The sequence below is a fragment of the Pyxicephalus adspersus genome, chromosome 3 (assembly GCF_032062135.1).
Source record: "Pyxicephalus adspersus chromosome 3, UCB_Pads_2.0, whole genome shotgun sequence".
NCBI classification, from domain to species: Eukaryota; Metazoa; Chordata; class Amphibia; order Anura; family Pyxicephalidae; genus Pyxicephalus; species Pyxicephalus adspersus.
In genome coordinates, this window is record NC_092860.1 from 84,666,131 (window position 1) to 84,738,219 (window position 72,089).

The 72,089-nt window shown below is 36.8% G+C and overlaps 1 protein-coding gene across 1 annotated transcript; it reads left to right on the forward strand.

Annotated features, from left to right (window-relative positions):
- Nucleotides 1-15,373: 15,373 nt before the first annotated feature.
- On the forward strand, nt 15,374-39,225 carry BTC (betacellulin). Its single transcript, XM_072405549.1, has 6 exons — nt 15,374-15,563; nt 25,373-25,471; nt 28,914-29,031; nt 29,747-29,893; nt 32,285-32,386; nt 33,868-39,225. Exons 1-5 carry the CDS (start codon nt 15,512-15,514, stop codon nt 32,382-32,384), a joined length of 516 nt encoding a protein of 171 aa, XP_072261650.1. The 5' UTR covers nt 15,374-15,511; the 3' UTR covers nt 32,385-32,386; nt 33,868-39,225.
- The last annotated feature ends 32,864 nt before the right edge of the window (nt 39,226-72,089 follow it).

The window sequence follows — 72,089 nt, forward strand, 5'->3', positions numbered from 1 at the left end:
ACCTTCTATTTACCAAATTTGTCCATTCAAACTTCTTGAACGCCTTGTCTACAAAAGACTCACCCATTACCTGAGCACCAACTCTCTCCTTGACCCTCTCTAGTCTGGTTTTAGAGCTGCCCATTCCACTGAAACAGCCCTTACTAAAGTGGCCAATGACCTCAACAGAGCTAAGTCTCAAGGCAAATTTTCCCTCCTCCTTCTCCTTGATCTTTCCTGCTTTTGACACTGTTGATCACCAAACCATGTGCTCCATTGGTATCAGTGACACTGCTCTCTCTTGGTTTGCTCCCTAATTGTCTGACCGCTCCTTTCAAGTTTCCTTCAATGGTATCTCCTCCTCACCAACTCTCCTCCCCGTTGGTGTTCTTTTCTCTGTACACCTCCTCTCTCGGTAGTCTCATATCCTCCTTTGGCTTACAGTACCATCTATATGCTGATGACACTCAAATCTATCTGTCCACCCCTGACCTGTCTCCCTCAGTCCTGGATAAGGTCTCATGCTGCCTATCAGCCATCTCATCATGGATGTCTAACACATTCCTAAAACTCAACCTGGAAAAAACAGAACTCATCATCTCCCCCCCTCATTCAATCTCAATCTCCCCCTTACATAGTCCTAACTGTTAATACCACTGTTTTTCATCCCATTGTCCTGGCATCACCTTGGATTTTGCCCTCTCATTTACGACCCATAATCAGAACATTTCCAGGTCCTGCCACTTTCAACATACACTTTCTACGCAACATCTCCAAAATCCACCCCTACCTGTCCCCAGAGACCACCAAACACCTTATACACGCTCTTATCATCTCTCGTCTGGACTACTGTAACCTCCTCCTCTCTGGTATTCCACTAACCTGACTCTCTCCTCTACAATCTATTATGAATGCTGCAGCCAGACTCATCCATCCTTCCCACCAATCCCATTCTGCTGCATCTCTTTGTAGTTCTCTTCACTGGTTTTCATTTCACCTTAGAATCAAATTCAAGCTCCTGTGCATATCCCTCCACAGTCTTTGCCCCACTTACCTTTCTGCCCTTGTAAAAGAATACACCACTAGGGGGCATAGTACTATCCATGGCGAGCATGCACGCCGCACTACACCCCTGCCTATGTGTCACTCAAAGGGCAAGAAACTTTCCCCATCATGATATCATGACATCATGATACCAGAACCCGCCCACTCTCCCATGTCTGAGGCTGCGATGGGATAGTGGGAGGGCACGCATACCCATTACCGAAAAAATTGTACGCCCCACTACACCCCTGCCCCTAGGTGTTCTCTTCACTCCTGCAATGACCTACTAATGGCTTCCTCTCTCATAACCTCATCACCCGCACGGCTCCAAGAATTTTCTAAAGATGCCCCCACTCTCTCGAATGGTCTTCCTCGTCCTATTCGGCATTCTGTTCCTAAAAAAAATCCTTCTTTTCAAACTTGCCTACCTGTCCTTTTCTGTTTACTAAAACTCTTACTTCTTCCCACCATTCCATATCCCCATTCTTTTTGTGTGCTACCCCACCAAATTGTAAGCTTCATGGGCAGGGTCCTCTCCTCCTCCTGTGCCACTCTCTTTCACTATTTAATATACAGTACTGCCTAGTATGTTGTAGCTATATAAATCTTGTATAATAATAATGCACGGCACAACACATGTACTTTCTATAGATATTTACCAACATATCCAATCTACCCATGAATGATCAAGCACAGAAAAATCAAATGTTTGAAATCAGTTAGAAGTAGATTTTTATTCACTTAAAGCGAATCTATCACCAATATTTAAGAGGGGTAGATAACCATTTTATAGAAAGTAAAAATTATCTTTTTTTTTCTTGAAGACACTTTTTTTACTTTTAAATGGGACCACAGAGCGATACATTCTGGCGTACTCTACATGCGCAGTTAGTTCAGTACTTATTTTTTTTGTCCCATTTACAGCAGGCTAAGTCACCCAACCTTGCCCCTGTGCAGTGCGAGACCGGGTGACGGAGTCAGAAGAAGAAAGAAGATGGCTGTGCCCGGCACTTCCTCTGAGCCAGGACCAAGGAGGATTCCAGGATAGCGCAGGACCCAATAGAGAAAAGCTCTGGATGGATTGAGGGATCTGCGAAAATAAAGGTAAGTAAGTGTTTGGGTTTTTTTCAGGTATAGTGTACTATAAGTTATATATATTTAGTTCCGCTTTAAAATAGAATCATTTTGTCACATGTAAAGTTACTTGGAAGTGAAAAAAAATACCCACATTTCCATCCTATGAGTGAGGTCAGCTTGTTGGGCCTGCTAGACAAAACCATAGAATATTGCAGGAAAGGAAATAGAATGTAGTAGTTTGCCATGACCTTCTAGGCCTAGTAGCTGTCTCTACAGACTTTTCTAAGTTTTCTAAGTTTCTACAGAGAGAATCTTTGACAAAAACAGAGTTATGCTTTGTAAGAAGGAATGCCCCATTACCTGTTATTGTGTGTATCTGAATGTTTTATAATGTTCAAGTAAAGAAAATCAATCTACAATTTTTAATCCTATAGGAGATATAGAGATATAGATATATATATCCTATAGGATCCTATAGGAGACTGTGCACAGGACACCTGCAGATTAGTTGTGTTATAATTCCAGTGTGGAATGGAACATGTGGGGAAACTATAATGAGGAAAAATCCATGTCCTTTTGAGGGAGCCCTGCTTGAAAATGATGTGTGATAAGGTGGTATTGTGACCTGGAACGTTCACTGAACATGAAAGGTTATGCAACATCGAACAACTTCTTCCTAAGAAAAGGCTGGTGATAATGTGTAATGGCTTACAATATGTTTTACAAGTCTCTGTCTACAAATTGTAGGAAAGCTTGGAACTGGTTTTACACCAACCAATCACCAAATCTGATACTAAATTCTTTGTTTGTTTTTTTCACAAGTCTCCTGTCTAAATCTATCAAATCTTGGCAAGCAGTTTGGATGAAGATATTCTTTTCAGTCACTGACCAATGCATTCATCTCATAGGCACATATACAACTCATTTTCCTAACCGTATTTCTATTTTTTATTACTTATCCTTATTATTTATCACTATTCATACATTCACAATCAACGTTTCGTGTTACAGCGCGTGTGCCTTGCACCATGTCAGCTTGCACCAATTATGTCACAGTTTACTGTTCAGAGTGACCTTGAAGTAATTGCACCATGCTAATATAAAATACTTTTTTAATAGTAGTAGTTGCTTTTTGTTTAGCACTGTGGCATTCCCACACTGAAGTCCTAAATATGATACTGAACTATGATACTGTATACAAAAAAAACATGTATGGTTGTATAACTGTTACAACACCACAAGATGTCACCTTTTTCATGTTTAAAGTATAGTTCTGTGCTGCCCTAGCCATTTTCATGCATAATCTACTTAGTTGAATTCCCAAAAGTTTGATGCATAACATGCAATTTGCCTTCAGAAAATTCTGTATAGGCAAGGACTCTTCAGAAAAATATATATAATAAAATATATATATATATGTTGCTTCATTATTTTAATGCTGCTGTGTAGTACTATGGTACCTTTTATGATTTTTAGCTAATATGAAATCAATTAGTTGGAGTTTAGTTAAATTTGATTTCAGTGTTTAGCCACACATTTCTTTGGAAATGGACTGGTCTGCCAGGCCACTTGTAACAAGAAATGGGGACTAGTAAACATGGTAGGATAATGTAAAGGAATAGAGACTGAAGAAGACAAAGAGAGACAGACTGACACAGGACTGACAGAGGGAGGAGATGAAACTGGGATGCACAGAGAAAAGGAGCTGCAGAAATGTCTGAAGTCCTGAATTGGAGCTATGTTACAATAATTGTGCAAATTATTATTGTAAGTTTAAAGCAGAGCCATAGTTTAGGATTGGTTGTCTGTATTGATGATGTCTTCATTGTTATAAAGATACACAATTCTAAGATGTAAAATGTATATGTGCCTGAACTCCCTTGGAAACGGCTGTAGAACTGAGCTTGAAATTTAGCATATCAAAACATACTTACGGCCACAAAAGCTGACTTTGAGCTTTACTATGTAATCTGCTCAGAGGTCAGAACTATTTAATACATAGAGGTCAACCCCCATGTAGTGATCATCTGCTTCTTACAGCAATGACGTCTGGAGGGGACACAATGGATCCTGCATTGGGGTTCCATCCACACTGGTAAAATATGTTGGACGGCTGCAGTTGATAGCACTAGTTCAACAATCCCCCATCTGACCAAAAAAAGTTAGCCAGAAGGAAAAGTTCAAAGCGGCACAATTCCTTGGCTCAAAATGCCAAGTGACAGATTACAATAGAAAGAAGAGGAAGGGGTTACTAGGGACACCCTTAGGGCCCTCTGTCAGCCGGCACCAGAAATAGTACTGGGAAATGAGTGGAAGAAAGGGGGTGATCATGGGTGTGTATGTGTTGTGTGTCGGGATGAGGGTGTGTGTATATCTGTCTATGCAATGTGTGTGTATATAGTGGAATTGTGTGTTCTAATAATTAGGGGTATGGTGGTGAAATAAATGGGGTATGCTCTGGGCTGGGCTATATACTTGTGACCCCTGCACTCAATATGTTACATATTCCTGGACTCAATACACAGTAGGTTACACTCACTTAACCCCTGCCTCCTGACCTCTGTACTCAATAGGTTACATACATCCCACCCCTGCACTCTGTACATACCCATCATCCTTGCACTCAATATATTACAAAATACTGTCTCTTGCACTCAGTAGGTAACATGCACCATACTTGTGAACGCTACACATTGTACATTACTCACTTGTTACAGTGTCTCAGGGCCGGAAAGTGGACCCTTTGTGTTACCAGCCCGCTTGGCAGAGACGTGCATGGGGCTCAGAGTCTAAGCAACAGCCTGGTTTTCTCCAGAGCCTCTAGAGGTGAGGATGTTGTGCTGCAGGCTGTTGCCAGGTTGTGGCCCCCATGCACACAGGGGCTGATAACTGCTGACAGGTTAGGTCCAAAGCATAGCACAGGAGCATGAGACAGAAGCGTAATCAGATGAGCCAGAGGTCAGGGTAGTCAGACAGAACTACAATCGGTATGCCAAAGAGTGAGGAACAGGATCAGGAATGCAGAGCAGGACCTGGAAGAACTCCAGCTACTTTATTTTATATAGGAGGGCATGTGGCAAATAGAGATCTTGTGACTATCAGGTATACAAATTCAACACCAGACAGTATGCTGGAGCAGAGGCAGTCTTGGTGGTATTCACACCACCACCAGCAGATGGAGTGCTTCTGTGGAATATTCTGGTCCTCTGTGGTAAAGGGGCAGCTCTTATGGAGTCACATGACTCAGACCAGGCAGTAACTGGGGGATAAGAATGAGGTGGGTGATACGGACAAAGGCACAGATCCCCTGGTCCTACGGATTTCTGACAACACCAGACCTAGAACAGAGATAAGATAAATATAGGGTGCATAAACAGGAGGAATAGCCTCCTAAACATATCAAAAGAGTCTGGAACTCCACTTGATGGTTCTATATGTAAGAGTTTTTCATATGAAATACTTCATGTATTGGAAACATAAAAGGTTTATGACTAGTACTTTGATTGTACATATTAAATTTTAACACTTATGTCTATCCCCTCTATCCTGCGGATGTTTCCCCTGTGTTTAACCTGAGCGTTTAAAAGCCCATGTTTGAAATTTCCATGCATTCCAATGGGCCAGTCTACACTGGGCCGTTTCCTTGAGGCACATTTTTGAATGTTTAAGAATATGCTCCTTGCTGGATTTTAAAAATTAAAACGCATGCCAATGCTCTGCTAAGGAACCAGGGGACAATGTTCTCATGGGACCTCTCCCTTGATTGGCTGAGAAAAGGGAAACCCTGATGACGGCTCAAGCGTCATCAAGGTTTACCTTTTCTTAGCCAATCAGCACTTAAGGTGAATGGGGGGACTTGTCCTCATTTGTCCTTTAGTGCTTGGGGCACGGCTATGCTCAGATCGAGTACAGCCATGGGAATCATCCTTTCATAGTGGGATAACCTGAAATAAAAGGTCAAATACACATTTAAACACATACATAAATAAAAATACTCTAACCATAAAGTATGGTCTAATTTTTTACATATTTTTTTTTAACCCTTTCATGAAATGAGTAAGGGGTTTTATGTACCCCTGTACTAATTCTGAAGGGTTAAAATTGAAATTCTTATAATCCCATATGTAAAATTGCGGCAAAATGTGTCACACTTATTTTAGCGTTTGTATGCATTTTTAAAAGAGTCCATGTAGACCCAGCCTAACAGAAAGAGTTATATGTCTGGAGGCCTCTTTCAAGAAAAGCACAGAATAAGTACTGGTCTAAATCAGTTGCTGCACAGCATACCCACTAATGTTTTGTAGGACTATGCTGTTGCATTAAATTCTTTGTCTGGTGAAAGCTTAGTTGAACAAAGCTTAAAGAAACATGTGCTCATCTAATCTAGCAGCATTGTAATTTTTTGGCAGATCTGAGATTTTTAATGCCCCTTACCCACCAAGAATCGAGAATTGAACCTGGGGCTTCTTTGCTGGCTGACGGTGGACCATCACACCTGAATGGCTGGACAGCTCTGTACCTGATCACATAGTTAAACCTTGCCTGATACTGTTCTTTGATGAACTCTGAACTCCTGTACCTCTCCCAGGTAGTTCCTATAAAATGGTTGTGTGGAACTTCCTGTGCCAGATTATTGTGCTCCTGCCAAAATCTCGCATATGTGCTGCTGATCCTGTTTGCTGACTACCTGTGTATCGATCTTTGGCTGCTGTTTTACCGACGACTCCTCTGATTACGCTTCTTGGACTTTTTATATTGCTACTGTGTGAACTAAACCGGGCCTGCCTTCACTGTGAGCTAGCTTGCTGTTCCAGCTACTGCACTTCGAGTCTGAATCCTGACCGTGACAACCTATCTCTCCCCTCTAACTACCTTTAACTAAACACTGAAATAAAAAAAATGATATTCTTATAGTCTTTTCCTCTGCATACAACAGGTGGGGTTCTTCTATCAGTGTCCAGCACTGAATCTTCTCAGAGGGTCTGTAAATGATGATGTTGTCAGCTCTACAGAACTGTTGCACCTGAAAGCAGCACTCTCATAGAGGGTAGATGCTTGTTCTGGGTGAGTATTCCTTTCGTAAAATATGTGGAATGAGTTAGGGTGGGTGAGAGATAGGAATGGGTGAGAGGTAGGGGTGGGCAGGCGGGTTTTTGTCTGGAGATGGTCTTTATTATAACTATGGGGTGTGCTGCTACAAAGGTAGGTTTAAAAGGTGTTGTGTCATACGACTATGCTGACTATTCACAGCCAGCTCCGACATATTTGTAAATGAATGAATGCTCTACAGGTAAAAGTAACTCTGTATTTTCCTTGTCCTTGTTTTCACCATTTAGTTTTGTGTTGCAGAACAGGTTTAGGGCTGGAACCAAATCTACATTCCTTACTGCCACTAAACTGCTCATTAAAGCTGGATGGTGGGTTACTATCAGCTTGCATTCTGGGAATCTTGCCAACAACAAGGAGAACCAAGAAATGACTACAGCACTAACCTTTTCCTGGCATGACAGAGAATAAAAGAGCAGCTGCTACCTGGAAGACGATAGTAGAAGATGGAGCTGCTCCTCTCATAACTTAGGAAAGTGTCACATTCAGCCTTCTGCTGCAGATGTACATTTTATGAACACTGTTTTTAGAGACCGGACGTTTAAACATAATTATACTTAAGTTACTGGGTGTGCGTTTATAATTAATGCAAAGTTTAATAGGAATTTAATTGCGCTGGAATTAAAAACTTTCCTTTCGTGTCTTAAAAAAAGAAAAAAAATTAAATCCTTGTATAAATATTTAAAAACATTATTTACATTGACTGCAAGTGTCTAAAATGTGATGTGAAAGTAGTGAGTGTGCCAAATGATGGATGAAAGATAGATGAAAAGGGCAGGTTTTGCTGACAAGGATGCTGCAGGAATTAGGGATCCCTCCATATTGCAGAAGATTAATAATTTCCCAGGTTAGACTCTGCTCTGTTCCCTTTTGGTCCAATAAACATAACATAAAGAAATGTTTTGTTATCTGTTATCTTCCTTCTTTGGTAAGCCGGATACCAAAGGACCTGTCATTGATAGAGGAGGCATACACTCTTGATGCCTTGTTGCCTATCTAGGAAGGTCCAAGGCCTAAATATGGTTTTATTATTGGTGGGGTCCCCACACTGTTCTATTTATTTAATTTTTCAAAAAAGGCTTTGGACATTAAAAACACCTGTACAAGTGTTTTCAAGCAGTTCTTATTCAGGTCTATGGAATTTATGGTCTAAAAGAGTTAAAATTCTTCTTCAGTGAATCAGGTTTAGGAAGAATTGATGGGCAAATTTAGGAGGGCAAAAGCCAAAAAAAGATGAATATGAAAAACAAATCAAGCTAACCAAACTGAATGAAAAGATCAAATCGACAAAGAACAAATTTATAAATAGCCCTCCAAGAGAACAAACTCCCATACTCAGTTCAGGAACATACTACATCAGCCTAGTTACAGCATCTGCTTATACATTTTACCACACAGAAGTAATAATATATTGCTTATATATTATCTATGTTTGGCACAGATTACAGTTGAGTCGACAAGTTTAATTACTGGTGAAAGGATCTTATCCAACAAAAACAGGCACATTAAATATATGTCACATGCCAAGTAAGAAAGGCCAAAGTCTCACAGAATGGTATATGGTTGTCAAGGCAAACCCCATCAAGTGCGTCAAGACTGGAAAATTGTGCTGCACACCCAATTTAATTCTTAAAGAATTAGAATTAAAGCAGTTTAAATCTATCACTTATAAGTATTGCTGGGTTCCTGCCTATTTTGTTGTTTATATGCAATTTGCATCTTCCTTGTGTTTTTTAAGGTCCCCCATGTCCAGAACATGTAGGAGCTTTTAAAAACTGAAGCAGCATGTTCCTCTAGCTTCTTTCTCCCAGGCCTGTGATTGGTTATAGGTACAAAGACTTGATACAATTGTTTTTTTACTATACCCAGTTTTAACTTAGAATGTAGTGGTCCTCTAGGATTTATCCCTGGGCACACATGGGAATAGATACTTACTTCTGATCAACTTTTAATGCAATAAAATTATCATATTAGAAAGGAATTGGGCATACAGTGTACTTACAGGCAGTCATTGCCAACGTTTTTTACTGATCAGACATGTTCGTAAATGTCTATGGATAGTATACATGTTATTATAATGTTGCCCATGTTGTGTAATGGGCAGAAACAATTTTGCATATCTGACCAATCACTTTTTGATGTTTGCACACTAATAGGTATTTAGAGGCAGATTATGTCTCCAACATTGTATTTCACTGCACTGTTTTGGAAAGTGCTGCATGTTGTATTTTGGCAGTGTTAACCTACAGGGTTCTACTGTAAATAAACTCTAACCCAATGTCACTTCTACAATAACAGATCCTTCTCACCTGCTCTATGTCTATGTCCATTTTAGAGTATTTTAGTAGTTTTAAGAGGTCCATGAATAGGGCAACGGAGGCTCAGTCAAGATGGCGGATGTAGTCTGACCAGGTTGCACACCACTGGAGAATTTTGGCTTTGAATGCAATCCTTCATCCCCCTATGCTATTTACTTGGTATAATGGGTAAGAACTCCAAGTCCTACAGGACATCAGGAATGGTTTTCTCCTATTCTGCTCAAGCATTTCCACTATGGTGTTGCCCCCTCCTAACAAGAGCTCATGACCCTGCACAGGAGGCTTGGATATTTTGAATGGCATTTTTTTTTATGTACAGCTCCCCGGATAAACAAAATATTACCTAACTGTAATTTATTTTTTCACACATATAATGTAACTTTGGAACAAAGACAAATAAGGTGGTAGACAGATTACTTTTTATTATGCCATACAATATGCTACAAATCTGGGGGAAAAAAAAACAAAATCAAACCTTTTTCTGTATGTCTAATCTAGGTTTCTTTTTCCAATATTGTCAGTCCAAAGACTAACTTAAGAAAGAACCTGATGTTTCAAAAGCAACATCTGACACATTATGATAAGTGCTTGTTAACATTGCATATGAATGCATAAACACACATTACCTGATTGCCTTAGTTCCTTTTTTTTACACACACACACACACACACACACACACACACCTGGCCTCAGGCTGCAACTTTCCTGTTTATTAGGAATTAGTGTATAAGGAATTCCCTGCAGGACACTAATATGTAGGGGTTAGAGCATGAACCATGACATGCCGGGGTAGGAGACACAGACCACTGGAGAGGAGGGCACGAAGCTCTTCTATTGCAGGGACATTTCGTCTTTGTATTTTGGGGTCAGAATCGTTATAAACCATTTCTTTTCCAGTAAAAAACTGAATGAATATTTTATCACTTCATCTACATAGTTTTTAATTTTAGTTTTTATGTACATTATTTTATCATTTAGGTAAGCAGCATAAAAAAATTAATAAACAAATAAAGGGAATATTTTTTTCCGCACCTAAATGACAAAATTAGGTTTATGTATTGTGTCAAGAAGCCCTAAAACGTTCCCCCATTCTTACATTTGTTCAACAAAAAACTTCTGTTGGCAAAAATCTTATGGTAATATCACACACAGCAACCCGTTTATACAAATAAGTAAATATTTAGGATGAAAGTATGGAGACACTCCCAAAATGAGTCAATTTGCTGGAAAACTATCTGGTAATATCATACAATTTTATCTATCGAATGAAGAAATTCATTTATGAAGGAAGCAAGGATATTAACACAAAAAATAAATGCAAGCATGTGTAACCTGAAAACTGATTCATGGGATTGTAATTATGATTGTATTTACAACCGATTTTTTGGGCAGAACATTAGAAATTGATTGGGAAAGGTTTTTTTTGACAAATGATTAGTGTTGGCCGAATATCTCTCTATTCGATTCGACAGCTATTCGATCAAATAGTGAGATCTTGTTCAGGTGATCGAATGCCAAATTCAAACAACATTGAAGTCAATGGTGGGAGAATTCTTACTGCTTTACTAGTTGTCTGTGTTCTTGGATCGAGTTTCTCTATCCAAGAACACAGGAGTCCTTTGTTCCTGGATACAGAAACTCTATCCAGAAACACATACTACAGGGCTGCAACAGGGGATCGTAGTGGAACTGCCGTTCTTCTGCAGTCCAGTTCACACGGTCACGTGACCGTGGGAAGAGAAATGCAGATGAACTCTGCACAGCTACAGCCACAGCTGCAATCATTGATGAGCTCAGTGTGCGATCCCCGGGGCACTAAAGGTTATTTAACCTCTAGTGCCCTGGGGATTGCACACTCTTGGATTGGCTGGAAGTCTCCCCATTAAAAACGTCTCGTGCTGTAATAAAAGTATCTCTTACTCTGTAACACATTTTCCAGCACAGTACTTTGATACATTTTTTACATTTTTCTTGCAGTGGATAAAAGAAAAATGTAACAAATGTATCATAATATTACTGTGCTGGAGAGTGTGTTACAGAGTAAGAGATATCATGTCATTGTAGGATAACCTGTAAAAAAAATAGTTAAACAAACACTCAAATAAATTAAACATTATTTTTTTTTAACACATTTTTTTTTATCCGAAATTTTGCCGTTGAATCTCGTTTTTTTGGGGTCTGGTCTATCCGAATTCGAACAGCCATATTTGGGTCGAATTTAAGGACAACCCGAATTCGAACACCAACACTACAAATGATTAAACATTGTATTGCAACTGAAACCTTTTAAATCATGATTCAAATAATGGTACAGCAAAAATTCGTATTTGAAAGCAAGGATCAATTTTAATTTTTGTCACATAGAATATGCTTAGCATCAGAAGTTCTCATTTATCCAGTTCATTGTATATCTAGTAGTAGTTGGTTACATGCAACTGGGCTTGTTCTTGTAATGTTGTAATTTCTACATGACATAAGGTTTTTTAAAATTTGTATGCAAAACACACACTAATTTACCAAATTAGTAATCAGTTATTTGCCAGGGATAATTCACATAGTTTAGTGAATGTGGTGACAATTTTATTTTGCCCAGTAACCTGTATAGCAATATCCTTACATGAAATGCTTTGGAGACACCCCCACCCCCATTTTCACACTTTTTGGAACACTTTGAAATCTGTGGATAACAATTAATGTTTAGTGGCACTACACAATGCAAGGTTTAAAGTGAAACGTTTTTTAAAAAAAATATTCTTAGAGCTAGAGTTTTTGACAGTCTGACATGCTGCATGTTTCCTTTGCAAATAACAAAAACTCTTTTGGCTCCTAGTAATTTTTCTTCTGTATTATATGAGCAGTGCTGTGTACTGCCAACTTATTCCTGGTATCTGTAAGATGCATGCACAGCAATGGCTTCACCAGTATACCACTCAATGGAGAGTTGAAGACCCCAGAGGATGCAGTAGAGAAGATGACCAGCAGTGGACAGAGCTGTGAGGGAAAGCAAGGGACAACTCTGAACTGGCAGTGCTAAAAGGAGGGCAAACACAGAGCTGAGTATACCATAATGTGCTTGCTTCAGATGATGCCTACCCACACAACAGTTCTATGTTGAGGCAAGCACAAACTTTAATCCTCGACATGTTTAAATTATTTGCTACTGTAGGGGACTGCCCTTTTCTGCTTGCTGTGTTGTAACTTTGTAAATTGCAAATAAAGTTGTTGAAGTGTTTCCTGTCCCTGATAGTGGCCTTAGAAACCCCATCAGAGATCACTTAGGAAATGCAGGAAGTGCAGGGGCAGAGATGATAACATGTGCTCAGCCAAGGTAGGTGTCTGCATCCCTTCCAGAACACACTGACTGCTGTGTCCGTGTGTAGTTCAGTAATATAATATTACCCTCTGTATTAATGGGGTATATGTGATATCTGTTATCAGAAATTATTACCCCCTGTAATAATGGGGTATATGTGATATCTGTTATCAGAAATTATTACCCCCTGTATTAATGGGGTATATGTGATTCTGTTATCAGAGAATATTACCCTCTGTATTAATGGGGTATATGTGATTCTGTTATCAGAGAATATTACCCTCTGTATTCATGGGGTATATGTGATTCTGTTATCAGAGAATATTACCCTCTGTATTTGTTATCAGAGAATATTACCCTCTGTATTAATGGGGTATATGTGATTCTGTTATCAGAGATTACTTTGGGAAAACCTTACTGTCAATGTATCAGCTACATACACAAATATATATTGGCTCTGCCTTTTCAGTAATCTTTGCTGATCTGCGTCCCCTGTCTAGTTACATCTAGCATAGGTTAGGCATCCGATGGCCCATAGGTAGCAGAGGTCCGGTTGCATTGGCAGATTAGTGTGATTGCTAGGGTCTAAGTGGTAGTGCAGAGAGATTGTTCCTGAACTCCAGAGACTTTGCCTGCATCCCTGCAATCCAGAATCACAGCATACACAGCCCAATTGCTGGTTGCAGGATCTCCTTTCTGCTGTTTTCAGTATCATCTCATCAGGACATCTTTGTTATAATCAACTCCAGAGGCCTCTGCAACTAATCCTGACACTGATCATAACTGGAGATATAAAGCTTACAAATACTCCAACCTGTGTGTTCATTTAGCTGCAATGGTTAATGTTGCATGCTGGGTGTAGTGGTTCCTCAGATGTTTTATATTGCTATTATTTCTGGTTAATGTCCCAGGAAGGGAGCTCCTCTGCTAACAGAGACCCTGTCCTGGGTGGAGGCACTGCCAACTTTATTAGTATCCTCACTCTTCCACATAGCAAGACCCAGGATCCTCTCTGTTATCTACAGGTTAGCGCCATAGCCTGGTTTGTGAGGGTCAGTTACATGACCCCCCCCATAACAGGGCTACACTACCATTGCCTGGTAATCCCTCAATATTATACAGTGGCACTACAAGATTCAAATATATTTTTTAATAGCTTGATATACTCTAAAAATCAACGAGGCTCTCTGGAACAAGCATAGCTGGCTAGGTGCACCAAAAAATCCTAGACAGACAGAAACAAAGTGGGGAATCATGGCAGGGAGATTTAATTTTTGGAATATCCAAAACATATTAGAAGCTGAATACCTTTAAATAGAAGAATCCATCTAAATTAATTTTGCTTGGGCACTCCATAGGGTTTATGACCTCTTTACTGAACAGGATCACCTAAAAAGTTACTTAATGCCTCTGAAAAAAAAATCTCTCTGAAATCAACAGCATTGTGAGTTCATGTGTGTTTGGCGGCATGGTGGTTCTGCAATTGGTTTATGACAGGTCCACATTCATAAAGGTATGCAGCAAATCATGGTAATCATCTAATTCTATTAATAGGGTATTTAGGTACATACAACACTTAATGAATGACATTTATTTTACTAAAGAACGGTGTATCATAAATGAGTGACTCTTTCTGTAATAAAGAAGTTTATATTATCATTGCTGATTCTCTATAGGCACTTTGCAGACACTTCCTGTCTATATGTATGCAGTGCATCAACTGATGCATGATATTTGTCAGGGTGGCTTTCCTAGGGCCAGGTTCAGAACTTCCTCAGGATCCAGTGTGACTTCCAACAGCTGGCACCTTGCTAGCTGCTCACTACAGTGCTGAGTCTTAAAGAACAAGTATACCATTCATTCTCTATGGGGCAGCCATGGGTAGAAGCTACTTGTAGCATCTCCACCAAAGCAGCGGTTCGGTGGCATGAGGAAGTGGTAACCGCATTGCCAGTGTGAACATAGCCTCATGCTGATGGCAGTAAAATATTCAGCAAGATTCACCAGCAGAGCAGTTTGCATTCTTCATTAGAAAAGCAAATGACGGGGAGACAACACAGAAGAACAAATGAAAAACAGACAAAATGTTGTCACATAAAAAACATTAATGGTGGGGTTACTTGGAATTGAAAACTAACTTGGAAATTGACATTGAAAATTTGGACTTGGAAAACTAAAAATGACTTATAAAAAGACTTATATGAGATTGTAGTGCTTGGCTTTACATATAGCATACTGGTGTAGCTTAGAATGTTCTAAGGTATGACAGCTACTCATATAGTTCAGTACCTAGAAATGACGCCAGGTACAGCCGGGTGACTCAATACATTTATAGCAGGAAAAGCCAATGACAAGTAGAGTTTCCCTTAAGTACAGAGTCATAAGCCATGGCAGATCTGGGGGTGGCATGGATGGTGTACAGGAGCATAGCATGGTGTCAGTGTTTTGGTTATAGTTGGGCAGGGTTAAAAGTGACATGGAAGGAGGAGCATGTCCCTAACACTGAACAAGCTGTGTGCTAGTCACCTCCCTGGTCCCATGTACAGTCAGTGTGTCTCACTCCAGATCTGCATGTACAAGACACACAACAGCTCCTGAACTGCACTGTCCTGGTGTGGCAGGAGCTCTGTTCCTGCCCCTTCACTGCCCATGTGTCCTGGCTGGGCACACATTGATGGACACCCTGAATGTCACCGAGCACCTGCTGCTGCTGGCCCTTGTGTTTGGTAAGAACTTTTTCTTAAGTCTGCTTTACAAACTGTGGCTGTGTAAAGTAATAGCAGTAAATGTAATATTAGCACAGCTCAAGTGACATTCAGAGCTTGTGTTTCTAGAGCCTTACAGTAGCTGCAGGGCTATTATGTCAACTTATCAAATGTATATACCGTAGATATTCTGCAGACAATATAAAACAAAATATATTTACATTTGCTCCAGTGGCATTGGATTGTTGTATACTAAATTGCGTGCAATAATCAATTCGCTAATTGTAGTAAATCTGGGTAAACTTTCTGAAATGGGAAAAAACTGATTATTTTTTATATAATTGGATTAAATCGGGTTGTAATAAAAAGCTGGAGGATCAACCAGACAGCCAGGTATGGAGTTGGTTATGGCAACACTGTTGTGAGAGAGACCCTAAAGGACTAGGATAGTGTCTAGCATTAAGTCTACAGGGTAATTTTTGCTATATATGTATATCCAGACTATTGTATTTATTAATACAAATTGTGTGTGTTTAGTAAGTTACCAATACAAATGATCGGTCTTTATTTTTCAAATGTATTTGTTACACAAATCGCTATTTTCTTTTTTTAACAAATTTTCAGCTTATAAATAAATATTAAAATAAATAAACGCTTGATAGGAAATATATATAGCCATAATCAATTTACACAGCCTGCACAGAGGTATGTGAGGGATCCAGATGGCCCAATTACTAAAGGATGGAGGGGGATATAAGACCAGTCCCCCTGCACAAGGCCAGGCAGTGTTTTAGGAGAAATACACAAAGTACACCATGCAACAAGCAATACATATTATTTTTTTTACACAACATCTGCATATCCTGGAGCTCAGCTTTAAGAACAGTTTAGAAGTAGAGGTTTAGTACCCTAAGCAGTAGGTCATATTGAAGGATATACTGTAGGAGGTAATACAAAGCAACCAATCACAATTGTTCTTTCCCTAGTCTACTGAAGTAATACTAAAATTAAAAACAGCTAAGGTATACTGCATCTTTTACATTTAGTAAAATTAAACATGCCGTTTATAAAATAAACCATGTGTCATATAATATATGCAGCAATCTTGTCTCCTCAAAAAAAAAGAGCCGATATTATGTACCCGACATTAAAGTGAAGTTACCAAGTCCCTTGAATAGCAAGTGAAGGAATCATGTACCCCCCACAAATAACAAGTGCAGGTAATATGTCCTCCAAATAATAGGTGCAAGAATGATGCCTCTTGGATAACAACCACAGGTTTCATGTCCCTCACGTTACAAATGCAGGTAATATGTCTTCCTAAGTAACAAGTGAAGGTATTATATCCCTCCAGATACCAAGTGCAAGTGACTTATTTAAATACATTTTAATTTTCTTCACCAAACAAACAAATCTGATTAGTTGGTTTAGAGAAATAAAGATGTTTTTGGATTATTAGTGGTTGACAAAGTTTGATCTTCCTTGTGTCAGTTTTCTTTACTGGTTAGGGCACCTAAAAGTGTTGCAGCGTATCTCTGGAGCCAAGCCCCCTGCTGTTCTGCCTGCTGTTACCCAAAGTACCCCTGTGACCTCAAGAGTCTTTTGTGACCGCAGGTACCCCCTGTGACCTCATGAGACCCTGAGGGTCTTGAGAGACCCCGGGTGCCTCCTGTAACTGCATGTGTTTCCTAACCCCCTAATGCCTCCTGGAAGCCCAAGAACCCAGGTACCTGCTGTGCAAGTGTCTTCTCTGATTTAGATGACCTCACATGTTACTGGGATCTTCTAACTTCCTGCATTCCTACTTACTTTTACTGCTTCACTAGTTACTGATTCCAACCTGTTCCTGAAGACATCTGCTCACTGCCCATCCTGCCCTTGGCTCTAAAACTGTCTGTTGTTCTGATGACTTACTATACAGATAGCTGGGTAAGAGAAGAATGAACAGCTCCAACCACTTGTTGGTAACATGCCTACCACATAATTGAGGCTAGAATTGGAGGCTTGGAACATTGTTTGAGAACAGAGAATTAGAACATTGTATCATGATCCCCCCAAATAACGCGTGCAGGTATTATGTTCCCCCAAGTTACAAGTGCAGGTATCATGTCCGTTATGTAACAAGTGCAGATACCATGTCCTGCCAAATACCACATGCAGGTATTTGTCCCCCAAAATAATGCGTGCAGGTATCATGCAGCCCCCCCCCAAAATAACAAAGGCAGGTAATATATCCCTTCAAATACCAGGTGCAGGTATCATGCTCCTCAAATAACAAGTGCAGGTATCACCACCTTCCCTCCAAGGTATTATGTCCTTCAAAAAGCAAATGCAGGTAAAAAAGGATTATTGGGCTGGCTTTGGCCAGCAGAACAGTTTAGGGACACTTTCCTATATTAAAAAGAAATGCTATTGGTTGTGACAGGATACTGGACGTACTCATTATCAGTGCTTTTTGCCTTGGTATACTAAATAAGCATGCAGGTGTGGGAAGCACAACAACATTTTACTTTAAAAAAGGAAATGAATGAAATGTTATGTGAAGAATTCACATGTCGTGACGTACAGCAGAATGAGAAGAAAAATGCTTCTCTTTTACAAGTAAACAGAGGAAACATATGGCTTTATTGGCAATATGTAAACAGAGGTATTCTGCTCTATCTGTATAGTACATGCCATAAGACATTGTATAAATCAACATATATATATATATATATATATATACTGTATACTCTGCTACATAACAAAATACTTTGCCTTTTCTTTTCTTAGCAAATGGTGACAGCTATCCAGCTGCTTTGCCTAGTGTTAGTTTTTCTTTTGTTCTAAAGCAGAAATACATAAAAAGGGTTCTATTGTTATTGTTATATAGTATATGCCCTGAGAAAAATATCTTAAGCTCAGGAATGCACCTGTCTCTCCATACCTGCAGTCACAGGAAACAATATATTTTTACATTTTAGATGAGAATTTTTAGCCATTTATATGTGTTTATGAATAAGATTTGAAAACATTTCTTACCCAATGAATTCTAATTCTGTTTTTGTCATTCTGTAAAAGCTACCCTTCTGTAAATTTGCAAATACTCAATGCATCACAAGTGTATCACAAGTTATATTACCAGTCAGGAGAACATACTTTGTAGAAACACTAGCTGACAAGAAATTAATGAATTAAAGTCATGCTGTATTACACTGACCGTCATTTTTGTTTTTATAAGTCATAACTGCTTTTCTTTCATGACTTATTGGGTAGGACTTTTGCCTTCACAGCACCTACGATCCCAATTTGAATCTCAGTGTGTTTATTACCAAAGAGTTGGTATGTAAATAAATGTACATAAATAGTCTGCAGTTTAAAGTGTGCTTAAACTCCTAAAGACTTTTTAGCTTTTTTTAAAGGTATTTGTATGCGCCTGTTTCTAAGATATTCATACTTTGCTGCCTGTAAGCCTACAGCAGTCTACAATCAAAAAGTCAGTTTATGTAAGGAAAAATCTCATTCATTTTTAATATCACTCCAAAGGTAACAGACCGATATTGTGGGTCGCTTCAGCTCATTGCAATGCAAGTTATTGTGTTGCTCCAGGTAAATAAAGGGTTTTGTGCTTTTTTAGCATAATAACGATTGTGGCCAGCCAAACTACTAACTGAATCCTTGAGGGATTTTTGTAAAAAAATTTGTCAATACAATACTGTTTGAAATACCCTACCTGATATGTTTTACCCAGTTAGACTTAAAATTACCTTTATCATTCTCTTGGTTACTGCCCTTTTTTAATTTAGGAATTTAAAAACCATCCGCCCTATCTAACTTGTTTATTTTTGGGCAGTATGGTGGCTCAGTGGTTAGCACTCTGGCCTTTGCAGTGCTAGGTCCCAGGTTCGGATCTCAACCAGGACACTATCTGCATGGAGTTTGCATCTTCCCCTTGTGTTTGTGTGGGTTTCCTCCCACATTCCAAAAGCATGTAGTTAGGTTAATGGGCTTCCCCCCAAATTTGACCTTAGATTGTAGTAATGACATATGACTATGGTAAGGACATTAGATTGTGAGCCCCTTTGAGGGACAGCTAGTGACATGACAATGCACTTTATACAGTGCTATATAATATGTTGGTGCATATTGGAGTATATAAATACTGTATAATAATAATAAAATCTCCTGTCTGCTATTACTATCCTGTGACCTCAAGTACCCCCTTTGACTTTCTGTAACTAAAAGTGCCACCTGTAACCCCAAGTACCTGCTGTGACATCATAAGACCCTAAGTACTTCCTGTGACCTTGAAAACCCCAAAATGCCCTCAATTACTGCATGTAAGCTGAAGTCCAGGGGTAAAACTTGGGCCCGGCTGGCAATGCTGCTTCAAAATTCTTAGCAGCAGAAGCTCTATGTTCTGTCAACTAATGCCAGAGAAAAGGTGCATTAGTGGAAAAGGGAAATGTTTCAACTCCCACCAATACCTTGAGCGAAGGGGGATCCTTTACTGACCACTAATGCTTGAGCTGAGAGGTGAAGGTAGAAAAATGTTCTGACCAGCAAACCTTTGGAGGGGGGGGGAACCATTCATTGACCACCAATGCTTTACCTCCCATTGTTGCCAATGCTTAATGGAAGAATTCTTCCTCCTTCTGCTATTGACAATGGGATATTTTCAAACCACGTACATTTTATCCTTACACTGCTAGCCAGTGCCTTTATATTTTTCCCACTTACCAGAAATTGTCACCACTTTACTCCTGACCTGTATATTGTCCTGTGTGTAATTCTGCTAAGTGTAGTTGTCTGTTTACATTTTTGTATAGAGAAAATCATATGTAATGAAATTTGAAAAATATATATTTTGTGCTGATGTTTATGTGTGTTTGTAAGACCATCAGTGACACTGTACTTTAAGAGTATTTTGTGGGCACAATGACCGCAGCATACTGTATACTGTAAATGGGCCCAGACTCCATTAAGCCATGCTCAGTTTTGAAAGTATTTTTTTTATCATGACCCCTGTTGGGATACATCTCCCCAAGGTGTTCTTTCTAAACTTCCAGGGAGGTTAGGAATACACACAAAACCGTTGCAGGTAGTTGGATTTGCTTTGAACAGGGACCTAATTTAGTTATATATTTAAAAATAACCATATTTCACTAAACTTTTGTTTTGTTTGCTTTTTTTGCTACATATTATTGTATACTAATGATTACAACAAAAAACTTATTGTTCTACTCTGCAGAAATGTCCTGGGCCATTATGTTAGATATTTGCAGACTCCCAGGAATTAGGCGTTGGCTTTTTATCTTGCAACACTGCCAAATACTCACGAAAATCTTTATTGGTAAGAGTGTGAAAAAAAGTCTGAAAACTTTTAGGGTGTATGCACTGCATCATTTATACAGTATAGTAACATATGTTCAGTGCATACAGTCCGGAGATCCAACAGGGCTACTTGAGGTTTTCATTTACAGACATGTGTAGAAAAAATGTTGATTATAGTATATAATATACAGTATGGCTTGAAATCAAATTTGGAAATGCAGGACTAATACGTGACAAATACCTCACCACTGATTTAACTGCCATCACTTCACAAATTTCTTTTCAAAACATATTGCATCACTAGCATCACATAATCTAATCACATTTTGATGTTTTCTTAAATAACGCTAGAAGCAGACTTTATAAAAGTCACATTCATGGGAATTTTATACGGTACAGATGGTATATTTTGGCAATATGAATGGAGAGTTGTGTAAAAGTACACTTGCATGTTTGGATATGGGGTGTGTCCCTCGTCCACGCATTCATTCATCAAAGCTTTAATGTTCCAATGATACTGGATGTTTATCCAATGAAGTTTTTTGATGCCTTATCCTCCCTAATTAATATTGATGCCATAGGGGTATTTTCTGGATTTTCACATTATATAAATAGAATATTCTTAATATCCTAAGTGACAATTTATAGCAATAATGTGATAATATGCCTATTTCCACAACATGTGGTAATGTTATAGGCATGGGTGCCCTGTGGTGCCATTCAGTAACATAGTCAGGTTAAAAAAAAGACAAGTTCAACCATTAGGGAAACAAACATATCCTAGATATAAAACCCAATGGACATAGATGTAAAAGGTCCCCAGAGTTACTTACCTATGCTGCAAAATACTTTGTTGCTTTTTATTCACCAAACATGCTGTAGGTCCAATTTGATTCTGATGCAATGTTTCTCCAGCTTTTGAAGATGAGGTGACCCTTAAAATAACTTCAACCAGTCTGCTCTTTAGCCATTGCAAAAAAAAAGCCATTTGCAAGAGGAGAGTACACAAAGGTGCACTGCATGCAGAACATGGAGTTGCAACACATGCACAAAAAGAATAGAATCAGTACCCCCTCTGCAAGAGAGATAAAACAAAAAAATCCAAACTAGAGTTCCACTTTAAAACAATATAGTTGCCACTTTACTACATATAGATATAATATTTGGTCCCAGCGATACCTTTACATAGACTTTAGATTTTGAAACCTGATGACAGCTTGTGTTCACTAATTTACTGCAGCTGCTATTATTTCCACCATATTACTATAAGCCTTTGGAAATTTTCTTCTGTAAAAGCTATAGCTCAGTTATGAACATATGGGCGACATGACGTCTGAGGGTGAGCCTACAAATCTAATGGGCAGCTTATTGAATATGTCATTGGAAAACACAAGGGTGTGTGGAGATTGGCGTATGTGTATTCATTTCTTACGCTGGGTGTTATTCCTGCTGAAGTCTGGGTACTATGACAGCATGGGGTGAGATAATCTGATATGATTATGATACATCTGTCCCTGATGAAATCACTCAGCTGTGCGGTCTGCAATGTCATTTATAATTACTATAGTGCTACCAAACATATATTGGGACAGAATAGTGAAAAATGCACGAAGGAACAGATGTAACATGTTACTAGCCAATAAAAATAAAAAAGGTAAAAAAAATATAGGCATCCCAACTGAATCCAGAATAGTTTTGAAAAGCAAAGCCGTGTTGAAGCTTGCTGATAGCCATATATTTCTATTGGGTAATTACTGATATTGCAAGGGGATATTCACTTGCTAAACGAACAGCCCACATTATTTTAGTAAATAAACCATTGTATATAGATAGCTCTAGGCACTTGCTGCTTATACATGCTGCAAGTTTTTTTTATTCTGTACTCCAGACAATTTTTTTTATTTTTTTACTTCTTAATGTTTTTATTTTTGATGTGATAAACAAATTGCTAAATTGTATTTGAGCAAACACCAACAAATTTTTTGGCTGCATAACTAAATTTGTATTGTATCCCAGAAAACATAAATGAATTTGAAGAGATGAATGACATATTTGAACATAGGGAATTGTAATCTATGAAAAAACAGATGTTTGGAAAGATGTTTTATTGTATGTGTGTTCTTAATATTCTTTGTAACATAATCCACTTCTGGAAATCTCAGGGCAAACATTTAATTTTAGGATGTTGCAAATGAAACATTTGTGAAAAAGTGAATGAAATACTACTAAACACTCCCATATTCCTATTGTAATACTGGTCTGGTATGAGTTATACAAAAGTTATAGTAACAGATTCCCTTTCCTATGAGTATTACAGGAAGGATCACAGTATAATCACTGAAGTTACTTTTAGAAACTGATGCACAGAACAGCTGCCAAACCTACTACCTTGCACGGCCACAAAAATAGAAACTCACGTGATCTGATAGGAACATAGATGTATGAGTCACTCTGTTTTGGCTTCCTTGTAGGTAATTTTGTTCCCACGTACCTTGACATAAATTATTTTAGATTTCTTTTAAATGGTGTTTTAAGGCTACAAAATATCAAAACAAATCAGTCACATATTATTGAATCTTTTGTATACTGCAAAGTTTTAAAGTAAAGCCAAAGCTAATACTAACTGCAAAAAACAATTCAGTCATCTGTTCTACTTTGATGTAAGAATTCAGTGCAGAGATTCTTAATTATTATAGATAACTTTGTATTCTTTTCAACTGCAGTTTTCTTCTCCGAAAGTGGGGATGCCCCTGAATAGATGTAGCTTATCATCCACCTTTTACATGTGATTTTGAATATACAATTATGAAAAACAGAATATTCATCTCTTGATCCCTGCTTGCTAGTCGTGGTCAGGAGACCGGTCTCTGCTAAATTTATGCAGCGACTATATGCCTATAGCAGTTTGAAATTTCCAGTGATTACATGACTGCTCTGCAGTGTGGAAATAGCTTTTATGACTTCTAGCACAGAAATGAATATTCAAACAGGAAAGTGAAGCACATGTTGTCCTTGTTTGCAATTACAAGGCAGACACAGACAGGTATAATATAAGCAATGTAATGTTTACAGTGGCTTGGGCCAGCTATGATTGTTATTACAGAAGAGGGAAAGAAAATGTAAGGGGTTTTATGTGCAGAGCTGCTTAAAATCCCTGAATAAGTTGAAAATGGTATGTTTCATATTTTATTATTACTTTAAACCAAAAGGGCAACATTAATGGACCAAATGGAGACTGGGAATTCATAATAACTAAAAGAAAGTGGACAACAAAGACTTTCTAGGACCCATTTATATCCTTCCAGTTTTCCTAGGCAGGGAGCCATTGTCTTACGGAAACATGCATTATGTGTGTTTATCATATTGTGGTACCAATCATTTTGAGTATTCAGTAAGGCAACACAACTGTAGTGCTTTGTATGGCACAATGTAAGACATACTTCCAAGGAGAGTAAACAATGGTCTCTGCACACAATTTAGTATTAATAGAACTATACAATAGAACACATTGGCCCTGATTCAACAAAGCTCCCCAAGGCTGAGGAGGATACACTTTTATCAGTGAAGCTGGGTGATCCAGCAAACCTGGAATGGATCTGGCCCAGAATTGAAAACATTTGCTAACAAATAGCTATGACTTTTAGGAATTCCATTCACCCAGCATCACTGATGAAAGTGTATCCTCCCAGCCTTGGAGAGCTTTAATAAATCAGGCCCAATGAACTTTGGTTCTGTTGACTGCCTAGTAACCATCTGTTTAAACTATGTCCATTTGTTCCATTAAATGGTAATGCATGTTGGTGCAATGCAGTTCAATAAATTTTGAATGGAACCCCAAAGCACCTACATTCAAACCAATGTACTAACACAATGCACAATGCACATAGACACACAAACTATTACATGTGTTTTTCTGCAGTACCACAAATCAGACTGGTATAAATGGGGCATTGCCCTTTTAAAGATTGAAGTTTACAGCATAGCTTCTTTACTTAGCCTAGTATAGAATCTTGCAGTAATAACTATCCACTGTTCAATGTTTCATTATTCAGTTACAGAAAAACTAAAATTTGCTACTCAGATGTACAGTACCTTGTAGGCAGCGGATGTGTATACTAGTGCATGAATAAATCTCCATTCATAAGAGTAAAGCTTTTGTTGTTGTTCTTGGCGGCTGCAGTATAGAGAGATTTCCCAACATAAAGAAAACATTGGACAACGTTTCATAAAATTATCCATGAAATTTGTACAGTATACCTGCTATAAAATGGTTCAGTAACATTGCCCAACAAATTATAAAAATGTCTATAATATATTCCTATTCTCTTTTCCCAGCAAGCCCTGTTGTCTTAGCAGAGTGGTGGTGACCAGTGGTACCATTGCAAGCATGCAGACAACTTTTGGGGTAGCAGAAACAAAAATACTTGACCTATATTCAGATACATTCAGTTTACAGAAAACTATTGCTTTTACTGAAAAAAGGAATTATGTGTCTCTATTTTCTACTTTTTTGAAAGGTTTTACCATTTTTCCATGGGTGAGTTCAGATGGAAATTCAACCGCACGACCTGAAACGAGAAGTCTACCATGTCCCATGTACATAGAGAACTGCTCAGGTATGTGTTTCGGTATTATTCTGATACCGGAGAACGAGGCAGTATAATTTACTATAATTCTCTTTATGTCTGCAGACTCCTTATTGTAGAAGGAGAACCCAACTATATGCAACACACTAATTTCTGAATTACCACTTGTTACCAAAGAACATTTTTAGAGTAATCTGCAGATATCATGTGCTGAGTAAATCACTTACCCTGTAACCCCTTTGCATGTATCCATGTTTTATTTATATATTTTGTGATGGTTTCCAGCTAGAGTAGAATGAACAAGCACTGTACACATAGCAATGTTCAGTTCTATGAAGTTGGGAGGCACCTCCCTGTGTCCTCCTATACAGAAAATAGTTGTTTAAAGATCTACTATGACATCAGTGGACTGCTAGATTTTTTCATGAGACAATCGCAATCTTTTGTTACGAGTGACAATTATCTAGCATGTGTGTGTGTAGCTTTACAAAATGTCAAACATTTGAAATTTGCCGTAGGCTCCAGGCTGTTAGAGGCAAAAAAAAAGTTTCTCTTCAAAAGCAATGGTTGTGTTTTTTTAATCTCCTTGTATACTGATTTGTAGTTGCTTTTTGTAGAAAACGTGGTCATAATGAAAATATTCATCAAACCTTACATAAAGTAAATACGCTGGAAATAAACATGTCTCTTAGAACACATTATTCTAAAAGGGATTTTCCCTGTGACTCATTTCTTGACTTGGCACCATAAAGAAGACTTATGATGCAAGGAGCTAAGCAAGATCTTAAAAAAAGGAATCTGCCAAGGAAGAGCAGTACATAGACAGAAATATCAGGCATTTAAATGTTATTGAGCATAAGGCTTAAAAGTACGAAGTACCTAATCATTTTTTCTTGATTAGTTTACCTAGTTACTTTATGTTGTATTAGTGACTGCCACTGATGTCCTTTCCTTCTGAAAATATTCTACTGGGGTTTTAAACTGCCAACCATTATCACTATTGTTGGGATGTTCATTCTTGAGTTTCTATATTGGGTGTCTATAGTGGCAGTCTGCAGTGGCAGCTTGATGGGTTCCTATACACATGGGGGTGAACACCCAAAACTCACACAAGGAAGTGGAGCTTTTAGAGTGTTTGAGACATGTAAGAAGCAAATAAAAATACACAGTTCATCATTGTAACCAGCAAAAAAGGAATTGTTTATTGTGTTTACTGTCTGACATCATTGAAAGTGATGTGTCAGTGGCCATCCTTTCCAATATGTTATACTAATTCAAACTACAAATTACAAATAATTGCAGCAAAAGATTTTTTTGCATTAGGGATGCTAAGACTTTTTTTGGACATGCCAGTTGTGACATGCTGGGGAGGTATAGTCAGAGATTGGGACAGAGATGTATTAAAATCAGTAGTGCTATAAATGCACCTTTGTATGTAGAAATACATACGCTATAAAAATAGATATAGAAAGGATTATCAGCCTGGCCTTGCAACGCTAGCATCCCAGGTTTGAATACTGTTCAGGACATTATTTGCATGTCAGTGTATGCATAGGTTTTCTCTCACACCCAGGAAAACATACTGGTAGGGAAATTGGCTTCCTCTCACATTGACCTTTAAATATGTCAGTGATTATTAATTATGAAATGGACTATATTAGACTGTGAGCTCATCTGATATGACTTTTAACTCTGTAAAGCATTGTGTAATATTTTGTTGCTTTAAAAATAAATGATAATTACAATAGTCTGTGATTAATTAATAATCTGTGGTTATTGGCAGAGGCATAATTAGAATTCAAATGGCCTCAAATAAAAAAATTCAAAAAGGGCTTCCTGATCCCCCAGAAAAAAAATAAAAATTATAGTATATTCACCTATAAGCAAAGTTCTGGATATTGCAGCTATGGTGTTTGGAGGTTGCAGGGGAGGGTAAGGTGGATCATACAAAGATATCAGTGAAAAAGTTTATGAGAAAATCATGCCATACTGGTATCACCAATAATGTCTTTAATAATAATTACCAATAATGACAAACTAATAACACAATAGCAGAGGACAGAACTGGAAGGTTACCCACTTGCAGTGACAATGACGGGCATATTCTCCATGGGATACAACACTAGATGATATCTTAGCAGTAAAAGATATACATATATAGCAGTAAAAAATATACTGCTATATTACACATACTTAGCAGTAAAAAATATATATAAGACTGGAAGATTTCTTGAAGCAGGAGGAAGATCTTGTATCCAACAAGGGCATCAATTCTTTGAGGCATTACATCATGATACTAATTTGGAGTGGCTCCAACATCTATAGAAAGTATATACATCACAAAAAAAAAAAAAACCCTCAACAAGGAAGCAAAGGTAAAAGGGTTTCTAAGTTAAATTCCATAATAAAGGTTTATTCACCCTCCAAACCATTTTCAAAACCTTCAGCAGATTTCCAACACACCCCACAGATTATAGCTAGTTCTGCTTCTTCAGTGGATATTTTATTGAGAGTAGTTTGAAGCAGTCTTTCTAGCACTAATCCAAGGGGCAGCATGATGGAAGCAGTGGGAAAGAAAGGGAAAAGAAAGAGAAAAGGGTAGGGCTAACCCGGTCCATGCCACAGTGGAAATTTGAAGCCTCATGCCATGATAAATCAATACATGCATTCAGGCATTGGATTGTCAACAAACTCTCACTTCCTGTATGCAAAAAGACCAGGGAAAGGAAAGGACCCCAGCTGTGAAATACATTGACACCTATCAACACAGAGTTTTAGAATCTGAGTAAGAAATTCCTGCTACATTTCTGAATACTGTCAGCCTTCAAGGAACCTGGGATCTGGATCTGAAAATGTATGCAAACAATATGAGAAGTGTTTGTTCTGCCAGTCTGAATGGAAAAGATGCCAGCTCTTATAAGGCTTTATGTTTATATAATCCAATATGCCAGGGAACAGAGTGTGAAGCACAAGTACAATATTACATTTCCTCTTACCTGTATTGTGCTTCACTTAATGGAAAAATAAACACTGGGGACAACATTACCTTTTATAACATTTATTATATTAGCTGATGCTGTAAATGGCTGTCTTTTGTACTGCATGGACAGTTTACTTTTTTACAGGTTCAGCAACACAAATTTACTTGCAACCACTACTTGCTGACCAGTTGTCAAATTGTGTGAGCAGTAGGAGAACCTGCACAGGCTACTGAAAAGAACTAGAAGGCAGCAAACAAGAGGAGCACACTTCCATTTCTTCTGGCACAGAAACACAGTTTGCTTTAAGGCCCATTTAGTAGCATTTGGCTTAGGTTTGGGATGCTTTAAAAATCCGACGTGCTTTAAAATGCTTTTGCAATTCATGTGTATGGGGAGAGAAGCTTTGCTTTAATATAAATTAAAAAATTATTTTTATTTACATTATAAAGATCGCTTATACTCCAGTTTAATGTTGTCTAATTCTTTTGTAGAGATTTCAGAGCCAGCAAGATGGAGGGGTTTTTTCTCCCGGTGTCCAAAGTCATACAGACATTACTGCATAAAGGGAAAATGTCGTTTTGTTGCAGCTTTGAAGGAACCATCCTGTAGGTAAGTGGTAATATGTTGTGAAATATGGGATTTATTTATAAAGCAGTGAATCTGACATTCACTGAAACATTTCCTGGTGGTGAGTCAATTATTGCCATTGAAACACATAAACCTTGAAGATTCTTCACCAGGGAATATTTCTGAGAATGTTAGCTAACCTCACGGCTTTATAAATTAACCCCTATTTATATGTTTCCCAGGCTATTATATATTGCCTCAAACAGTACTTCAGGTACAGCCTCTGCTCATAATTCCTGCCCCTGCTCACAAGCTCCACCTCTTTAACATCAGCCAATCCGTAGAGAGGTTGTGTGCACTAACAATACCATATCAAATGTGCACACTTAGAAACATAAGGGCAACAGTGATCTTTATGTTGTAACATCTGAGGTGGTATCTAAAAAATTGCATTAGTACTTTGCATCTTGTTGCATGCTTAAATAACTCAGAGAAGAGAATAGTCTTTTATAGTATGAATGTGCTTGGTAAAATAGAAGCAATAGAACAAAATAATAACCTTTCCATAATATATTTAATAAATAATTGCTGTGCTAAGTAGATTTTTTAAAGGAATCAAATTTCTAGTATTTATTATATAGGGGGAAGCAGTAAAGATTTAGATATGATTATTTGGCATACATTGAAACCATGTATATCTCATTGTGTGTTAAATAACATATAAATTCATTAGCAAATTCTAATATTTTTTTTGCAGGTGTGAAAAAGGATATACAGGGAAAAGGTGTGAATACCTTGACTTATTTTACCTAAAAGAAGATCGAGGTCAGCTTGTTGTGATTAGTCTGATTATTGCCATGGTGGCTCTTATAATCGCCATTATTACAATATGCATATGTTCACAGTAAGTAAGCTGATATTCATCTCTATGTTCTCCCTGCACTGCTTTTTATGTGGTTTTATTTCTTGTTAAACAATAACTAAGGATCAGGATCTTTTTTTGTTGTAACTAAACTACAAATGCAAAAAAAGTTTGTGAACCACTACGAATTTTTATATTTTCTGCATTAATGGCTCATGAAATGGGATCTGATCTTTCTTTGATTTGTCATAATTATATATACAAAAATATACCTAAAAAGTTTAATGTATAAAATAGGATATCAGAAATTTCCTCAAACATTTCCTTGTGGTAATTGATTCCCATCCAGGGAGTTATTAACAAGTGAAAACTTTCTCGGCAGTAACACCAGTAGAATGTTTTATGTGACTGCTTTTTACACCATCATAGTCAATGGTAAAAATCATTTAGGCCCATTCCTTTACAAAAAACAATGCAATTTATGCATTTTTGGCATACCTTGTTGGAGCAGTCTGCTTTACATTACGTCACAGAATTTCTGTAGGCTATGGTAAAGTCATTAAATTTCTTTTCTATTGTATGTGTTTTTTCCATTTTTTATTTTTTTTATATTTCAATATCTTTATTAAAGGACAGCAGAAAAATACTACACAAGAAAAGCCATAACATAAAAGAAGGACAGAATTGGCATTACAACTATATGTAACAGATTACAAAAATAATTAAACATCAGTTAAACATTATTAAACAGGAAACTGACAAAGCACATAAAACTGACAAAGACATAAGAATTGCCCTGGACCCTTATCAACCAGCAGGTTATCCTCAAGTCAGTTCTGCACAAGGGTCCACTGTTGGCTATGTACACCACTGACTAAAGTGGTGAGAATGGAATTGGAAATAATTGAGGAAGAAAGGCAAAACACTGGAAGTGATAGGAAAAAGTCAGAAAAGGGATAGTAGCTGGAAAGTAATGTGTCACAGGGATCACAAAACCAAATTCTACAAGAAAAAGCTCTACAAGAAACTGATACAAACATAGTAGAGGCTACTGAGAATTCACAATGCCTGTATGAAATCAAGGGGTGCTTGGTGCTCATTAACAAACTTTAGATAGTAAGCAATGCAGACGTTTTTCATGGAAGAATACCAAGTATAAGTACACGAGGTTGTAACTTATTTTAGGTTCTTCATTTTAATAATCTGGTTCTAAATACTGTACAGTGCCCCTACTCTGATCTTTTTAGTATGCCTATTTCTCGGGACAGGCATTTGCAAACTGTTATTGATTTAAATAAAATGTCTTACTATGGACTATCATACCCAAGGGTTTAAAAAATATTCTTTCATGACTTGAACAGATCTTTTCCTGATGATCTCCTGATATAAGATCCATTTTAATTAGACCATGCACTTCAAAAAAAGAGTATTTTAAAAAAACAGTTGAAATAACTTTTTCAACAACAATGACCTTGCCTTTACCAGTGGTCACCAACCTTTTCGGACCTACAGACCACTAAATGCACGGAATCTGGACCGTACATGTGTGAGGTGCAGTGTGTTACTCAAAGGGAAAGAAATTTCCCCCGTATTTACGTCATGATGCCAGAACCCGTCCACTCCCCCATTGCAGGTCTGAGACTGTGATGGGAGGGTGGGCAGCTTGTGTCCATGCTGGGGACATGGTCTGCAGCTTTGGCCAGTGCGCTCCCCAGCGGAGTTCTTTTCCTGACCCTGCTGGGGGGGCGCACCAGCCAGAGATGCAGACGACCAAAATAGTGCCTATAGTGACCTGTCAGATTTTTTGTTTCTTTTTTTGCATAAAAATATTAAACGTAACGTTTGGGTATACTTTTTTTTGTCAAATAATAATAAAACTACAATAGATCAGACATATCACTAACCAGAATTAACATGTTGTATGTAATGGCCTGCTTAGTACAGTTACCAAGGTCTGCATAAAGCATAACTGAACTCAGAAACACTTTTGCACACAAAACCTAAAGCTGAGCTCCCCTCTTTTGTTTGCACATATCAAGCTGTTTGTAAAATGTTTTTGGAAATGAAAATTGTGTCAGTTGCATGAGCTGGGAAAATCATGTCATTTTAAAAATTTGCAGCCCCCATAAAATGAGAGACAACACGTTCTCCAGCAAAGTTAGATGACATTATACACTAATAAAACAAGGTAATTTGTTAGCTTTAGGTACGTAGCTTGGGATGAGCTCAAGTAAAGCAAAGTTTAGTTCAGGTCTTCCTTAATACCGTTCAAGTATATTAAAGTATTTTTGTCCAAATCTAGTTATCCTTCAAGTTCATTCACCTACCTCAATTCACACTCAATGAACATATTCACTATGCAAAATAGTGTCTACAATATAAAATACATTACTTGGCTGTGTTTACTAATGCAATGGCTTTGTTCTTTAACAGTCGCTGCAGAAAAGCACACAGAAGAAAAATGAAGGCAAAGGAAATGGAGAACCTGAATAATGATTCCACAGGGAAAATCGAAGAAACCCATTTTCCCTAGAGGTAAACAAATGCATCAAGACAATATAAAAAATAATGACAAACTGATGTATTAGGATGTATACTTAAGGGGAAAATAAAATATAGAATTTTTTTATGTAATTCCCTCTGGATTACTGTTGTGTTTTGAGCTGCAGCCAGCAGAGTTATAGATGCCATGGTGCTGCTCTTTTCATACAGGTATGCATAGATTTTTTGAATGGCTGACAAGTCTAAATTGAACCTATTACAACAAAAAGTTGTTTTTGTATTGTTTATAATTTCCTTTTGAAAACACTAGTTGTCTGGCTTTCTTCACTGCTTTCTTGTTTTATTACTTTCAGAGTCACTGACTTCGAACAAGCATGTAAATCAGAAAAAAGAGTAAAGTCAAGACTCCTGATTTGCATTTTTTCTTCATCAGTAACTGAAATCTATTAAAGTTGGAGGATCAGAATAACATTAATTTAGCTAGATTGTATAGGAGAGATTATCAGTAGCTGCCTTGATTTTACTCTTGGGAAAACCTAACTTGAAATTAAACTTAATTCAAAGTTAAGTTTTCTCTTGGGAAAACTTAACTTTGAATGAAACCCAGGGAAGAGACTTGTTGTCCGCACTTAATGTATATCAGCACATCAGAATCATTTGTGTTAGCATGTACTACCATGTGATTTTCAATACAGAAAATTTGCTGCCTGCACATGCCATGCATAAAATCCAAGCTCCATCTGGTGGTTAATCTACAAATCTGTGTCTGTGTGTGTGTGTGTATATATATATTACATTACACATACATCTTTAGGAACTCAAAATATGTACTCAGACCTTTTAGGAGCAGTCTCATTCAATAAAATATTATTATATAGTCATTATTATGTACTTGATTTGTGATTTGACTATATCAAATAAATCTGCTTGCTATGGCCTGTTAGCATTTTAGTTAAGGTTTTTAATACTTTAGTAATTATTTTATTATTGTGAGCTTGTATTTTTATAGCTCTGTCATAATATGCAGTGCATGTCCCTAACTTAGTCATGTTGTGACCACAGGCTAAGGCCAATTTTAGAAGGGAAGTCATTGAACCTAACTGCATGTTTTTGGGAAGAAACCATAGCGCTTGGTGGAAAACTTTAAAAATGCCTAAGATTTTAGTCTTTGATACCCTTGTGCTGCAAATACAAGACCACTAGCCACTGAGCTGTCATGCAAATGTATTGGTATAAAGGACTCTTTATTGTTTTTTTATGTTGAAATTTCTGGACTGTAGCCTGTGCATTGTAATGATTGTGGTGTTACATATGAGACTTTTAGATGCCATGTGAGGGTTTATTCTTAAATATGAAGGGATAAGAACTTTTTCTGTTGAAACCTCTTGCTGTGTCCTGGTAGTGGTGATGGTGGTGGGGGTGCTGCATTACACAGAGCGACAAGAAACAGCCTCACATTTGAATATTCATTTTTGGGTATTGACACCTAACATCTTATGATTTAATTTGCACAGGTGACAATGGAGCGACCTGCAGGCAGGTTTCATGCTGCTGTTACAGAAAAGGATAGACTCTGCCATTGGATACATGTAGAAGACCATGTGTGGAAGGACTGTAAATCCAGTGGCTGCGACCTGGATTAGGTTTTGATGATATTGTATAAAAAAATGTTGTTCTAAGCACAAGGTATCATCATCTAGAACCCCCTTAGGTATTTCTGTGTTGTCCGACTGATTAATAATGATTTGTAATATTTATTTTGGCAGATATGACATAATATGAAAATTTTTAAACTGATCCAGTGTTCTGGTTAGCCTTAAACTGATCATTGACATCAGGCAGGTGCTTGATCTCAGCAGAATGTCTAGTTCCCTATATACTTATATGCTTAGTCGAGTCAAGTGTCTCCTATAGGTAGAATAGGAACAGAGAACAGGTGCTTGTGGGGGAGGGGGGGAGAAAAGGATTTGGAACAAGTTTTTTTAAGTATTCAATAGTCTTGCCTGTACAGTAGTCAGCCACTGTAAGCAAATGTCTTACATGTGGGGTCATCCATGAGGCTTGTGTACATTTTTGTAAATTCTTTTATCTGTTATTACCTATGAACACTACAGGTAGAATGATGTGGTGCTGCAAAAGACTACATGAAGCGGTGTGCGGGCATTTAGTGATATATTGTATGGAAAACGTTTTTAGCAGTAATAAACCCTGCCTGCAATAATGATTGGAATACTTGGTTTAAGCCAGGTCTTTCAGGTAAAGAATTCACCAGATTATAGTACAGCAAAGAACATTTGTGATCAGGCAGGATTTTTATTGCAGAAGTGGCAGATGGTGTTTTTTCTGCAATGAAACATATTTTCCTGCCTTTTGATCTTTTTTTAAAAACCACTGATTTGCTTATGTGCTAAGAGTATAATGTAGGGATATGCCAGGTATTCCGGCACTCTCCCTGGGACTATCATCCTGTCTTGGCCAGTCAAGATCAGGAATCTAGAAGAGAAGCAGAAGAGGATGGCAATAGTGAGTGTATTTAAAATGGGAACAGGCAGGTAGGGTTATTTTATTGCAGAAGAGACTCTGCCATTCCCTTTTGCACTTAAGGACATGCCTGGTTGCTATTTTTTAAAGAAAGGATTTAGTTTTCCTTTAAGCTATGTACACACAGTATAGTCACCCAATCACCAAGCATGTCTGTAAAGTTACAATTTCTCCCTGGGGCAGATCTCTGGTTTGATCCCTTTAGGGTTCATAAAATGCTAAAGAAGAAAAACTGTACAAAATATTCACATTGAACTCGAGCAGATTTCTTGAGGAGTACACATGAAGCTGAAGTTTGCCTCCCCTTGGAAATGTATTTCAATGCAGTATTTAACACACAAATGACAAAAAAAACATTATATATATATATATATATATATATATATATATATATATATATATATATAATAAACAGTCATGTGACAAAAATATATACAGTTGTTGAGTAAAAAAACCAACAGATACAGTTTGGTATTTTCCTGGCTATCATGCCAAGATCAAAAGAGCTGTCTAAGGCCCTCTTAAGAAGGTTGTGGATATCTATGAGTTTGGCAACTTATTTGAAATGATGGCAACTTCCCCCCACCTATCATTGCACTGATTGTAAAATAATCACTGGCATAGATTTCAAATGACTGTTAATTTGATCAGGACTGACCAGCCCAGGAATTTAGGCCAAGAGATGTTTATTTGAAATGTCGTATTTAATGTAAAAGTGTAAGGATCTATTAGGATTTTAATTTGCACCAATTAAAACTTTGAGGCAGTGGTGCCAGGAAAAAGCATTTGGCATCCAAAAAGAACATCAGAGTAAGACTACAGTTTGCTATTGATCATATAAGCTAAGAATAAAAATTCATGCTTTAAGGATTAATTGATCAAAGAGGGATTGTTTGTCCACAGTATTAGATATATTTGGCACACACTTAGAACAGTATTTCAGGGGAACGACCCCATACCAACTGTAAAATATGGTGATGGAAAAACCTGGATAGCATGGGGTCATTGAGCCTGATTTATTATTGGTCTCCAAGGCTTCATCAGTAAAGCTGGGTGATTCAGCAAATCTGGAATGGATTTCTTTTAAAGTAATTTGCTATTTGTTAGCAAATGTTTTCAATCCTGAGGCAGATTCATTCCAGGTTTGCTGGATTACCCAGGTTCCCTGATGAAAGTGTTTCTTCTCTAGCCTTGGAGAGCTTTAATAAATCAGGCCCATTGAGTCAATAATAAATACAACATTTATATCCAAATATGTTTGATAAGAATGTGTGGTCATTTGTCCAAAAGTTAGAATGGAAACAGACCTTTCAACACAACAGTTATCTGAAGCACTCTTACAAATTGTGCAAATAGCTAAATGAAGGGTCATAGACTGGCCTAGTCAAAGCCCAAAATTAAATGACAATGAAAATTTGTATGGGAATTGAAATTTGCAGTAACATATAAAAAACCCACACATATAATATAACTAAAATAATTTTTTCATGAAGGTGTGGTCCAACATTTTACTATGGTACACAATGGTTAACAACTCTGTCCCTCTCTACAGTCATAAACACATAATAGTACAAAGGTTAAACATATAAAAAGACTTAACAATTTGTTTTTTTAGAATGATCACTTTATGTGTAGTGCACCATTTTAAGCAAATTTGCCATTGTCTATCTAATATCTTTCAAGTACGGTACATTAAAGTGCATTCACCCAACTCTAGTTACCTTTCAGGTACATTGCTCAACTTAATTTGCACGAAATGAACAAACAAGCATTAATTCAATAATTTGCATAAAAATGACTGCATATGATATTTGCTCTAGCATAACAATATGGCAAACAAACCTCCCACAACAGTGCTCATAGGGAAGCATCAGAGTAGCAGCCGGAATAGAATGACACTTCCTTGTATGCACAATGTATTTATTATATTTAAAAACGCTACAATTCAGTATTGGAAGAAATATGGTTTCTGCCTTATTCAACCTAAAGTTTGTAGATTGAACAATCAGATTGCACATGAGTGGTCAGCTGTATGTCTAGTTTTGGATTTACAGGAGCTTAATAAAAATAGGGTATGCTGTATGATACAACACTTAACAATTTTTTGTAAAACAATATTTACTTTTTCCATTGAAAAGCTCATTACTTTCGCTTTTAGAACACTTTAAACATTTCCATTGTTTGCATTCCCTGTACTTAACATTAGTATTTGTACTAGACTTTAATTGTTAGATTTATAGAAATCCTAGATCTACAGTATATTAAAGACTTTACCTGATGTTTTAGGTACAGAAGAGATCTCATACATGAAAGCTCCTGTGTTTTACTGACACCATATATTGAAGCTGGTAGAAAGCATGGCATAGAGATAGAAATGAATAAAAATCTAAAAAGTGACTATTATTCTGGCTGCTTTAACTTATCTACTGTTGTGTTGCATCTGAGCGCATCAGACTTAAGATCTCGCTGTCTCCAGTCATTAATTTACCTCCTATTATTTGCAATGTAAAATAAGAGACAAATGCAAAAGGGAGAGTGAGACTTCCTTGACCTGACAGATAAACATACCTGTTTATTCAATCACTGTCTAGGTGATTGAGAGATAAGAAGCTGGTAAAAAAAGTGTATTTATAGCTATTATTCAAAAATTATATTTATGATGCAAACTGTCTCTAACATTACCACAGCACATATACCATATTTTTTTTACCAGCTTATCCTGTCAAGGCCAAGCTTTCCAGGAAAGGCTAGGTTTACACATCCAATTATTCTCATCCGATAATCACCTCAGGGCCGATATCAGACGGGAATCTTACGTTTTTACAGCGCCCGTCGTCCATCGTCTGATTGGCCGTCCTGGCAGATACACAAATGATGGACGATGAGTGATCGTAATGGAAGTGAAGGGGGAGAGAGTACAGTGGGGTGCCGCTCCGTCACTCTCCCCCTCCCCTCTCCATAAAGCAGAACGTTGCTGTATGTACAGTACTCGGTCATGCATCTTGCAGTCCTTAGTCGTTGGAAAGGATCATGAAAGGTTATACGTGTGTACATAGCCAAAAAGTGGTATCTGCAGTTACAGGAAGTCCCAGTCTCAGTTGCTAAATGATCAGAAAACTCGTCAGTCAACCAACTATCGGTCATTGACTGTGACCACTGTCCTGCAGATTTGGAGGTGGTGGTTGCCATGTTGGAGAGAACCTCAGACAGCAGAATTATTATTATCATTTCTGATTTTTACATCATAAGAAACAAATATAAGTGCATAGAACAGAGGGGTTAAACATTAAAAATATCACAATCAGTAATAAAGACATATATATAAAACATACAGCAATTTACAACAAACAACAGGTGAATAACTCAGCCCTTGTGATACTCCAATCAACACGTATTTATAAAACATATACTTACACTTTATTTCTAAACTGAATTGGATGAGCTTTTTAGGAATTCAACTTTTTGAATACATTTTTCCTTATCCTTTTTTACTCCAAGTTACTGAGCTGATCTGATTCCCTCCTGATCCCAGACCCATAGAAGTCTACAGTATTCCACTGCCTACATGCAGGTTGCAAGTAAATGAGGACCACCCAGCCTTAGCTATATATTGCAAGCAGCTACAGCTGGATTGGGTATCAGAGCTAAGTAACTATGGTGCTTTGGATGAGAAGAGTGGGATAGATCAGCTCTATAGAGGTTGGCTAAAATGCTAAAGATGCTAAATCTATTAATTTTTGTCCAAACTTTTATATATATACATATTTGAAAGTTATTTGTAGACTTTTAAGGTGGAAAAAAAACATGGAGGCTGATTGTGATGACCTTTCCTTCTGAAAGTGCTTGTTGCCTGGCTTCACAGACAATGGGCCTGATTTATTAAAGCTCTCCAAGACTGGAGAAGATTATTTGTTGGCAAATGTTTTAAATCCTAGACCAGAGCCATTTCAGGTTTGTGTTCTCCCATGGCAGTCTATCTTCCCATGGCAGTCCTGGAGAGTTTTATTAAATCAGGCCCAATGTCTTTAACAATGTAAATCACTGACCAGAACAACTATGCAGACTAGGATTTTGGAAATGAATGCTCTAATGCTTGTCAAGTCGGGAATGACTTGGAATAACTGAAGTTAGTTACAGCTAAACAACTATAATTTTTTTACGGACGTCAGCAATGGCAGCTTATGAGTTGTTACAGATGACAAAATTTATCTTTTGAACATTTTATTCATGAAAAGTAATTCAAAGTATGTTACCACTATTTGTATTGTATCTAAGTTATTTGGCATGTGCTTTGTCATTTGATAAGCTAATATTAAATTATTTTACATTCAGATTTGGTATATTTATATTTCCTTGTATTCATACTGTCTCCAAAAATGTGTATGCAGATCTCATGTTCATCAATACAGAGGAATACATTTTCGGTATGAGAGGGCTGTCTTATTTTCCAAATGATTTTTATATCTATTCCATTCCTGTGAATTACTTCCCCCTACCGGACAGTAAATGACATACATACTGGTATTTTAAAACTGGTATAAAGAATACAGTGGTTTTCTTTCTCTCTTCTTCTTCTGGTTGGACAGTAATAGAGCAGCAGATGACCGAACCCTCCATCCTATTCTCTCCACCTGTCTCACGACTCACCCTGTGTAAGGGCTATTGTACAGTGGATTACAAAAGTTGAAACCAAAACAAAATTTAGGGATTTACGCCAGCTGAATTTAAAAAGAAAAATACATTTACGGATTTTTCTAGATTGTAAGCTCTTCTGGTCGGTGTCCTCTCCTCCTGTGTCACTGTCTGTGCCTGTCTGTCATTTGCAACCCCTATTTAATGTACAGCACTGCATAATATGTTGGCGCTATATAAATCCTGTTTATTATTATTATTATTATTATTATTATTAATAATAATAATAATAATAATAATAATAATAATTTATTAAAGCAAGTCAAAAGCCACAGTCCTCACAAAAGAATGTATTCAAGCAATCAAAATGAGTAATGCATTCTAAAAAAGACAAACTTTGAAAAAAGATTCATTTGTGCAGCTAATGATTTAGCTTGTTTCTGGCTCATCACTAGAGGGCAGCAGAACACCCACAATACTAGCTACCTGCTATAGGAAGCATACATGTCCCATAATTCCTTGTATTGAGCATGATTAATGGGTGGCTACAAAAGAAGACATTCTGAAAGATGCATGCAATGTAGCCACAGGAATTAAAGATACACATTTTTCTGTAAGGTTTTTAGGACATCAGGGGGCAGGAATGTACCATTAAAAGCAAAATCAAAATGAAGCTTTTTATTTGATTTTAGTGACAATTTAATTAATATAGAGTTTGATTCATATGTATCTACCATATCTACCTACTGTTCAATTGTTTTTTAATCCTAGATTGTAAGCTCTTCAGGGCAGGGTCCTGTGTGACTGTCTGTATCTATCTGTCATTTGCAATCCCTATTTAATGTACAGCGCTGTATAATATTTTGGCGCTATATAAATCCTGTTTAATAACAATAAATAATAATATTACCTAATAACATCAATAAACATTAATAATAACTTTTTTGATAAAGCACCATCATTTTATGCAGTGCTGTACAATAAATAGGGGATGCAATAGCAAGCCTGCATACTTTACATAAATATGAATATACGTATGAATATGTAATATACATATTATAATATCTCATATATTTGTATTAGGACATTCTAGAATTGTATTGAAACCTGTGCTAATACATTTATGAGAGCTTGCACTGCAGACGGTATGAGAATTCTAGTTGCTTGAGTCATATTGATCCTTTGAATTCAGTATTTAGAAAAATATGGAGCAAGTAAAAGTAAACTTTTAGTAATTAAAAAATCATTATGGCAGCCAGACAGAATTTTCAAAAGGAAATGTCAGCAGTCATAATTTCCATATCCAATAGGCACAGTTTATTTACTTATTTGTTGCTTATCTCAGTAACAAACCAGCATCAATCCTGCACAAACTAATATTTGTCACTGGGACTTAAGGCAACAAGTATTTCACATGGATAGCACAAAGGAGCAATAGATTTAGAAGCAAATAACAAGCAACACACTCAAAGTTAAAAAGGATAATAATTATGCAATTTAGTTAATTCTGAATTAAACTAAAATTGCAGAATCCCTGATCCCTCTGGAGCGTTCTCAATTGGGTCCAACGCCATGCTGTAACCTGCCTTCGAAGCAGCACCGAGAGCCGCTAGCTTCCTCCATCTTCTTTTTTCTGACTATGTCACCCTGTCAGGCAGTCTGCAGATACGAGTAGCCTGCTGTAGATGGGAAAAAGTGTGCCAATCTCACTGCCCATGCAAAAAATTATGCATTTTTTTCCCATTGCAAGAAACACCCTTCTGCAGACGAATGGAATCCAAGGTCATTAGCCCAGGCATATATTATACCCATCTAGTATAGGTCTATCACTTCTTCATCTCAGGCCCCACTTCTCAACATAGAACATTGAATTGGATAACTAGAAACCTACATTTTAGGTATTATTTCTGCTTGCCCATATTCTACTGGCCCAAATTATGGCAAACTAACCAAATTATATTTTGTTGAAAATTAAGACAAGCAGAAATTATAAAAATATCACTAGCCCAACATGTAATCCTTTTACCTTCTTCATGTGAAATCCAAGAAAATTAGCTTTGAATAATAGTAATGGGTAGTTCCCCTTTTTATTTACCCTGGTGAGCATTGTTACTGAGAAATAAAGGGACATTTTCAGTTGTCATGAGAGTAGTAGGCAAGAAAAATCCCTATATTTTATGGCTGGACATACATTTATTGTTTCTTTTCTTCTGTTTCTCTTTTAATACTGTCAAACCTTTGTGATGTGCAAAGCGTGAAAAAAATCCACAAAGCTCTTTAAGGTCTTCAGCAGCACAGACATCAGGTTTAGGGACCACAAATAGTGACAAAAACAGTAAAACATTCTCTTCAGATTGTTCACAGGGAATCAGAAACACTTCTTGCTTTCTTCCATTAAGAAAGGATAATTGAAGCCATCTGGAGAAAGCATGGGCAATCTTGCAATATCCCCCTAGCATGGGCAAATCTTAACACTACAGCTACATTTGACTTCTCATCCAAAGGTTCTTCTTTGAATCATAGGCGGAACAAAATTCCCAATGGCAGTGCTAACCTCAGCTAAAGAATAGTTCTTACTGCCCCAGTATGTTTAAGGAAAACCAGTATTAATGTCCTTCCTGTTCTGTAAAATACATCACCCATGTCCAGCAATGGGAAATAAAAAAGGTTCATGTGCCTAGCTAGAGACTGGGGAAACAATTGCATAAAAAAAAGTATTTTTAAGGTGTTTGACCTCTGAGCAAAAAGCCATGGAGCCAGATTGTTAATAAAGTATCCAGCCAATTCTCCACATGTAAAGATCATGGTATTCACAACTGTTAACATGTATTTGGATGTGCTAGAAGGTGGATAGGCTGACACCAAGAACCAATATCATTCATGCAAATATTAGAATTATAATTGGAAATACAAGTTTCACACACTATTACAAAGAAAATTATATCCTTTTTCCTTATGTCACAATAGTTTCTTGTGATACATACAAGATTTTGTTGTGGCCTACTGAGGCACTATGCGTTTCGCCATTGTGGGCTTCCTCAGGGGTAGTAGTAGGTCAACAAAGAATTTTCTATGTATACACAAAGGGTTCAAGTGATCTGAATTTACAATCATAAATGTAAAGAGTCAATATAATGCATTGTTAAACAGTACAGAAATCATATGTTTCATCCAGTTCAATTCAAGTAATAAAGTTTTTTGATATGACATATATAATATGTTAGGTTAAGTAGAGTAGATATATCTTTTGAGAAGATATACTGTATACATAGATCATATATACAATAAATTCAGGCAATGGAGTTTCAAAAATATAATATTTGTGCCGCAAACCTTCTTTTCTGTCTTTCATTTTAAATACCTATATAAACCAGTTTTAGGCACAATCAAAAAATAAAAAAAAAAAAGTTAAAAACTTAAGATATCCACCACACACCACTCAAAATAAAATAACTATGAAGCAAATCTTCCACATTGACCTTAGAAACTTGACACTTCCAGTTATAACTTAGAGGCGAACAAAAAACAGCAACTATTTGACCATTTGCCACTTCATAAACACACAAATTAAACTTTAAAAAGAAAAAAACCTAAGCACTAATATTTTATTTGTTATAGTCGCTAGAGATTAAATATTATTTTAGTTTTGGGTCTTTACTGATCAAATACCTCTGCTTTAGTTCCTGACTCTTTATACCTGCTGTTGTCGTTACGTTTCATTCACCTTTGGGCTTTATGTTTTTTTTTTAAGTTATAAAGAAAACAGCAAAAGGGTCTGGAACACACAAAAGTGGATAAGAAAACCCAAAATTCATAGGTAGACAGGAACTGATTCCAGAATTATGGACATCTCAAGGCACCAGGTAGGCGTTCTCAAAGCTTGTGATGCCACCGCAATTCCAGAACTGCTGGGCCAGGGCCGAGCCACAATTGCAGGGGTGTAGGAGGGTTGTAGTTACACTATTGGACTTACTAGAAGCTTATGGAGCAAAATGACCACTTTTATAAGCTGTCTAATCAGAAAAATGCACATAGTTACACAATGCAATAGACTCCCATGTCGAAATGAACAACTCAATGAAATGCAATGACTTCTGTGTCAGTATTTTTATCCAGATGTCCCAGAACCCAATCATTACAAACAGATCCCAGTGACTACATAAACATTTTATCTGATGATACAGCACCCTTTTTTTGCTTACTCAGCAGGTAATGCCTAACAATTAAAACTTCCCATGAGAGGTAGTATATGTGTGTGTTTGGGTGGAATCTTGGAACAGTCTTTGTCTAGTCCACTGTCAGCCAATTAAACAATTCATATCAATCAGAATTAGGTTACCTTTGTCACTCAGCTGCATTTTTAGCCAGTAAGTCACTTGAGAAATGACCTGAGTCACTTATTAATGCAATAATTGTGAAAAAGTGTGATACAAATCTGATTTTTATCAATCCCACGTATAATAATAGTTTCATTTTGCTGTGGCAGACAACAGAGGTGCCAGGCAGTCTCTGTTCTTTTGAACTATTCCCCATCCTGATCTTTAATTGTACTTGCAGTGTCTGTTCTCACAGACACGCTTTTAAGGCACCTATTATTATATGCTAATAATTTATAGTACAAAAAGTCATAACATTTTAATTTATTTAAATTATTAAAATGTGATCATCACATCACAAATATTGGACATAGTGTACATTTCAGTCTCGTCAGTTTTTTAACATGTTTCGTAAATGAGGCTTCTTCAGGAACAATGGGACTGGTACATCCTAGTTTAAATCATATGCTTCCTATCTTGAAAATAGAGTATCACCGGTTATCACCTTTAATGGAGGGTTATTGGGTGAATCAATTCAAATTGCCTTAGAATCCACAGGCCATCAATGGGGTATTATATATACTTTAAACTACTTATTAACCTATCACAAATTCAGTTTTAACATTTCATCATAGATTATCACGAAGACATGGGTACTACATAGTGTAAAATTCAATAATCTTATGTAGACCCCTTGTGATGCAATCCTTAGAGAGTTTATTCTCTATATTCACAAGTGATTGCTGTGTTTTGTAAATTCAAACCTTGGAGTGCAGTGACTAGCTGCCTCTCAGCTACTGAACCCACCTACAATGTAATGGTCAGGTCTGAGAGTAAAAAAGGTATATTCGTAAGAACAAAATCGGTTTCTTGTGTATTATAAAAAAATAAATTCAAAAGTCTCCAGCAGTAAATTACCATGAATACATGTGAATATGATTGATTATTAATTTTATCCAGTATTTATATAACGCAAAATATTACGCAGCCTTTTACACATCCATTGCCATGCCACTAGCTGTCCCTCAAAGAAGCTCACATATATACAATCAAATATAATCATAAACACAGAAAAAGTCCCAAACTCCAGAGATAGCATCAACTCGGTCAAGTATGATGTATTATGTACATAAATATGACATCATATAAAATCATACTTTTTTTATCTAACACTGGAGCTGTGGCTGGGCAGCCCTTACCTGGAGCAGGTAAGTCCCATTTTAAAATGGCACAAAAAAAGTAAAACAAACAGGAAAAATGTGGACCAGTCTTTTACTCTCAGCGCTATAGAGGGCCAGATTCTGTACTGGTATCAGGGTTATTTTATTTGAATCTTCTCCATGGATGTGTGATGGTAATTGCTCAATTTTACCAGTCAGTAATAATTTAGACTTGTCTCACACAAGTCTTTGACAAGTTGACAACTGCACAGGTTGACATGGCATTTGCAATTAGTCTGTCTGAATTCCTGGGCATCCAACTGTGGCAGATTTGCAGACTCTATTATCCTGGCGGGATGCAAGGCCATGGGATGAAGATGCTGAGGTGAGTACATGCGGGCAGCGTGTGCTGGGACCGGCGGGAAAATTAAAATAGGAAGTATTTTTAAATGTCAAATATACCGATTTGACATTTAAAATGCTAAAATAATCATTCCGCCAAGGAGGTTAATGGTTTGTAATACTTTTGCAAAAATATAAAATATTGAAATAAAAATATATTTCATATATTTCTGGTCTTGGCCTGATGCCAAACTATATCCACGGTTGATAATATAGGAAGGAGGACTTCCATCTTTTAATTACAGAGGCCGGATAAACTGAACACGCTCCTATTACTTTGTGAGGCTACTCATAGTAGGAAATGCCATTGCTGCTTAAATGATAACTTATTCAAATTTACACCTATTAAATTGGCCCTCTAAGACACCCTGATTAGTTATTTCAGGATCAACCAACAATCTGTATCACAGGTCTCCACCTTGTGGAAAGTTTATAAAGCAGTGATCAGGGGACATTGCATAGCAAAATCCAATAAACTTAAAAAGAATAAACTTCATCACTAACTAAATCAGCGCACACTCCTTATGAACAATCGAAGCAAACTTGAACATGCACCATACGTGGAGCCCACGATTTCTCCTCTCAAGCAGGTAACAACCATTGATCACCAACACATACAGTTGGACTTAGACAAGATGGAATGGTCACTGCTGTACTTGAGACAGAAATATTATCATAAAGGGAACAAATCTGACATCTTATTAATGTAACAAATTAGGGGCCAAACATCCAAAACAACCCCAGTTGCAATTTGCTACTGCTCTGGTGGGACTCAGTATGACCCAGAGGTCATAGCTAAATATTTGGTGAATAATATGCGGACTTATATTCTACGATACATACTACCCAGGCTAGACATACATCCAGTTTATCCACTCAAATTTTGGTTGTATAGCCCTTTTTATGATGCCCATTTCAACAAAATTTCTATAGCTGTTCTCTACTTTATCAGTGACCGTTCCTCTCAAGATGCGTAGAAGACCCCAGGAGATGGTGATTGATTTTTTATGAGGCTTTAGGAAACACTGGGTCCCCAAAACTGTATTATGCTCATTACGTACCTCAGGAGGCCTGGGGGGCCCTGATTTTGTTTAATACTACTATGTGTCCCATCCTAGACTTGTTGCTTCCTGGTCGACACTGCAGTTTTTAAAAAAAATAAGCTTTGGTTGGCACCTATTCACCCTAATTCCATGCTCTGGAGCACTTCCTGCCGGATCCCTGAATCCTTCCTGTTGGCACCCATACAGTTCTCTAGACAGATCTGGATACACTATAAAAGTAGATTTAAAATGACATCAGAGGCCTCATTACTTACGTCCTTTCTTTACTCTCTGGAATTCCTGGATAGTACTACACGCCAAATGGCCCATCCATGGCACAACAGATTACTCTTAAATTATGGTCAGATAGTGCACCTCTGTAAATGAAGACTCCTGACTTATCAAGAGATTCAACAGAAGTTTGAGACTACTGATATCTCATTTTACAGGTACCTCTAAACCAGGCATTATGCATCCCTACCAAAAGTGATTTAAAATCCTTATACACTGGTACCTTACCCCAGATGTGCTATATGTGCTTTATAGGATATTTACCACTACAAGTAATCTTTGGCGGAGATGCAACACTAAAGGGGATACCCTTCATCATGTTTTTTGGTTCTGTCCACACATAGCCCCCTATCGGCTAATGGTAATTGACATGCTAGAGGGGCTGTTTGAAATGCCTATTCACTAGGACATATTGACCTACCTTCTGGGGATGCCAGTTCGTGTACAACTTATGGAGCAGCTCATGGCAAGGTTACACAACCGAATAGACAAGTTTGATATAATATGGACACCATGGGAAGCCTACATTAGGGCTCAGTCTGGGGTATTATATTAAAGATGGTGCTAAAACACACCCACCTCTGAGTAAATAGTGAAGCCACAAGAGACTACTGCTCTATCAGACTTCAGCCCCGACCCCGCACCTTACCCTTATTCTTTTTATCCTCTCCCTATTATATTTTTTCCTCCCATCTGTTTCCTAAATACTCAATCAAAAATGTATTTAAATGATGTATGGGTTGGAATTCTCTTTTACTGTTAAGCATTTAGTGGGCAGTATTTATACCCTGCAACAACGAGGACTTTACTCTACTTGGATTACCTTATTATTGGTATCTCGGCCTATGGTTGTGGAATGGTAAATATTTGGCTATTGTATAACACCAGTTTTTGTTTGTTAACCCACTGTATCGATAACACAACTTGACATCAAATTATTGGTTGTAAAACAGTTTCATACTGATGTCAGACATTGTTTTTTTATTTTATGTTTTATTCTGTTGTTTCTTTTTACCTTGTTGTTTCTTATTTATATGTCAAAAACTAATAATAATTTATTTAAAAAAAGAAATATAAATACGTTTACAATTAGATACATAAAAGGAAAAATTAAATATTTTGACCTTTCAATGGTTTTTAAAACTTATTTATAATGTATTACCCGTGTACAACATATAGATGGCGCTGTCTGCTTTTATTTCATATTTCAAAAAAGCAAAGCGCTCAAGTTATGCCTCCCAGGAACAAATTAAAATGCAAAACAAAAAAAATTAAACCCTCAAGTGTTTTTTTTTTTCTTCTAATACTTTTCCTTTATATTGGTTTTAAAAAGCCAATTAATTATAATTATACTTTATAGGTTAGATAAAATATTTAGTGTGGTATAACACCTTTGGTAGTAAATTATACATTTTCTAGAGGTCTATACATCATCTCTCGATAAAGAAACAACCAAAAACATTTGTTATCTTAAGCACAAAGTGTAATGTTTAAAAAGAAACCCATAAGGACAATGGGGACAATAGGGACACCATATAATAGCTTTGAGGGCTCTTCCTAGTACTAATTCTGGACATCACTATATTAAATATATATATGCAAATGTAAAGGAATGAATTTGGAGTTAAAAGTCACGTACATTAAATACAATCAGTAGAAAATCATACTAATAAAACAAATATGCACTCTTTGGGAACTAAATATAATATATATTTAATTTTGAGGGAAAGTTTACACAGTGCATTCTTTGTGCTGATGTCATGATCCTTTGTGAACATCTTTTCTTTCCTGTCATCGATACCAAAAAAAACAATCAATTCCAAAAAAGAAAAACCTACCCACTATATTTTTTGCTAATTAATTCAACAACTAACAGGTATACTAATATATCTGTGATCTTCAGTAGGGAAAATGGCAATGCCCAATGGTTAATTCTATCTATGCATAATGTTTTATAGGCAATTAATAACATTGGACTCCGGTGACTTTGGTTCAAATGAAGAACGCTGGAGTTTTAAGTATTTTAAAGATTTTAGGTGGTCTGTCCTTATAAATCTCCCCAATTTTAATGGGAATCCTAATACATTTGATTAGTTATATATTATATTGCTATTAGCAATTTTCTGATTAGAGAATATTGGGATCATTGGAACATGCACTTGGCTTGAGTTATGGGGGCATTATGAATAGCATATGTGCTGCCTTAGATGACATTGGTAGGTTTATCCCCAAATAACGTTTTGATACTTGTCATATTATTACTTTTGGCAGTGGTCCCTACAATTAAATATTATTTAACCAGCCAAGCCCTCTCCCTAATTTAGTACCCCACCTAACACTGGCCCCTGTAAAAATTAGTATTTGCCACCTAATTTCTAAAATCTTAAAAGAGGAATGATACCAAGCCATGAAGGCACAGAACATCTTGGGAGTGTTTGGCATCTGAGCGGTCATCACCACAGCGGCTTGCTTATTTATACAGTGATGCAGAGAATGGCATTGACTTTACCTGGACTACCCACCTGCGGGAGAAGATCCAATGATACTCACAAGGAGGAAAGGAGAGGTGTTGCAAATGTGGGCCAGGATAATTCTCTCAGAAGTTAGTCCTTAAAGTAAGCTTTTTTTATTTTAGTTTTGTGTTTTTTCTAACAAATTATATTACATATTTTGGGCCAACAGATATGGAAAAAAAATAAAAACATAAAAGTCTGTACTTTTGAGTTTCGGAATTTCACACTTGTATAATTTAACATATTGTAGCTGTTGAAACCCCCTCTGTGTGACATTAAAGCATTATTAAGTCTTATTAAGTGCCAACATGTTATTCATTGCTGTAAAATAAATAGGAGCTGCAAAAATATTAAGTACAAAGACACAGGACCCTATTGGTCACATCAATAGATACATTTTATTATTGTATACAACTTCTAATAATTAATGGTAAATCAAAAATAGGTTATTATTAAATCTGTGTTTATAAATTTTTTAAGAACAGTGAACAATACAGCATTTGCAAAACAAGGGAAATAATTAGGGTGGGGGGGGGGGCAAGTAAAGATACATGAGAAAAATGGGAAAAAAAAGGAAAAAGGGGATGAGAAAAGTCCAAAAAGCATTACAGAAAACCATTTCTGATAATACAATAATAAAATTTGCAGGATAACTTCTAATAATTTAATTTGTATATTAATGCAGGCAAATAGCATTTTAAGAGATAACACTAATAGGAGTCTTTATATTTTTCTCTTGATATGTTTCTTGTAAGGGACATAATAGAATTGATAAGGAAAAGAATGAAGTAGATACATTTCTTTCATATTCCATCACCAACAGGATCTAGGGTTATTGCTCAAGATTGTGTAGTGTGCTCTAGTTTTCTTAGTTTCGCCTTGGCTCTGGGAAATGATGGTAAGTATCATCATACTTCAAATGCCACAAATTCCTTCTCATGTCCTTTTTGACTGTTAAGTTAATTATACAACAGAATGCACAAAACTGTAACTTGATTAACCTACTTGGCTAATTTTTAGCAGGGAGCAAGTCAATGAAAAATCTTAGCAGATAAAAATGCCATAGGTAATAGTTATTACATTGATATGTCAGTAGTATGGTTCTACATTTGATGAAAGATTAGATCACCACTAAGATGTCACCAATAAGTCCTATCACCTACCTCAATAGGAATTTAGCTTTTATTATAATTTGCTGCTAAGTACACACTTCCATTCATGGGTTGTTGGTGCCTTTAACATAACTGATGAACCCCTGTAAATAAATCCTATAAGCTGATATCCTTGAATACCCCTTTTTAAAAATAGGTAGTAGTTTTACATTATTAGGTTGTAGTAAGAGTAGTAGTAATTTTTGTTTAATATGAAATAACAACTGATTTGTGGTTACAAACAATATCTCACAAACAAAGGTTAACAAGACCCTGCCACATGTAAAACAGCACAGAAATATGCTAAAGGTTGGCAGACAAATTATTCATTTATAAAACTGAGATACATTTTTTATGTCTTCAGGAAGACAGGTAACTTCCAGAGGTGGTGCAAACAATGAGTGATTCAAGAAGATTGTCAAACGCCTTCCTTCTGTTTATTTTTTAACAAAGGAGTGTGCCTCTGACTGCGGAACTCTTGTATTGAATGGAATTCATTAAAGATTTTCATATTACAGAGACATACTTGACATGTAATGATTAACAACTGCAAATAACCACATACCCACTCATTTTTTTTAATATTAGCATCTGTTAATAATGTAATGTTAGCATATACATTTGTGACATTTATTGAACTCAGGAAGTCACTGTTAGCTAATATCTTGAAACCCAGTACTATACATGCCTAGTATTACCTGTAAATTTATATAGGGGGTTTTAAAACAAGTGAACTCTGAGTGCTTTGGTGAATGTGTAGAAGCTGTTCAGACAAGATTTTAAGGGGTTGCTTCACAAAGCAGCAGTATTCAAGGGTACTGGCATATAAAAGCGTCCATTTAAACACTGGTCATGTGGTCAGTCAAAGTAAATACCTTCCATCAAATTACATAGTTCTCTCTGCTAGGCTCAGCTTAGACTGTTAAATGGCACATCAAAAGATCCACATTATGGCCTGCATAATGATATATGCTCCATTTTTTAAATTAGTCCTGTAGTTTGTAGAGTCAAGCTGGCCACAAGAAAAAAAATATTCTACTAACAATTTGGACAATGGGAAAGACACAGGACCACATGGAAAAAACACACATCGTTCATAGAAATACATTCATTAGAGAGGATTTCTCAGCCAGGGTTTGATGGAAACTGACAGAGTTCAGAGTTTGTTGGTAGTTCCTTGAGCAATGAGCAAATTGTGACTCCCAGGTCAGTTTCACAGACACCAATGAGGTTTTTGGGATCTGTACACATGTGACATTCATCCCAATGGCCAGTAATGTAACAGGCATTCTTCCTATTGACCGCCCCACTAATGAACTATGAGCTGTGGATAAGGTAATTATAGCAGGGGTTCCCTAAAACTTATTTCAAAAAAGTTATTTCAAAAGTTCCCAAACAAAAAAAGATTGAAAAGGCTGCATTAGAGAATACACAATCAAAAGTTTCATTTTGAGATATGTTTTGAATTTAAAGTGTGCCTAAAGTCAATGATCATTTTAGTTTAATATAAGGAAATGCATTAAAACCATTGTCAGGATTTTTAATGGTGGGCAAATTCACTAGGTAAAAATAAGGGAAACAATGCCCGGGAAAAGGAAAACCAATTCAATCACCACATCTAAGAACTGCGTTGAAATAGTAATGCCTTGTTAGTGAGTGTGTAGGTTACAGTAGTACAATAGTTTTTGCTTTCTTATTTTAGTTTTTCTTTGAGATAGTTATGAGGGCACTTCCAAGTGACAAGTATCACTGACTAATAAAAAATGAAAGGTATTATTGCAGAACAACAGCACAAAAACTAATATTTTGCAGCATATCTGTCCTTAGATTTGGTGGCTGCTTCTACTCCCTCCATACATATTGTGATATTTCTACATAGGACAAAAACATTATGAAAATGATCCTCAGGTGAAAAAAAAAAGAGTCAAGAATAAAGGAAACTAATAAAGCCACTACATTTGGGTAACAATAATCTGCAATAGATTAGGTTTTTTGGCTTCATAATATAAATTCTTTCAGTTGGTGAAATGTCCATTGTGTTGCATCACACCAATTACTGAAGTTCAAAATGATTTTATTAATATTATCTACACTGTAGTCCTCTTAGAAGTCCCAGTTTTATGTTATTTCTTCCGTTCATAGTTGACTCATTAATAGCACTCCTTTCTTTCAAGCAGGGACAAGCTGAGGAAATAAGAGTTGAATCACTTTATTTTAAATACCAATTTACTGAATCACAGCTTTACCAATGTTTTACCTGCAGTTTTATTAAGTGGTAAAATATGCCCCAAAATACTAAAAAAAAATCTCTACATTTCCTTATTCAGATTGAATATCTTATTGTACCTTCTGTCTGTAAGGAACGTAGGGTCCATGCCTAGAGTACACATGGACCATGGCCCTATTTTTTTCTTTAGATGATCCGTATTCATCACGACCCCTATCTATCAAGAAAAATACATACCATCTATGGCAATTAATAGGGCCACAAGCGCTGGGATGTTTTTTCCCTGAAAAGGTTATATAGCATCAGGCAGGACTAGTGAAGAACATGGGAGGGGAGATGAAGGTAGGTATCTTAACATGAGGTGATATACTTTATTGATCCCATGTAACATATGATCCAGTGACTTCACTTTGTTTTAGTGTTTTACTGTAAAATACAGGTAGATCATGGCTGGTGGGAGGTAGCAGAATGATGCTGTACAATTTTTTTTTAAATATCACAGCACCCTTTCTCTTGCAGACCACCCTAAGAAATGCCCACATATGTTTGTAGGCCTCTATAATTAAAAGGACTGAAATATAAACAATGGAAAGGTGAGCCAGAGACAATAGAGTTTGGGAGAAAATGGAGTTTGCAGGTTCTCCCCATGTCTGTGTGGGTTTCCTCCCACAGTCCAAAAACATGCAGTAAGGTTAATAAGCTTTCTCCCAAAAATTGACCTTAGACTGTATAAATGACATATGACCATGGTAGGGATATTAAATTGTGAGCCCATTTGAGGGACAGTTAGTGACACAACTATGGACTTTGTACAGCACTTCGTAATATGATGTTGCTATATAAATACTGTGTATAATAATAATATTAGTTTATGCTGATTGGATGCTGGGTCATCCAAAAATTAAAGCAGGCGCTATCCACAAAGTGTCTTTGTACACTGAAATCTAAGTAACAAAAAGAGGAGCCTGAAAAACTATGCAAGACGTAGGTAAGGCTGGAGAATAGTTTTAAGAACTTTACACAAACCATCCTCCTGTATTAGGTCAATAAACTCAAACCGATTTCCTGTGTTGTGCTGTTCCCTTGGTCTTCTTTAAACAGGTGTTCGTCTGTCATTGTATTTTGAAGCATTCTGTTTACATTTTGCTATATTACACTATTTTCCATTACAAGGTAGGCTAGACTGGTACTCTTACCATAAACAATAAACTCTTCCATTTTAGTATCTGTCTTTGCTCTGCACAAAAAGGCAATACACACTACAAAACTCACCCACAGACACATAATCCTCAGAATGCTCTTAATTTATTTATTTAGTCTTAACCTGTTCAGCCTCAGTGGAGGATCTTTTATCTTCATTCGTAATATGTTGAATGGTTGGTGACGTTAGAGATCACAGAACTGACATTTTGGTTACATTAAAGTACAAGGAGCAATGTCTGGCTTTAAATAGCTTAAAATTTTTCTTTCAACGTGAAAGTCATAGTAAAGGTCAAATGACAGTATGCTCTCATATCTAGTGGAATGCTATCACTGTATGTTCTAATTCAAATCAGTGCTGTTCCTTTAGAAATTGAATTGTGAATTATGTCATTATCCAATATTTTACTGAATATGTGAAGGTAAATGTTCAACTGCAAACACTGATAAACAGATTAATTGTTCTATCTAATTAACAGCAGCAGCAGAGATTTAATAAGATATAATGACGCCATAGGCAAGGTTGCATCTTCCATCCCTTTAAATGGCAATTGAAAAGAGTTGCAATAGACAGGTTGGGAAATGTTTTGTGCACGTATTTGCATGTGGTTGCAGTGAAACTTACCATGATTCCAAAAACAAGTCAAGTCACTTTACCACGCAGTTGCTTATACTCCTCCAGAGAGCTACAAGATCCGGCCCTCTCCTTATTCCCTCTCTGCTCTGTTGTCTTGTGGGGGCTGGGGTGCGTGCATCTCCTATATTTCTTTACCGAGATCCTGCTACCAGGAGAGGGACCTTCCTGAGCATGCTCAGTGTGAGCTCCCTGAGAGTGGGCGTGTCCTATAGACCTGGCAATCAGCTGTGGCTGCTCCCCACCCACTTTATACTGTGAGATAATCCCAGCAACAGCATAAGAGCTGTGTATGTGTCCATGCAGCTGTCCTTATCCATTTATTATCTATTTGGGGTACAAAAAGGTTAGCATTTGGGATACAAAAAGATTAGCGGCCCCTTATAGCTGAAAGGGTGCATTGAATGGCGTAGTTTCTGCTCTTTACAGGACATTGCAAGCAGGGGAGCAATATATCACCGGCCAGCACTGTATAATAGCTTTAGTTTTGATTTGTAATTTCTTTTATTTGGTACATGTATGCAACAGTAACTAGAAACATTTCATTTGAATTTAATTTTAAATTAAACTATTCTAGTTTTAAAAATACCGGTACATCCTTAATGTTTGTTTGCATTGTTTTATCTTAATGTCAACAGCGACCCCCAGATGAAAAAAGGTTATGCTTTCCCCTTCTGAATGTTACATTTACATTGCAAAAGACAACCAATGACCCAATGAAACCTGAAATCAAATTCTCAAGGCAATCATGTTTATTGGTGTAATTTATAAGTATTACCGTACATTTGGAACTTAACTTTAGTACTTAAAAAAAAACATTGTGTGCTGTACATGAATTCACACTTCCAGGGCCAACCATGGCATCTAGTTTCCCACTCCAGGTTAGATCATTGCTTACCAATTGTGACTACAACACATGCACGGATCTATTACAGGTTTGCTGGATGCTGGATCAACAAGCAGCTTTGAGGCATGATAGAATGCCCAGGTGTAAACAGTATTATTACTGTGTTGCCATAATACTGTTTTTACAGTGAAGTTATTGTCTCAAGGAAAGTTCATCACTTCATAGCCAGTTACACTATATATCCCTATTGAGTGGTCCTAAAGCTTTTTTAGCTGTTGCCGTAATTTGAGCTTGAGCCCTGAAAAGCTAGACAGGGGATTTTATCCTTTCCCAAATTTCATTCAAAACTCAAAAGAAGACATTTTTGGCTTGCCATACACTTTAGGAATTTGTTTTACAACTACATCTGATATATGCCTGCTGTAAATGCCCCTTACCCATTTGGAGTCCAATTACAGAAAAAAATAATTTGTAACCACTTACATACAATATCATATTTATGTTCACTCATGCCTACTAGACACCCCATTCTGTGATTCACAATGTACCCTCTCCTCTTCTGGTTGTGTTTAATTAATGTCCATGCTCTCTATTACTATACATAACTTTTTATGGAGCTTTCTTGAAATTAGTTAAGAAAAAGGCTTTAGTGATGATTCTTTGTTTGCTGACAAAGAGCAACCAACAGCAGTCTCTTGGCGATTTCAATGAGCACTATCTGTGAGAGCTGCTCCGCTGTCTCCATAGGGAAATTGGGGATACGTATGTAACATATCTATTTAGCTGTTGTATGAACTATATATATCTAATTAATATTGTTCATCATTTCTTTTTTTTGTAAAATTGCTGATTTGGATGTTAAATGCTCTGAATTTTGGTATTATAGATCTCTTGTTTCCTGAGGATGCAGACTCTGTTTCATGAAACGCGTAGAAAAAGAATATCAATACAAGAGATTAACCATGTGAATGATGTATTTGGACAAAAATATTTGGATGTTTTTTACTGAGAAATCTATTTTTTCATTTAAAGAATAAAACATGTTTTTTATGAGAGATATTTTATAAATGTTGTTAACATGAAGGTTCTTGATGTCATGAAAGTCCCATTTGTTGTTTCTCTGATATTGTGGTTTGTGTTATACGGATGTGACATTGGTGATACATAAGACCAGGTGGGAGCTAATAAGGTTTCAGCTGTCAGTGTTAACTGTGATTGATTGCTACTTGTGAACTGCCACTGTATGACTCCCTGCTACCCTAACCCTCTTTCCTATATGTTGAGTTGCTCCTACGGTAGTGCTACATAAAATCTTATGGAAAGTGTTTTGTTCTGAAATAAATGGTACAGTGACAAAATCTCTTTAAATTTTTAATTATTTGGACAAAACTTTTTTTTCTGTTACAGTTATAGGAATGACGTCTGTATTAGGAGTGGGTTGGAAAAATGTGGCATATCTAATCTACAGCATTAAAACTATTTCTGAAGATACACAAAGTTGAACTCTATAACTTCTAGCAAATGTACTTTTGGCTGAGGAACAGCATTGTAAAAATGTATATATGTACAAGGTGGGTTGGTAAAATCAGTAGCTATTAAAACATATGTGTAATGTTCAAACTGATATGAACAGGAAGAATAAAGGGTGTCTGAGTGTAGTCACTCCTGTAATCTTCTTTTATATCAAGGACATATCAAACAAAATACATACAAAGAAAACATTGATAAGTCATAATAAAATAACTGTATCCAAGCAATGCTGATAACTACACACTGACAGCAAATAATGTACCGACTAATTAAAGAAGGCCTGCACCAGACTATTGTGAATTCGTCACTGCTGACCTCTTCTGACCTGCATACCTGTTGCAGATATTTGGCTTAGAGTATTGTAGCCAGGTGTCCACTCAGTAGTCAGGCAATAAACACTTTAAGACAGGCTTCCATGGAACCCCAAGGTTCCTTAAGGGGTTTCCAGAGGTTACTCAAACTGTAATTCAATGATCTCTCATTTGATGATGCCTGAAGTTCAGGAGCTTTTTTTAGTCTTCTTTAAGGGTGGTATGCTAGCCAACTCTATAGAAGTAAGCATACTTCTGGCCAGCAATGTTGGAAGCTTTTTCTCCAATAACCAAGAAATAATTAATATTAGAAAGAGGTTCCCTTAGACCCCCAATAAAATGATTTTGGTAGGGGGTTCCCTAAGACTTTAAAAAGATATCAAGAGTCTCTTAGGGGTGAAAAGGTTGAGAAAGGCTGCCTCGGGAGGTCAGCAATGGCACCCCTTATATTTTTCTTTTAATGTGAACTTTTCAGTAATAATTCAGCATAAAAAAATTCTTGATCGTATACAGAGCCCTTTTCATTTTTGATATCAGAAAGCTGTACGTCAGGCCTTGTCTAGGTCACTAGATTTACATGACTACACCATCTCTGAACCAGCTTCTCAGACCAAGAAATGTTAACCCTGAATTTTTTTGTAGTTTAAAGTGGATGCATGCATTGTCTGTGGGAGTACAGTGATCTTTGTAAACATTAATGAATATAGTTTTGATAATTTAGGGACATTTCTTTTATACAGTAGATGCAACTGTCTTTAAAAAAAAGCAAGCAAATGTTTTAGTCATTTTTACAGCAGAGTATCCTCCTAAATAATAAAAATATATAAAACAATATAGTAAACTCCTTTAGTAAATAAAATAACACGCCTTGGGCATATTGGCTTACCATGCCATAATAATTGCGATTGTCAGATGAACCGACAGACATTTAGTGATAGCAGGGAGGACACATTAGGAAACATGATTTCCAATGAAAGAAACACACGCAGAGAACAGGTGTTACTCAGAGCTTACCGCAAAAGAAAATGCAATAAAACACATTAGGAAACATAATAAGTTTACCGATCTAAATTCTTAGATAGCAGGAAATGTACCTTTTGATCTTTTGGGGCTGATGACATCAGCACATTGGGTATACCAAATTCATCACATTGTTTTATATTTCATCACCAGTGATTTCATAACAATAAAATTGTAGCCTTTAGATACATCATGCTAAAATTCAAAATGTAAAAGTTTAATATGATCAAAAAAGTAAATTACATACTGAGCTCTATTTTTAAAGCAGGGAATCTGCCATTCCCTCAAACATTCCCTGGTGGAAAATAAACTACTGACATTGGGACACATGGACGTGCAAGATTCCCCACCAGGGAATTTTTGGGGGAATGTCTGACTCCCTGCTTTATTAATAGATTGTATGTGATGCATTCTGTCCATAATATAAAAATAAAATAAGCCGTAGAAAATGAATACTAAATAGTAACAATAAATGTCGTTTGTTGGGTATCATTTGTAACATAGATTTATAACATGTTAATATAGCTAATAAATCCATTCTATTACTTTCTGTGGGGGGCCAATATGTCTTGCAAATATATCAGAGACTGTCACTATCAAAGAATGTCCCAGTCTCATCACCTAAAGCAACTGCCATGAATCAGCAACCATCTTACTGTAGTTCACACAGGACAGGAACTACCATCTGAAATCATTATCCTAATAGAGAAGGCCTTGGAGAAGGAAGAAGCTAGCATGATTAACAAAAATGTATTAAAAGTTATCTCACAACATCTTTAGTATTTAAGTTTGCACATAATTTGAGTACTGCCCCGTATCAGTACACAAATATGTTGATTAGATAGCCAAGTTGTTACATGGTCATTACCATTACCAGGATTAGGTAAGTAAAAAGCTCAACTCCAACAAAAAGAAATGTTTCAATTTACTGACCACCAGTGATATTCCTATTGTTAGTGTGTACTGTTGCTACAAAGAGACCCAATACTTGGGTAGTTCAGACGCCTGGAATAGATGAAGACCGGGTAAATTGGAAATTGGATTGGACCATTGAAAGTGAAAGCTGTTTTGGAGTCTTCAGTAAAGGAGCTATCTTGATGTCACAATATTGTCAATCTCAATTGCCATGGCTAAGCATCCCTTAACTTGCTGATGTACCTAAAAAAGTTTGCAGTACGAAACAATAGTCACATGTTCAATTACATCAAAAGATGACGTTCCATGACGATTTTTGGGTGCAATGAACAATCCATCCTGATGGATTAGCTCTGGTGGTTCTGATGGTGATCTGTCATTCTCCCTCATGTGTACTGATGTTTTTAAACAATCAACAATTGTACACAACCATAGCGGGTAGGTGTGTGATTTTTAAACAACCTGTATCTGCAGTCCAGTCAGTCTGCTGAGCTCTGGGATGATTTTACCATATGTATCATGAGACTGTATGACATTCTGTTACATTAGGATAGTACATTTTAACAAATATCAAACTTGTATGTAGCTGTATAAGTATATACGCTGCAGCAAATCCATTTAAAAGACCTCCTTAGTATTATAGGACCTGCCTGATTAGTGTTCCTACTTTGCCTATTTGTTTGATTCCATTGAGACATTTATTTCAATATTGGTAGTAAGGTAGTAATACAGGAAATTGCAGAGTACATATGCAAACTTTGACATAAATGACATTGTAAGAAAATATATCATAAAAATACCTATATATAGATTACAAATCATGTTTCTACAAAACCTTAATATTTACAGTAGCAAATGAAAAGTATCTAAACATGATGTATTACTTAACATGGCAGAGGTGTGCTGGCATTAAGGAGAATGCCTACAAAAATGTCAGTTTTCATGCCTCCGGTTGAGTCATGTAATAGTTGCAACATCAAAAGTTGAAGGTGCTTTGCAATCAGGTGAAAGGTTTAAGCTTCCCACAATCCACAAACATTGGATTACTTCCAAGTAGGAAGTGCCTTACATGGCATCAGCTTCTGGTAGTCACTCCTTCGTGACAAAAAGAGGAGCTGCTGGTTGAATATGACTGTAAAAAGTGTATTAAATATCAGGTATGATCAGTTTATACTTGCTGCTATCTGGAAATCTTTACATATGAGACGATTAACTGCTTAAACAATAACTTCTTGTATTTGGGACAAATATACAGTGATTAGAATCTAATTTAGACTAGTGCAGTACACATATAAACTTTAATGTAAGCACAAATCATTTATAAAGTGGAAACATAAGATACCTTAGAACAATAAAAAAGTACAACAAAAACATCCAACTAAGCTCAAAACTTTTTTTTTTAATAATTTGATTGTAAAGCAACAAGGTGGTAAAAAAGTGGTGATGAAAATGTATAGTTTTTAAACAAAATGAGAAATTGCATTATATAAAATGAACATGTTTAAAGCTGCGTACACACTTCCAATTTTTTCGTTGGTAAACGAACGACGAACGATCCTGCATGATATCTGCGAACGATCGTATGGCACCGATCCTGTACATACAGATAACGACACGATCGTTCAAAGATATTGCACACACGATAGATGCGATCGTGTGAACGATACAGGAAGTGACGTGCACCACAGGAAGTGAGCGAACGTTCGTTCATCGCGCATGCTCAGACCATGGACGATCACTGAACGACCGTACACACGATAGATGGTCAACGATCGTCGTCCAATCCGATCTGCTGGTCCGGTTGTTCATTTCCAACGACTATCCTCGTTCGTCAGCGTCATTGGTTACTTTTTTTACGAACGATTTTTGGCCAATCGGTCGTTCGTCGTTCGCTCGTCGTTCATTTCCAACGATAAAAATTGGAAGTGTGTACGCAGCTTTAATCGCTTGCTTTTCTGCCCACACTAAATCCCAATGTGCCCAGAAGGTTTCAAATTTAAAGAACCTGCAGGTAGGACTTGGCCCTTTCACATATATGTATTTTCAAAAGTCAGACTTGTGAGTTATTATCAGGTATGCTAGGATGGCACATTTAACTGCTCTCTAGGTAAAATGCACTTTAACTGCCAAATTTTTGGGTGCTTTTCCAGTTTATGTGTGTTATGCTGGTGTGGTGAAATGCACTCAAATGCTGATGAGTGATAACCTCAAGGATTACTTGTGGTGTATTTATAACGTGTTTATGTTGGTATATCAAATGCTGAAATCCTGTTGTACACCTGTTCAACTGATTTATACTGCAAAATACTAATTTGCCATTTACATGGCAGTAATTCAATTCATTAAAGCATGTAAAAATTGTCAAGATGTCCATCTGAGTTTCAAACTGACCATTACAATGGGGTAAAAGGGAATGTAAGTGACTTCCAGCATGGCATGGTTGTTGGTGCCAGGTTGGCTGGTCTGAGTATTTCAGAGGTAGTGTCAAAATTTGGAATCAGCAACGTGAAAGTATGCATCCATCCCGCCTGTATCAAGGGTTCTTGGCACACTTAGAGCCCCTTATTACCAAATAAATGTCATAGCCTACCTTAGTATAGTTGCTGACCATTACCATCCCTTTTATGATCATAGTGTACACATTTTATGATCACTACTTCCTGCAAGATAATATACCATGTCACAAAGCTCAAATCATATTAGACCGTTTTCCTGAACACAAAAGTGAGTTCTGTGTGGTCAACTGGCCTCCACAGTCACCAGACCTCAATCCAATGGAGTATCTTTGGAATGTGGTGGAACGCGTGATTTCCATCAAGGATGTGATCAACAAATCTGCAGCTACTGCATGATACTATCATTTCAATATAGACTAAAATGCCTCAGGAATGTTTTCAGCACCTTGTTGAATCGTTTTTTAAGACAAATTGTGGAAGTTCTCAAGGCAAAAACAAGTTTAACATGGTACCAACAAGGTGCCTTTATTAAAGTGTCTAGTAATAGTATATATATTAACAAGGAAAACAGAGTAATTCATGAAAAATATCAAAGAAATAAAAATGTAAAAATAAAGATACCTTGCACTAACACTTACTGTAAGCTTTGGCCACTGGGCTTCACAGTGGAGATTTGGAAAAGTTTAGGATTCCAGCATTGTGAAAGAATACTAGAAGAGCTAAGGAGCAGAGAAATCACCCTTACCTTGGCATGCTCACCAGAAGGTCACCAGTGTAACGTGAGTATGTTTTTACTGGGCTTTTATTTTATCAGGAATTTGTTACTCCAAAAAAATTACACTTTGAATTTTTTATGCAAGGCCCAATATTAAAAATATGGTCTAGACTTTAAGCACAAGTAAAAAAAAAAGTTTTTGCTTTTTTTCTAAGTCTGTACTGAGTTTTGATTGATATAATGACATTATTGTGTTCAGGATTAGCTTGTCTTGGTTGAGTCTGAAATATATTTTACCAATTAGAAGCATGAGTGGTTTTGATGCTAAAAATAATGTAAAGAGTATATATGACTATCTACAAACTTCAGTATGCTACCACGTGGTGTTCTCCTCATGCAGAGGACCAGGTGTCTCCATAGTATATATGGTAAACATACACCAAACATGTTGCAACTACACAATGAATCATTTACAGATTGACAAAGACTAGTAACCATATGGTCACCTTGTTAAATGTTAATATAAATCCTTTTTAAAGTGAGAAAATTTACATTCCCCACCCAGAGAAATTATTATATTATGCCTACGTATGACTTACTGTGCTATCATATTTAAACCTGCCAACATGGACTTTAGGACAATAGCTGTGAGTCACATGCTTTACAAATGAACCTTCACTTACATTATTACAGCACAAGCAATAAATGTCATTTATTATTAGGTGGGATCAAGTCTCGTGTGACTATTTAGAAATAGGTTAACAAGTCTCAAGAACCATGGAAACACATACACACTATTCTGCTACTACATATACTGAATATATATATATATATATATATACACATTAATTCAATAAATTTGTCTTGTCAGATTGTAATTATGTTGGCACTTGTGCTAGAGGCTTTCATTGCCTAGCTTTTGGTCCTATTTATAATAAAGTTTCCTAAAAATGTCTGATCTCCTATCAGTGTCTAACATTTAAATGTTCCAAAGAGAAGAAGAGATACATACTGATGTCACTGTTACAGGTGTCCCCACTGGAAAACTCTTTGCTTACATTATTTTCTGATGACAAATAGAAAGAAATTCTCCAACAGAACAGTAATAAAACATGATAGAAAGTCTATCCCTTTTTTACACTGTCAACAATCAGATTTATTTTCTGCACTACGTAAAACATTATTACCACCGGTACCGGATATTGCATATCATTTCCAGTTGGGAAGGGAAGCTGAGTACCTGCAGGAGGCAAAACACTGAGTACCTGCAGGAGGCAGGTTTGCCTTAAAGTAAAATTATAGTTCCACTTGCAAAAATCTGCAAGCAGGCAAGTTTTTTATTGTGAAAAGAGACAATGTCTTATCTGCAGTAAAGCATACTTACTTGAAAAAATGATGCCATCATTTGCCAGGTATAACAGGGCTGCTAAGATACAATGAACTCCCATATGCATACACAGGTGTTATGTCACCCCGGCCCAGGCCAATCAATGGCAGTGCCTGTGATAGAATGAGAACAGGTGAGTGTATTTTAAAAATTGCAATCAAGTAGATATGTTTATTTATTGCAAAATGCACATGAGCTGTCCCTTCTGCAATAAAGGACCTGCCTGATCACAATTTTTCAATTGGTATTTAGTTTTTAGCTTTCAATCAAATAATAAAAGAAAATATACAAATATTATAACTATAAGATTATCTAAACCCAACTGACTGCCTGTTAAGGGTTTATTTATAACTAAGAGTGAATATCAATGTCCACACTCTGTTAAACTTACAGCTGCACACTGAGGTCTGCATTTTCCAGCCCATTCATAAACTCTAGCCTAAAGTATCCTATTGTTTCCTCTCTGCCTAACACATCAAAAAGACCTACCTGACTGAAGAATGGCCAGTGATGTAACAGGCCATATGACTGGGCTCGCCACATACCTTTTTTTATCCATTTTCTTTACTTTTTGGAATCTGGTTTCAGATTCCCCAGATCAAGATTGCAATGCCATTTCTAAAACACACTATATGACTGTGATTTAAAAAATAACAAATTTGTGTTAAAAAAAAAAAATTATAGCAAAGATAAGGCCTTACCAGGGTTTTATATTTGGCATTGCTCAAATACGGTATAACATAAATAATCTCTGTTTATTTAATAAAAATGCCTATTTTCAAAAAGGATTTTGTATATTTTGTTGCATCCTTGTCTCCTGCAGCCACTCTGTGGTTGTATGGTACTTCTTAGGATAGGTTTCTGATGGTGACAATGTAGGACTATACCTATGTATTTTGATGCTGAGTTGGCAATTAAAATGTCCATACAATAGGGTGACAATACAAAAAAAAAAAAACAGTTCTTTTACAAGGACAAGAGAGAAGAAATCTTGTTACAACTAATGCTTGAACAAGGACCTTCACACAAGAACTCTTCATTATTTCAATGACAACTTGAGGATTAGAAACAAAAAATTACATATATATATTTTTAAAGCTTGCAAGAGTTTAGGTTTATATATACTTAAACATTTGAAAGTAGATGTAAGGTGCTTGTGAGATAGAACATACATGCAGAACAAACTTTATACCCATAAGGTAGGAAAGACTATTGAGAAGAATAAGATATGTACAAGAATTTCATAAGTTTTTAGCATAATTTACAAGTAACCACGACCAATATCTAAATCCAATCTACATAGTAAAATTATTATACAGGAAGTGAATTATAACCATGCAGAACTTTTAAAATAGTAATTTAATGCTAGGGAAAAGTGATCAATACTATCAAACTGCCCAATTTACTGTGTAATGGTAATTTATTTTGGAATGGATATTTAAAAAATGTGTAGATTCTCTAGACCAGGGGTCCGCAAACTCCGGCCTTTAGGCCAGATACGTGATACTACCTAGCCAATACTACCTAGCCAGTAGTTTGTTCCGACCTAATGCCGGCCATGGGGCAGTAGGAACTACTGAAGCTGCCAGAGCTCTGGTGCTGCCTCTTTGCTGTTGCTCCCCTATTTACCGTGGCTGGCGTTATTACTTCAGCCGTGGTGGTAAATAGGGAACGCTCCCTGAAGGGAAATCCCTCTGCTCTGCAATCCATACAGAGGAGAGGGATTTCACTTCAGGGGGCATTCCCTGTTGGTGGACAGAGCCATTGGGGCAGGACTCAGAGTCCGGCCTACTGTGCACCCACCCACCCTGAAATGGCCTAGTGGCCATAAAAGTTTGCTGACCCCTGCTCTAGACTATGCTCATGTAATGTATGCTGAAACAGATAATAAAAGCCCATACAATAGGGTGACAACACAGATGCACAGCTGAGAAAAGAATAAAGCTTTGGCATCCTATGTCTGAACAAAGACATTCATGGTAAGATTACATGGTATTATTTGATTTAAAGCTGCAGATTTAAGAATATTGGCCAGTGGATTCTCTTCCCCAGCTGCTATGCCCATACCTTTGCATTAGTCTAGCTCAGGGGTCAGCAACCTTTACTATCAAAAGAGCCATTTTGCCTCCTCTTCCACTAAGGAAAAATAGTCTGGAGCCGCAAAACATAACACAGTTTATAAACTTTTAAAAGTTTTAATATTTTTTTAATTTTACCTGTTACAACAAGTGTGCATGTGTAGGCCTACTTTGAAATAAATTAAACACTGAACTATGCCCCTAGAAGCCTCCAGCTTCTAACTTATCATCCTGTTACATTAGAAGCGGGAGGCTTCTAATGTAACAGGGTAGATTTTTTTGATGGGCAGTTCTTTATGTTCTGACGATGCCTTAGCGATGAAATTTTAAGGGGTGTTAGCCACAGGTGTCCCTCATTTGCAGCTTTAATTTTGTTCACCTGTACCCCCCAATCTTGAGTAATTGGGGTTCAGGTGCTAGAAGCCTCCAGCAATGTGTAACAGGGTAGATTATTTTGATGGGCAGAGTTCTTTATTTTCTGACGATGCCTTAGCGATTCAACTGTAGGTGGTGTTAGCCATAAGTGTCCCCCACTTGCACCTCTATTTTGGTCACCTGTACCGCCTCCCCTCCGTTCCAAAGAAATTGGGGTTCAGACGCTAGATGCTTCCAGCAATGTGTAACAGGGTAGATTTTTTTGATAGGCAGAGTTTTTATGAATTTTTAGGAGGTGTTAGCCACAGGTGTCCCGTACTTGCACCTCAAATTTTTTTCACCTGTATCCTCGTTTCCAGATAAATTGGGGTTTAGGTGCTAGAAGCCTCCAACAATGTGTAACAGGGTAGGGGTTTTTTGATGGCTGGAGTTTTTAGGAGGTGTTAGCCACAGGTGTCCCCCACTTGCACCTCTAATTTTGTTCACCTGTACCCCCTTCCTGTTCCAGAGAAATTGGGGTTCAGGTGCCTCCAACAATGTGTAACGGTAGATTATGTTCTGATGATAGCCTAACAATTAAATTTTAGGGGGTGTTAGTCACAGGTGTCCCCCACTTGCACCTACATTTTTGGTTTTGTACATCTCCCCATTCCAGAGGAATTGGGGTTCAAAGGAGGGGGATGTCATTGTACACACCCATTTGTACACGCCCCGTGGTAGATTTATTTCACTGGTAGATTTTTTTCATTAGAACACTGGATAGGGAATCCCCCTCCTCCGCAGTGTCTTGGGAGGAAGGGGATCCCCCATCAGCCCCGCGGCAGCCGAAGGGAGCCACAACAAGGAGGCTGAAGAGCCGCATGCGGCTCCGGAGCCGCAGGTTGCAGACCCCTGGTCTAGCTCTATGGTGTTATTTTTGCTTCTCCATTGGTATCAAAGAACCCTAAAATACAGAACAGAGTCAACCCCACTGTTTAACCATGAGATCATGAGTTCACACTAGCGTTTTTCAATCAGAGTTTTAAGAAAATTAAGGTTCCTCCAGAGGTTGCTTGGGGTGTCTTAAAAAATGAACTGACATTAGTGATGTTTTTGGCTATTTATAGGAATGGCATACTACCCACTGGTCAGCAAAGCAAGAAGGATTCCTCTTATTGACCAACACACTAATGTACTGTGAGCTGTGCATATGGTAATTATAGCAGGGGTTGCCTAAGCCCTAAAAGTAGCTATGCGTCAAACAATATATTCAAAGTGGATAATGGATCTGTAATGCTTTTCAGTGGCCCCTCTTGCATAAGCACAGATTTGACATTTTGAATACTTGCAATCCTTCAATGTCTCCCGAGAATTCCACATGATAAGCCATGGATACAGCACATAAAACCTTCATGTGTCTGCTTCTATTTTAAGGTAGAAAGTTAGTTGCAATGCAACTCTTTTTGCAATACTTTTAAGCTATAGGATAATAATAATAATTTGATATATAAAGCTGTACAATTATACAGGTTGATATATGAAGCCAGAAGCTTGCCGCAAAAACTCGGAAAACAGATATAGGGCCCGTGGATGGGCTAGCAAACCACTAATAAAACATATTTTCATTTGGTTATAATGGCATGTTTATGAAAAACTTGTACACTTAGAGATTGATTTACTAAGGGAGTTCAGGCTGTTCACTTAGCAAAGTCAATATTAACTTTGTAAGGGAATTTTCACTTAACTAAGTGAATATGATGATAATTTACTGTGCAAAGATTAAACCATCAAATGGAAATGTAAAAAAACATGATCTTTGCAAGCATGTTATTGGGTAGTTAAAGTAAGCGTCATCTTATTCACTAAGTTAGGTGAAAATTGCCTTGAAATGTAACAATTTAATTTGCTAAGTAAACAGCTTATACTCTTTTAGTAACCCTTGTACCAAATAAATAACCACAGTAAAGTGTCATTATAACATATTATCTAATTATGGGTAACTAACAATATTATACGCTGCTCTAAATTCTGAGTATAAAAATCTTTTTCATTTTTCATTAGAATATATGGTTTACACAATAATGAAGAGTTTGTGAAAACACATGACTAGGGTAGCTCGTACCTTGCCTTCAAAACTTCCCCCCTTTCACCATACCTACCTCTTTACACTATTCCTTGCCAGCCCCTCCTCTCTTATACCCTTAACTCAAATAAAACTTCACACCTGAAATGCATTTTAAAATGGCTGGCAACCAGCCGTTTATTTAAATAACTTAACCTTTAACAATATTCATAAATTAACATAAATAAATATTTCAACAGATTTAAACAAATAACCAATAAACAAATAACATTTAAATAACATTTTAAATAACATTTAAATGACAACCTTAAAATTAACCCCCCTTAAATAACCAGCCTATAAACTCTCACTTAACCCTTTATTCACCAAAACCAAATCCAACTATAACCAACCATTTGCACCCAAAAACAACTAGATTGCAGGTCCGCTACATTTCCATAATAATCAAACCACCAAGCCAACCTGGCCCCCTAGCAGCACAGTACCACCTCAGGGGCCTCCACCGTTCACCACTTAAAAGAGGGGGGTTTCACCACCACCTTGGGTGCCCCCTTAACCGTAACTAACCCAGAAATCTTACCTTCCACCAAACCTCAACCGCCTCCACGCACCTTCTAACAGGGCGGGTGGGTGGGAAATTTCTCCAAAAAACTGTGCTGAACTTCTGTTCCCCTCTCCTTTTACCTTCTACCAACTCCACCCCTTAAACTTCCGACCCTACCCTCTATCACCCCCCTCCTCCTTTCTGTAATTCAATCTTAACTCTTACCCCCCCTCCTTTTCAAGGCAGCCCTACGCATATTCCCTGCTGCGGGCCTCTCTGACTGAGTTGCACCAGGTCAGAGCCCTGGTCTTATCATTCTTCTAATCCAAGGCTACATTTTGGGGAAGGACCTGAATAGGTAGGTTTTTGGTAGTCATCTTAGGTCAACTGCAGTGCAATAATTACTGAATATTCATAGAATGCAGACAAGCTGCTTTCAGTGTACAGTAATGTGAGAGATAATTTTGATGGGTTACTATAGGTTTGTGTAGTTTAGCTTTTGTACATTGCCCTATATCTCATAAAATAAGTACAAACATATTTTAATAATCCAGCCTGTGCACCAATTTTAATAGGTGTTTGAGCTATATTGCAGGAAGCAGAGGTGAATGAATCACAATCGACCATACATGTTATGTCTTTGATATCATCCCTTGCTTTCATTTGTATGCATCCATCAGGAAGTGGGATTCGCAGTAATCTAATGTTGTTATATCTTGTTACACAGATTAAGTGAATCAATTGTCTACATAACATGTTGATGCCTACATCAACACAAGGCATGGTCAAACCACACTTTTACAGTTTACATTGCATCTCCATTACATCATTTAGAAAAATCATTGATGATGAGTACACTGCCCACACAGTGATGCACAACAACTTGTTCTAAGTCTCTCTTAGCACGATATGCAGTTAGCAGTGACACTGATGGATTTATTGCACTATACAATGGAAGATTATCAAAACACAGGTTTAAATACTCTAATGTTTATGTGAACTCATTAAAGAGAATGTATAGTGTATATATATATATTCTGTATAATAATCAGGGTAAAAATATTTTTATTCATTTTTTTCAGCCAGATAAATAAGAAATCTTTTACATAATTATTTTCCATGTTTTTTTAGCATGAACACAGGTGGAGCATTCTCATTCTTTGTATGTTTTCCATCCTGTCCTTAGCTTTTTTGTTTATTAAAGCCTATTGTTTACATAGGTTATTAGCTTTTCCTGAAATTTACACACAAAATGAATGTTTCAGTGAAGTTTCAAAGAGAGAGTATTAAGTGAAACAGCTGCTTTCTCTCTTTCACTAAACCCATAAGTCTTTGTCAGTGCAATATATATATATATATAATATATATACAAATATATATATACATATATATAATATATATATACAAATATAAGTACTAAATATTTTGATTAGTATTCAAAGTAAAAAAAAAATAAAATAAATTGAAAATCATAAAAAAGGCTCAAAGGAAGTACAAAATTCCTAATAATAGTGTAAATACATTAGGCTTTGACTACATATGTATTACACACAATGTGCCTGGTTTATTAAAGCTCTCAAACTGGAGGTTTGCTGGATCACTGAGGTTCACTTATGATGTATTATTCCAGTCTTGAAGAGCTTTGATAAGTAAGGTCCAATGTGTTTTTGTTTTTTGCAGAAATCACTACTCATTTTCCTTCTACATCCACGTTCCTGTTTATTAGATTGTGTTGGGTGTAGTTTTATTTTGGCAAAAATTATATTATCAATCAGTTAAAATATTTTGTAAGCATCCTATTCTAATTGGTAGTTCAGTTGAATCTTGGGGCTTCAGGGCAATGATACCCTTGCAATTAAGTATTCTCATTAATGTGGGCTTCCTATTTTCCAGCAAACCTGGAGTGGACCTAATCCAGGATTGAAAACATTTGCCAACTAATAGCAAATCATTTTTAGGAAATCCATTCCAGGTTTGTTAGATCATCCAGGTTATCCCTTGATCTATCTCTATCTTCTCCAATCTTTGGTAACTTTAATATATCGGGCTCAAAGTCTTATACTCTAGAAAAGCAAGCAGAATAGGTTTAAGCTGGGAACAGGAAATCAAGGAAGCTTGAAGGGCTGGGTTTGTTGCAAAAGGAAAATGGGGGCAGGGAAAAGTAAATATAGTTGAATTAGGACAGGAAGTGGGGGGCAGAGGATAGTATGACAGGGTGCAAGTTTCCCTCCCTCACTTTTTTTTGTTAAAACCTTTTCAAACAAGGCTGGTTGTTAAGGATTGTTGGTTGGGTTTTGAGATTTGAGGTCCTCGAGGGCAGTACAAGGATTATGTGATGGAGTTGGGTCATCTTATGTATGGTGTATCCTAAGTGGTGCGAATTAAACAGAAAGTAAAAATATGGCGGGGTAATAGTATAAATAAATAAATAAATATATATATATATATATATATATATATATATATATATATATATATATAATATATTGAACTGGTCTTTTGGCATATATATAATAGAAAACACTGGAATGACTATGAATGTTCTTTATAGTGTAAAAATGAAGCCACAGACAGCAATAAAACAGGGATACAAACGGTATTGGATACCAAAGAGAGTTTGTAACCTTTTTAAGAGCAAAAAAGCAAAAAATATTTAGTTTTAAAGATAAATTGCTATTGCCCTCAGCGGTGTAACAAGCTTATGATACTCCCCTTCTCCTGGCCAACTGTACAAACAACAAGCAAGAGAAAAGAAGATGGCCTCATGTTACCTGAACTGTTAAGAGACCTTTAACACTAGAGTTCTCTTGTTAGGTATAGCCACACATTAGATGGACAAGAGAAAGAAACATAGAAAAACATGAATTGAATATTTTGTGACATGGTGCTCCCCCGTAATTGTGCATTGGCAGTGGCCAATGTCTGCAATTATTGAAAGTCCATCCTTGACTATGCACTCAATCATAGGCTGCAATTTTGGTTCCATTATTATTATTCATAAACTTCATACAAACCTTCCACAACATAGTGTTACTTCTTGGAAACGTCAATAGATGGAGCCAAATGAAAGTATTTAAATCTAATGTATTTGATTAGAGACTTGGACTATTGTTACTAGATTTGGAAATATAATATGTATTTAATAATAACTTATAATAATGAACTACTAGTCATAAAGGTTTATTTAACACTCTATCGATAGAACTCTGGATTTAATTACAGCATAAAAAAAGATTATGGAATACAGTTGTAAGACAAATGCTGGGTACTGGAATGACTTAAACCAATAGCACATTGCTTTTCATCAGCAGGGTCTAAGGTTAGATTTCCACCAGCCTTTCTACCTGCAAGGAACTGTTGACATTATTATGCATGTGAGGAATTTT

Coding starts and splice junctions, on each gene's coding strand:
- BTC (XM_072405549.1), top strand. CDS start 15,512: ATGGACACCCTGAATGTCACCGAGCACCTGCTGCTGCTGGCCCTTGTG. Junction 15,564..25,372: donor GCTGCTGGCCCTTGTGTTTG/GTAAGAACTTTT, acceptor CTTTTTTGAAAG/GTTTTACCATTTTTCCATGG. Junction 29,894..32,284: donor ACAATATGCATATGTTCACA/GTAAGTAAGCTG, acceptor GTTCTTTAACAG/TCGCTGCAGAAAAGCACACA.